The 72,089-nt window shown below is 37.7% G+C and overlaps 3 protein-coding genes and 1 non-coding gene across 4 annotated transcripts; 3 read left to right on the forward strand and 1 right to left on the reverse strand.

Moving 5' to 3' along the window:
• Positions 1–928: 928 nt before the first annotated feature.
• LOC109504404 (putative odorant receptor 85d) lies at positions 929–2,825 on the forward strand. The gene is made up of 7 exons (XM_025300299.1): positions 929–1,208; positions 1,577–1,711; positions 1,808–1,898; positions 1,985–2,121; positions 2,257–2,389; positions 2,474–2,624; positions 2,774–2,825. Exons 1-6 carry the CDS (start codon positions 1,066–1,068, stop codon positions 2,522–2,524), a joined length of 690 nt encoding a protein of 229 aa, XP_025156084.1. The 5' UTR covers positions 929–1,065; the 3' UTR covers positions 2,525–2,624; positions 2,774–2,825.
• Positions 2,826–20,063: 17,238 nt separating this feature from the next.
• LOC109504434 (uncharacterized) lies at positions 20,064–41,073 on the forward strand. The gene is made up of 4 exons (XM_025300297.1): positions 20,064–20,332; positions 40,235–40,354; positions 40,491–40,608; positions 40,732–41,073. The coding sequence occupies exons 1-4, from the start codon at positions 20,177–20,179 to the stop codon at positions 41,016–41,018; spliced, it is 681 nt and encodes a 226-aa protein (XP_025156082.1). The 5' UTR covers positions 20,064–20,176; the 3' UTR covers positions 41,019–41,073.
• Positions 41,074–52,213: 11,140 nt separating this feature from the next.
• LOC112588931 (putative odorant receptor 85d) lies at positions 52,214–52,972 on the forward strand. Its single transcript, XM_025300302.1, has 4 exons — positions 52,214–52,287; positions 52,363–52,499; positions 52,634–52,766; positions 52,845–52,972. The coding sequence occupies exons 1-4, from the start codon at positions 52,246–52,248 to the stop codon at positions 52,893–52,895; spliced, it is 363 nt and encodes a 120-aa protein (XP_025156087.1). The 5' UTR covers positions 52,214–52,245; the 3' UTR covers positions 52,896–52,972.
• Positions 52,973–70,378: 17,406 nt separating this feature from the next.
• On the reverse strand, positions 70,379–70,489 carry LOC112588932 (U6 spliceosomal RNA). The gene has a single exon (XR_003113127.1). It is a non-coding gene; the product is annotated as a U6 spliceosomal RNA (small nuclear RNA).
• Between the last annotated feature and the right edge of the window lie 1,600 nt (positions 70,490–72,089).

The following is a 72,089-nucleotide window of genomic DNA, read 5'->3' on the forward strand; positions in this document are numbered from 1 at the left end:
TGATGATAATTTATGTGGAACAACGTGCATTCCACTATGACCTAAAGGGTTAATACGTTAACTGCCATGAACAGCTCACTGATGATTTTCATTGTAATATTATAATACGATTCATTTACAAATTAAATGTAACCTTAAATTTATATAATTAAATCTGTACAAATAAATTAAATATCTTCAATAGAGATGAAAATAATCTAGATAATATATATATCATCGATCATATTTATTTATATATCATGAATAAAGCAAACTTTAAATAAGCTTTGAAATCATCGATCGAAATTAGTAGGGCAGTCAACGTGTTGAAATGAATCATTTTCATTAGATGATTGATGTGCTGATAATGCAAAACAAGAACAAAAGATTAATACGTATCATATAAAGTTAAATAATCTATTATGCATTTGTCACGAAACTGTATAATGTAATTGTGATGAATTTAGGTGTTGGGTATGATTGAAGTTTGGACAGATTCTTTCGAAGTGATCGATTGCTTGCCGCTATTAGTTTTAAGTGTTCTTTGTGTATCTAAAGTAATCTGCTTGATATATACATTACCCAAGGTGTGTAAATAAGAATAACGCAAGCTCAGTCGACCAATGTGATTATATTAAAACCATATATTATCCAAAAGAGAACGAATTTTATATCGAATGTTACCTATTATTGAATTGTGTGACTGCAGATCAAGTATCTTTTGATTCAAATGGAACGATATTGGTATTCTCCAAAATCGGATAATGAAAATAAAATTTTGCATTCTTACGCAATAAACGGACGTAAATTCAGCTGTGCGTATACAAGTGAGTATATACTTCATGTACATATACATCGTGAAAATATAGATATTTTGACATCATTTGCATAAATGTTTTCACATACTTTTGGCGAAAGTGGCTTAACGAATTCATATATTAATCAGTCGTGTTGCTCGGTCATTCTCCCTTCTTCCTATCCGCGACTCTATTGACTAAGTTTATCCACACGGGAGTCAACAAGAAATTCGATGGATCAACAAATATCGTAGATGCCCAAGCTGGAGTACCGTATCGCGTTAATTACATGGTCGACTTGGATACTTATTTTGTTCCGATTTTCCTACACACGGCCATGTGCGAAATATCGTACATGATATTTTTAGTCGCGGTCGACGTCCTGTATATGACGTTTGTGCAACATTGCTGTGGTTTACTCGCAGCCTTAAGGTAGTAATACGCATAATACATGTGTGAAATATAGATGTGTCAGTGCTTTTTTTTCAATTAGCGGCTAAATTCCTGTGTCATTTAAGAATTAGAGACTGCCATGAGTGAAATTCCACCTCATGCGAAAATTTTTTTGATCTTATTAAATGTTAAATTATTTGCTGCAAATAATAAATTCTCTATTTCTCATCTGATATTCAATAATAATAGAATATTTAATTGTATTTATTTCTTTAATCTCTAAAATAAAAAAAATATACTGGAATGAAATTTCATGATAGCATTAACGTGATTTTCTTTGATGGTAGCTTTTGGGAACTAATGTCATAATTTCAATTTCCTTACTTCTAAAACATATGATATCTTAGATATACCTTGGAGAATTCATTCGAATTTGAAGGCAATGTTGATGGATTGATGACAACATATATGAAACACTCGAAGAACAACAGATCTTACTCGATTATTGCTTACTGTATTCGAAGACATTCTGAAGCGATACAGTTAGTATCTACGATCTCTTGTTACTTTCATAAATAGTAATAATAAGTTAATAATACGCGAATTATAAATTAAGACGTTTCTATTTATTGTGATAGATTCATTGATATCCTAGAGTCGTTATTCAGGCTACCGCTCCTCATGCATATGGGTTGTATCATTACTATTATCAGTATCGTAGGATTTCAGGTATATATCTATAGTATTTCGAATATATATCAATATGCAACGACTTCATTGAGTTGTCAAGTTGTATTCAGGTCATGTTTTTTCAGGTGATAACAAATGCGGAAAGCATGAGCCGCGTTTTACGTCATTGTATTTATTTTAGCGGATCTGTTCTTAACGCGTTCTTTGAGAACTGGCAAGGTCAGAAAATTATAGATTACAGCGAAAAGGTGTACGAAGCTGCGTACGTTTGATGTAATAATAGGTTACACATTTTTAAAATTGAAATTCAAATCAAGTTAACTGTTCGCTGCACATCGATTATTCGAAAAATTCGATCATTTGAGACAATTGATAATATTAATCCACATACTTACAGATATAACGCGCAATGGTATGAAATGCCGAATGCAGCAAGAAAGCTCTTAATAATGATCATGTTAAGAAGTATAAAACCGTCGCAAGTAACTGCTGGCAAGATTATTATAATGTCTTACATGAATTTCAACGCAGTGAGTACAATTATTGGACGTGTATGTGAATACATATGTGTAAATGTTCCTTATTGATAGAGAATAAACAAATTTTTACTCAAGGTGATGCGTTTGTCGTCGTCGTATTTTATGTTATTGCAGTCTATGCAATAGACATTTTAAAAGCAACAGGCAATATTTATCACCTCGAATGTTGTTTGCCAATTGAACATATTGACCATTAAAGAAACATGTGTTGCGTTATGGACATATGGTTTGTATACAAGATTAAATCTATTTGTAATTTATGAAAATATTCTGACATTAGATATAAAAAGTATTGTATTCTGAGAAATTCTCACAGAAAATGGTTTATTTTTATACGATAATAAATAGTAAATAAATTATAAATTTTATATACAGGGTGAGGAAAAAATACCGGAACTCCGAAATACAATGTATATCGAAAAATATTAGGTCTAGGAAAAAGTTCGTGGCGTTTTTCCCGATAGATGGCGTCAATTGTAAATAACTCAAGTAACACAGATCGCAGCGACACTAAATGCTCGTTGGAAAGGTGACACTTCGAGCGTTACTTTGAGTGTATAAATATCGAAATTGGTGCAGTGGTTGGAAAGTTGTTTGCGTTTGAAAATGGAGAAAAGTAATGAAAAATTGCGCTATATTTTGCAATATTATTACGACAAAGGGAAGAACGCTGCGCAGGCTTATGAAAAAATTTGTGCTATGTACGGTGAAGGTACTTTATCAAAATCTACTGCGCAGAAATGGTTCGCTCGCTTTCGTTCTGGTAATTTTGATGTGAAAGATGAGTCAAGCTCTGGTCGTCCAATCACCGAAAAAGCTAATGAAATTCTTGAAAAAGTCAAGCAAGATAAGCATATCAGCAGTGTCGATATTGGTATGGAGCTAGGCATTGACCACAAAACTGTTTTGAACCATTTACACAAAGCTGGCTACAAAAAGAAGCTCGATGTATGGGTTCCTCATGAGTTGAGCGCGAAAAACATGATAAACCGAATTAACATCTGCGATGAGCTACTGAAACGCAATGAAATCGAGCCATTTCTGAAACGTGTCATAACCGGTGATGAAAAATGGATCACGTACGACAATCGGAAGCGTAAAAGATCGTGGATAAGGGATGGTGAGCTGTCACAAGCGTTCGCGAAGCCAGGATTGACGCCGAAAAAGGTGATGCTGTGTGTGTGGTTGGACTGGAAGGGAATCGTTCACCATGAGCTACTTCCAGTTGGTCAGACGATTGATTTTCAACTCTATTGTGGACAACTAGAGAGATTACGCCAGGCAATTGAAAGAAAATGGCCCGAATTGAATAATAGGAAAGGTGTTGTCTTCCATCATGACAACGCCCGACCACACACTTCTTTGATGACCTGTCAAAAATTGCGAGAGCTTGGTTGGGAAGTTTAGATGCATCCACCGTATAGTCCAGACATAGCACCCTCTGACTATCACTTGTTCTGATCTCTGTACAACATTCTCAATGGAATTAAGCTGGTTTCAAAAGAAGCCTGTGAAAACCACTTGATTCAGTTTTTCAACCAAAAACCACAGTTCTTCACCGATGGCATCATGGCTCTACCCGAAAAATGGCGAAACATTGTCGATAATAATGAAGCATATTTGGTTTAAATAAATTCATTTTCACACTATAAGAAAACCAGTTGAATTTTACGAAAAAAACGCCACGAACTTTTTCCCAGACCCAATATAATTTTTATGAAAAAATATTTCAGACAAAAGTTGTAGGGTTTCAAGTAACGCATTACATAGTAATATCAGTATGACTTTACATAGCGTTGTCAAGGTCACGTGAAGGTCATCTTAAATTTCTTAAATAGATTTTTTCATTACATATACTTGTAGCTTATCTCGAGGGCTTTCCAAAATGCTATAACTTAATGGCTTTTCATTAAACATTTTACGAGTTACAAGATAAGTTCTTGCAGCACTTCTTCAGATCTTTTCAAGGCTTATCCACTTTACCCTCTTTAAGTAAGTCATTTCGAAATTATCAAGCTTTTTATGGTAAGATATCTAGCTCACGAAGGCGAGATCGCCAATTGTCCAGCCAACTAAAGCGAGACTGTCCAGCCAAATAAGGCAAGACTGTCCAGTCAACTAAGGCAAGACTGTCCAGACATTTAAGGCGAGACTATCCAGTCAACTAAGACAAGACTGTCCAGCCAACTAAGGCGAGACTATCCAACCAACTAAGGCAAGACTGTCCAGTCAACTAAGGCAAGACTGTCCAACCAACTAAGGCGAGACTGTCCAGTCAACTAAAGCGAGATTGCCAATTGTCCAGCCAACTAAGGCAAGACTGTCCACTCAACTAACGCAAGACTGGAAAAGTTTATAGCAAAGCTGGCCACAATCTGCACATTTCGGGCGAAATTCAGTAGGTGACGCCTACCGTCCCTCTCGCACCGCTTTGCGTTCAACGGCTAGGGCGACGATTGCGGTGCACTCAGGCGTCGCTGTATAAGAAATCAGCTGGTCCATCACATTATCATTAAAATTATTTCCTCGTTTAATAATCACTTTAAAATATATATGTTTACGTGTTTAATATATATATATATATTTTTTATATACATATATTATATATATATACAGGGTGCACGATTTATCTGAAGACATTGAAATATCTCGAGAACTATGCATTGGATAAAAAAAAGTGGTTAATGAAAGTTGTTAGTCTCGAAGGGGGACATCCAATAATACCAAACTCGAACCTCCCACCCCACCCCCTGGGGGTGGGGGTTGGGGCAACTTTAAAATCTGAAATGGAAATCTCCATTTTTTATTGCAGATACGGATTCTACGCCACAAAATACGTAAATTTTGTCCGAAACTTTTTTTTTTATTCGTGATAGATGGCACTGTAATCGCAAAAAATTATATTTTCCACAATTCTCCAGAAATCATCATTGGATTGAGAAATAAAAAATACCTGTTCAATATTTTTAAAAAACATAATAAAAATTATCCCCCCCCATCCTCTCGGGGTAGGGTGGGTGGTAACGTTCAAATCTCAGATGGAAACCCGAATCGAAGAGGGAACTGCTCGACGCGCCACTGTGGGTGTATGGCGAATTACGGCTTATTATAAAAGGCAGTGCAATGCTATCTATTACGAATGAAAAAAATTGTTTCAATAAAAATTTCACGTACAATCTAATTCTGCAAAGAAAAATGTGGGTCCCCATTTGAGATTTGAACGTTATCACCCACCCTACCCCGAGAGGATGGGGGGAATAACTTTTATTATGTTCTTTAAAAATATTGAACAGGTATTTTTTATTTCTCAATCCAATGATCATTTCTGGAGAATTGCGGAAAATATAATTTTTTGCGATTACAGCGCCATCTATCACGAATCAAAAAAAAGGTTTCGAACAAAATTTACGTATTTTGTGGCATAGAATCCGTATCTGCAATAAAAAATGGGGGTTTCCATTTCAGATTTCAAAGTTGCCCCAACCCCCACCCCCAGGGGGTGGGGTGGGAGGTCTAGTTTGGTATCATTGGATGTCCCCCTTCGAGACTAACAACTTTCATTAACCACTTTTTTTTATCCAATGCATAGTTCTCGAGATATTTCAATGTCTTCAGATAAATCGTGCACCCTGTATATATATATATATATATATATATATATATATACCATGTATGCGTATACAGGGTGAGTCAATTAAAGTGTTACAGACTTATATCTTGGAAATGAATAATTTTAGAGAAAAATGTTTCAGACAAAAGTTGTATGGTATTAAATGGGACATAAGAAGGTATCACTGATTAGACCTTGATTAGCCATTTGAAGGTTACGTGAAGGTCACCAACAATTTTTCAAATGGAATGCCCTACTTTTTTGGCATATTCTTATAACGTATTTCAAGAGCTTTCCAAAACACTACAACAAAGTATCTTTTTGTTAAGTACATCCAGAGTTATGAAGCTTCAAAGTTGCAGTACCGCCGGCATTTGCATTATCCAAGGTGTACCGCGTGGAGGTTGTACGGTCGGATTTACACCTCTTTGTATGTGTGTGTGTATGTGTGTGTGCGTGCGAACACGCACATATACACACACACACGCGCGCACGCGTACACACACACAAGAGGTGTAAATCCGATCGTGCAACCTCCATGCGGTACACCTTGGGTAATGCTAATGCCGACGATACTGTAAATTTGAAGCTTCATAACTCGGGATGTACTTAACAAGAAAATACTTTGTTGTAGTGTTTTGGAAAGCTCTTGAAATACGTTATAAGAATATGACAAAAAAAGTAGGGCGTTCTATTTGAAAAATTGTTGGTGACCTTCACGTAACCTTCAAATGGCTAATCAAGGTCTAACCAATGATACCTTCTTATGTCCCATTTGACACTATACAAATTTTGTCTGAAACATTTTTCTCTAAAATTATTCATTTCCAAGATATAAGTCTATAACACTTTAATTGACTCACCCTGTATATACATACACACATACATACAGGGTGTCCCATAATTGTAGAACACGAACTCCATAGCGGCATAGAGCTAAGCGAGAGGAACAAAAAAGTCCTTTTTCATTTAGCAATATCTCACATAATCTTTTAGTAATAACCGCGTAAAGTTTGGCGTTTGTCACACCCATCGCGACCTATACACGCTCCGCGGCGAGCTGTATGCGTAGGAGCTGAGCAATAACGCGTCTCGCGCTATCGCGATGGCATCTTGGCGCTTTGACGCCGCGCGATGGTCAGCGTGAGCCGCGTTATCGCTCAGCCCCTACACATACAGCTTGCCGCGGAGCATCCATAGACCGCTCTGAGCGTGACAAACGCCAAACTTTACGCGGTTATTACTAAAAAACTATGTGAGATATCGCTAAATGAAAAAGAACTTTTCTGTTCTTCCCGCTTAGCTCTATGCCGCTATGGTGTTCGTGTTCTACAATTATGGGACACCTTGTATATAGGGTTCTCAAAAAGTCTTTGAACGATAAAATATCTCAAAAACAATCAGTTTTTGGAAAAAATGTTTCAGGCAAAAGTTGTAAGGTTTAAAATGGTCTTTAAAATGATCTATTTACTGATCTTGTCAGTTTGACCTTGGCTAGCGTCAACAAGGTCAGGGCAAAGTCACCTTGAACTTTTCAAATGGAACGCCCTACTTTTCTTGGCATATTCTTATAACGTATTTGAAGAGCTTTCCAAAACACTACAACAAAGTATTTTTTGTTAAGTATATCCCGAGTTATGAAGCTTCAAAGTTACAGTACCGTCGGCATTAGCATTACCCAAGGCATAGCGCGTGGAGGTTGCACGATCAGATTTACACCTATTGTGTATGTGTATATGTGTGTGTGTGTGTGTGTGCGTGTGTGTGCGTGTGTGTGTGTGCGCGTGTGTGCGTGTGTGTGTGTGCGTGCGTGTGCGTGTGTGTGTGTGTGTATGTGCGTCTACGTGTTATGTACCAGAAACATGGACCCCACGTTTCGTCACTCTCGTAGTATTTCATGACTCCAAACCCTTTCTGTTGTGTAAAGTGACTTTATCTCATCTTTTAAGATGTGCAACATTTTTCAATTAATTAAATGTTCAAATTGTCTTCCTTCTATCATTTGACAATGAGGTTTGGAGTCATGAAATACTACGAGATTGACGAACCGTGGGGTCCTTGCTTCTATTACATAATGCGCAGACGCGCGCACACACACACACACACACACGCACACGTACGCACACACACACACGCACACACACACACGCACACACACACACACATACACACGACACGCACACGCACACACGCACGCACACGCACACACGCACGCACACACACGCACACACACACACACACAATAGGTGTAAATCTGATCGTGCAACCTCCACGCGCTACACCTTGGGTAATGCTAATGCCGACGATACTGTAACTTTGAAGCTTCATAACTCGGATGTACTTAACAAAAAAATACTTTGTTGTAGTGTTTTGGAAAGCTCTTCAAATACGTTATAAGAATATGCCAAGAAAAGTAGGGCGTTCTATTTGAAAAGTTCAATGTGACTTTGCCCTGACCTTGTTGACGCTAGCCAAGGTCAAACTGATAAGATCAGTAAATAGACCATTTTAAACCTTACAACTTTTGCCTGAAACATTTTTTCCAAAAACTGATTGTTTTAGAGATATTTTATCGTTCGAAGACTTTTTGAGAACCCTGTATAACGCATAAACATATATATTTGAAAGTAATTATTAAGCGAGGAAAAAATTATATATATATTTAAATATTAGGAGTACAAATAAGTTTCCGCCGTTTGACAAAATATGGCCCCTCTAGAAAGTTATGTTGAAATTGTCAGATATAAAACGTAATATCGTAAGTTTGAACATCTGATAACAACATAACCTTGAAGTACTAGTGACTCCGTATCAGCATCACATACCTTTTTCGTGCGAAAATATCAAGTTTTGTGCCGAATAAGCATTATTTGCGGGAACTTTTGATTTACTTCCTTAATTTGAAGAAATCTGCAGCTGAGGCGCATCGATTGCTTGTAGAAACATGTGGTGAGACTGCTTTAAGTGAGAGAAGTTGTCGTGAGTGGTTTCAAAAGTTTAAAAACGGTGAGTTTAACGTGGACGACAAAAAACGTAATGGAAGGCCGAAAGTGTACGAAGAAACGGAATTGGAAGCATTATTGGAGGAAGATTCGTGCCAAACGCAAGAAAAACTTGCACTTACATTAGAAGTGACTCAACAAGCAATTTCACATCGTTTAAAATCGTTAGGAATGATTAAAAAACAAGGAAATTGGGTTCCATATGAACTGAAGCCGAGAGACGTTGAACGCCGATTTTGCACGTGTGAAATGCTGCTTTCCCAGGCATAAAAGAAAGGGTTTTTTGCATCGTATAGTCACTGGTGATGAAAAATGGATCCACTACGATAACCCAAAGAAGAGAAAATCATGGGGACCACCTGGCCATGCTTCAACATCGACAGCCAAACCGAATATTCATGGAAAAAAACTCATGCTGTGTATTTGGTGGGATCAGCTTGGTGTCGTGTATTATGAGTTGCTCAAACCGAGCGAAACCATTACTGGAGCTCTCTATCGAATACAATTAATGAGATTGAGCCGAGTACTCAAGGAAAAACGCGCCCATTACTACTCCAGACACGACAAAATTATTTCCCTACATGACAACAGTCAGCCACATGTTGCAAAACAGGTCAAAACCTATTTGAAAACACTTAATTGGGAAGTCCTATCCCACCCGCCATATTCACCAGACATTGCCCCTTCCGATTGTTACTTGTTCCGGTCGATGGCACATGGCCTGTCTAAGCAGCGCTTTACATCATATGAAGATACTAAAAATTGGGTCGATTCGTGGATAGTCTCAAAAGATGAAGAGTTCTTCCGACGTAGTATCCGAATGCTGCCAGAAAAATGGGAAAAAGTAGTAGCTAGTAATGGACAATACTTTGAACAAAACGTAATGTACCGTTCTTTCACAATAAATTCCTAATTTTTGATAAAAAATGATTTTGATAGAAAGAAATAGGCGGAAACTTATTTGTACTCCTAATAATGAATTACAATGTATAATTAAAAGAATGACATCATTAAAAAAGTATAATTAAAAAACTATTATAATAGATTTCCACATCACCCATGAGGTACTATTGCTGTTGCGTTTTTTTTTAAGCGGTTTCCCAAATAGGCCTATTCTACTAAATAATGAAGACAAAATACGATAAAATATACGTCTCGGCAGGAAAACTAAATGAAAAGAGGTAAATGATCATTTAAGAAGAAATAAACTAGAATGTCTTGGGTCGTTTAGACTCTACTATGGATGATATATCCACAGACATTTTAAAAGAACTAGCTCGCATCAACGAAGAAAGTGATGTATCATTTAGAGAAGAACGTTTATCCGTTTTTGTCAATTTCATTCTTGAGAAGGAGCATTCGCATAAATATGTGGACCCAAATATAAAGAAAATTCGGAGACCAAAATCTCTAAGACGTGGATAAGATGAACAATCTAAAATTTTGAAAAACTCGGTCTCCTTTTCTAATCGGGATTTCAAAGAAATATCGCATTGCAAATCATACAATTCTTCCTGAAGAAATAGGCTTTGTTCCTCGATTTGCGCGGTAAGAGGATTGCTAAAGAGGATTAAATCTTGTCTTAAACTTTCAAAGTCAGAAAAACGCCTATCAAATTGATCAATTAAAGATTGAATAATATTCAGTTGCTTTGGAAAATTGCAATTTGTGCCGTGTTCTTCAAAGAGAATTTGACAAGAAGGGAAAAAGTTAAGAACATTACCTTGCAACTGATTTTTAAGAAGCAACAATTTTCTGCGGAAAGCATCGATACAACTAACTAATTACGTAATTGTTTGATTGGACTTTTGCAGCTTTAAATTTAGAATATTTAAATGATTTGTTAAATCAGTTATTAAAGCAAGCTCGCTAAGCGAGTCTAAATCTTCGAAGAAAATCTAAATTCGTCCAATTTTATGGGATATTCGTCTTGCAAAAAAAGGAATATCTCCTTTCTTATTGCGAAGAATTTTTCAAGACATTTTCCTGCACTGAGCCATTGCACTCATAATATAAAGGGACATCTGTGTAGCTTGCGTTATGCTCTTCGAGAAAGTGTTGGAATTTACGATGAGAAAGAAATTTTTGGCTACCTTTAATTAAATTAATAATTTTTGTGACCGTTTTCATGGCGCTACTTAGTTTAATATCTTTCCCACATAACGCTTCTTGATGAATTATACAATGAATAACAGGGAATTTGAACTTTCGCTGCTTCAAATGTCCGAAGAACTCGTTTTTTAAACCTATCATTGCTTTTGCGCCATTGGTGACTACAGTCGAACATTTGGAGAAATCGATGTCAAACTTTTGTAGACATTAGCTAACAGCCTTGAAGATCTCTGCACCTGTTGTTCTATGCAATGATACAAAATCTAAAAGCTCCTCGACATATAAAAAATCGTTTTGTACGATTTGAGCAAAAGTACTCAGTTGACTCACATGTCGATTATCGGTGCTTTCATCGAGACATAAAGAATAATAAGAACAAGACGCTAATAAAAATTTTAATCTCTCCTCTAAAAATAACGCAATATCATTAATCCGTGATTTCACGATTTTACAATTTAAAGGAATGCTTGCAGCTTCTTCTAAAGTTATCAAATCTCCAAACGATTCGACTACTGCGATGAGGCATTCCTTTACAAATTCCCCTTCACTAAACGGCTTGGATTCTTTTGCGATGAGATGTGATATTGCATACGACGCGGTAAGGGCTTTCGTAGAAGATGGAATATTCTCGACATTTAAAGATGGAATATTCGCGACCTTCTTTATAAACTGATTTTAATGCCTCAATTATATTTTGTTTCTCCTCGTCCACATATTTTGAATACTCCTGAAAATGTTAAATATTATAATGTCTATAAAGGGAATATTTTTTAATAATCGATGGTTAAAAACCACACAAAAGACAGATGACGCTATCGGAAATATAAGCGAAGAAAATTTTCTCCCATACCTTATTTAAAGTTTGCTCGAGCTTTTGATTCCTATCCATTGTTCCTATCCTATCCAGAGAAATCCAGCCAGAAGACTACATCAAAGCAGAGACACAAAATCACAGTAAAACTTGAGATAAAATTGCCAAACTGTCTGTATTCTCGCAAGAGACCTTTAACGAACAGACTCTCGTACAGATTGTGGAAACAGACAGACCGTAAAACAATTGCATATCAGTCAGTAACAGAAGTCTGTCCAAGCAACATTGAACACGTTAAAGGTCTAGTGCGTGTTTGTAGATAAAGTGTATAAGTAGATAGAATATTCAAACTATGTGGATAAGGAGAAACGTAATATATTTGAAGGATTAAAATTGGTTCATGAAGAAAGTCGTAATATGAGTGTCGAGAATTTTCAATGTTCAACGAAAACCCTTATCGCGTCATATGCGATATCAAATTTCATTGCAAAAAATTCCAAATTCTTTAGCAAAGAAAAATTTACAAAGGAAGAAATGGCTCATCGCAGCGGTCAAATCGTTTGGAGATTTGGTAACTTTAGAAGCTACAAGCATTCCATTAAATCTGTAAAATTTGTAAAATAGATAGATGATTCACAAATTCATCTTTAGAAGAGAAATTAAAATATTCATTAGCGTCTTATTCGTATTATTCGTATTATTCATTCTATATTGATGAGAACACGGATATCGGCATGTGAGTCAACTATGTATTTTTATTCAAATCATATGTAAAACGATTTTTCATATGTCGAGGAGTTCTTAGACTTTGTATCATTACACGGGAGAACAACGGGTATTAAGATCTTTAAGACTGTTAGCCAAATTCTATAAAAGTTTGACATCGATTTCTCCAAATGTTCGGCTATAGTCATCGATGCCGCAAAAGCAATGATAAGTTTGAAAAACGGCTTTTTTGAACAAATAAGTCAGTGAGGTTTTAAAATCTCTGTTACTCATTGTATCATTCGTCTTATCTACGTCTTAGAGATTCGTACGCAATTTTGCCTCTTCGGCGTACTCTTTGTTCTAAAGTTTTGTTTTCCTGCCGAGCCATACATTTTATCGTATTTCGTCTTTGTTATTTAGTGAAATTAGCCTATTGACGAAACCACTTTAAAAAAAACGCACCAGCAATAGCACCTCACGGATGAAATCTATTGCAATAATTCTTTAATTATACTTTTTTTAATGATGTCATTCTTTTAATTATACATTGTTTTATTATACATTATATTCTATACATTGTTTTATTATAACTATTTATATATATACATTAACTATTTATATATATATACAAGGTTGCGCTGACTGTCGTGATGGCATCTTGGCTCTTTGACGCCGCGCGACGGTCAGCGCAAGCCGCGTTATCGCTCAGCTATGCACACAGGTTGCCGCGGAGCGTTTATAGGCCGCGCTGGGTGTGGAAAACGCCTAACTTTGCGCTGTTATAATTAAAAACCTATTACGATTTTCACATTATGGCACAGGACTTTCGTGTTCCTCTCACATAGCTCTATGTCCTTACGGAGCCCGTGTCCCAAAGTTCTGACACACCCTCTATATATAATTTTTTCCTCGCTTAATAATTACTTTCAAATATATATGTTTATGCATTATATATGTATATATATATATATATATAATATATATATAATATCCATATATATATATATATACACCAAAACGCAAAAAACCCGGTGTACCAAAAATTTGGGAAAAAATTACAAAATTTCAAATGATCATAACTTGGTAAATAATGAAGAGAACAAGTATGCGCAGAAATGCAAAATGAAGCTTGAAACGTCCTCTTTAAGAATATCTGAATGGCAATTATGCTCGGCCATTTTTTTCAAAATGGCGGATGATAAAGTGAGAGGATGCAAAATTGATAATCAAAGGTCCGTGTTTGCGATGGTGCATGGTGTGCATCAGATATCGCAGCGTAATGGGACCAAATGCACATGAAAGTATAGTGTTATCTTTAAAATGCTACTTTACCGAGCTCGATGTGATCATTTTTCACTGAGTTGTTTCAAATTTTGCTAAAAATGCGGTTTTCTTGTTAAATTTGCATAATTCAGTGAATAAGTATCGCATCAAGCTCTATAACGAAGTATTTTAAAGAAAACATTCTATACTTTTAGGTACTTTTCGTCCCATTGAGCTGCGACACTTACTTTGCTCCATGCGCCGTCGCACGCTTGAACCTTTTTTTAGCAACTTTTCATGTTCTCCTTTTTATCACCCGCCATTTTGAAAAAATATCGTTGCGCACAATTTCGATAGATCTTTCGAAAAGTACGGTTTCAAAGCTTTCAAACCGTTTTTGAAATTTGCTGCTAGAATATTTAGGTGTCGAGATATTCAATTTCGAATTTGCAACAAATGTCGATTCAGCGAGGCTTAAGGGGCTAAGAGGCGGTTCGTTTGGCTCTTTCATAATTTCAATAACCGCGTTCATTATCCTCTATACAATAATTTACACAATTTTGCGAATTGGAAATTTAATTTTTATCAAAAGTTATCATTCTTTACCCTTCAGTTACGCATGATCACTGTGATATACACTTTAGTTCGCGAAGCTGTCCCTAGCTCTCTACCTTCTCCGTACGATTGACCATTATGGTACACAGCTTGAATATGCTGTTCAGGATCGCGCCTGAGTTCGCGGTGACCCGGCGCGCGGGATGCCGAGTCGCTGGACGCCACCTGAACGTCGAAATTCCCTGGCGCTCCTAGTCCACGGAGCCACCGCGACGCGGCGATCTGGGTTGTCGCGCGCGCGAGCCCCTCGGCTCGCACGCGAGTTCGAGCTGCCCAGGACATATAAGAGTGCCCGCGGAGACGATCAGAGATTGCCTTCGTACAGCTTTTGGCCTTCGTACGGTCCACCGCCGATAATGGCACTATCTCTTGTACGCTGGACTTCGCGAGTTTGTCAGTACGCCGCGCTTACGTTCTGGCTTGACTGAGATTCTGTCGGTGCGCCGAGCTTTAACGCCTGGCTTGACTAGATTTTTCTTAAATGTATGTGCCAAGACAATAAACAAAGACAAACAATTTTCCTTTTCCGAACGTGTTCACTCCGATAAGCGCTGCCTCGTGCGACTTTCCTTTTTCCGTCTTTTCCTTTCGAGGCGCGTTGCTTCGTGCAACTTCATCAATTTAAACCATAATTGATTGTTTCGCATCGAAATTATTGTGTCGATTATGGCGACGATAAATCCTGAAAAGGCTGCTCAAGTTATTGCTTTAATTGAAGATGGCAGAAGTCGAAGGTACGTTGCTCAGGCACTTGATTTGTCAGTGTCAACTGTGCAACGTGCTTATGCCAGGTACTTACAAACCAATTCTTTCCATAGAAGGCCTGGTTCGGGACGTCCTCGATGTACCAATCACAATGATGACCGATTTATTGTTTCAAATTTGTTAAGAGACAGACATCGAACATCTGCTCAAATTAGAAACAATTTAAGGGATGTCCGCAACATTAATGTATCCGTTAACACCGTTCGGAGAAGATTAAAGGAACAAAATCTGCTTTCGCGCAGGCCAGCAGCTGTACCTTTGCTTAAATGTCACCATCGCGTAGCTCGACTCAATTTTGCAGTTGAGCATAGAGACTGGACTTACGCAGACTGGAGCAAAGTACTCTTTAGCGATGAATCTCGTTTTTGTGTCTATTCTCCAGATGGACGAGAACGAGTTTATCGTCGCGGTGGAGAACGATTTGCAGACTGTACGGTAAGTGAGAGGCATAGCTACAATGGAGGCTCTGTAATGATTTGGGCAGGAATTTCAGCTAATGCTCATACATTTCAGATCTGCACTTTTTTGACAAGAATATGAACGCAGATGTATACGTGGAAGACATACTCATTCCGTATGTTGTTCCGTACGCACCCTTCATCGAAGAGAACTTCTTGTTTATGCAAGACAATGCTCGACCACACACTGCGAGAAGAGTGCTTGATTTCTTCGATGAAGTTGGCATAAATCGACTCGATTGGCCAGCAAATAGTCCAGATTTAAATCCAATCGAACACTTATGGGACAACCTCGGCAGGAAAGTACGAAATCACGTACCTGCTCCTCAGTCACCGCGAGAACTGCGAATAATTCTCGAAAACGAATGGAATACAATTACGCAGGATGAAATTAAAAGACTAATAAGGAGTATGCCTGATCGTATGAATGAGGTAATACGCGCACGAGGCAGTCATACCCACTATTAGTACACACACACCACACACATAGCAGAGAGGGTTTGGAATCATTAATTACTGCAGGAGTGACGAACTGCGGGGTCCTTATCTCTGCTGTAACACCACACACACACACACAACATACAATGGGACTTTTCCTACCAGTAAAACTCCATGCGGTTTATATTGGGAAGACTTACAACCATAATTTGAGCTAATGACAGCGGTATCTTAAAACGCAATTCATCTTTATTACGTAATATCGATTACGCAAAATGAAGAACCTAAATTGAATTTTACTTTCATTTTCCTGGCTTTCAAAATAATAAATGCAAATCATTGAATATATTGTGCTGGTTATGTAAATTATTATATAGAGAAACATGAACACAGCTATTGAAATTATGAAAGAGCAAAACGAACCGCAGAGCCTCTTAGCCCCTTAAGCCTCGCTGAATCGACATTTGTTGCAGATTCGAAATTGAATATCTCGACATCTAAATATCCTAGCAGCAAATTTCAAAAACGGTTTGAAAGCTTTGAAACCGTACTTTTCGAAAGATCTATCGAAATTGTGCGCAACGATATTTTTTCAAAATGGCGGGTGATAAAAAGGAGAACATGAAAAGTTGCTAAAAAAAGGTTCAAGCGTGCGACGGCGCATGGAGCAAAGTAAGTGTCGCAGCTCAATGGGACGAAAAGTACCTAAAAGTATAGAATGTTTTCTTTAAAATACTTCGTTATAGAGCTTGATGCGATACTTATTCACTGAATTATGCAAATTTAACAAGAAAACCGCATTTTTAGCAAAATTTGAAACAACTCAGTGAAAAATGATCACATCGAGCTCGGTAAAGTAGCATTTTAAAGATAACACTCTATACTTTCATGTGCATTTGGTCCCATTACGCTGCGATATCTGATGCACATCATGCACCATCGCAAACACGGACCTTTGATTATCAATTTTGCATCCTCTCACTTTATCATCCGCCATTTTGAAAAAAATGGCCGAGCATAATTGCCATTCAGATATTCTTAAAGAGGAAGTTTCAAGCTTCATTTTGCATTTCTGCGCATACTTGTTCTCTTCATTATTTACCAAGTTATGATCATTTGAAATTTTGTAATTTTTTCTCAAATTTTTAGTGTACTGGGTCTTTTGCGTTTGAGTGTATATATGTATATGTGCAGATTAATGACGCAGATTAACTTTCTGCTAATTTTTTGGTGTTCGGTTTTGCTGAAATAAAATATCTGAATCGTTTTAGAATGCTTCTTTGCCCAAATATTCTTGGTCAATCATTACTTTGATCACTGCGTTCCCATAGAATTGGTTAGCTTATGCTTAAATGTTTTCAAGCGATATTCATCCGCCATATTGGATTCGACATTTTGAATTTAGTAACTTTCATCCCGGATTTGTATTTAGCCACTCCAAAATATTCTCATCACGACCGCAATTTTTATCTGATGGGTTCTACACTCTTCGGTACGACATTTGAAATTCAGTTTTTCTAAGTTTAACTAACATTTCAATGTTTATAAATTTTTCTTTCGACAACGATGCGTTTAATCGAAAAATCGCAAGAGAGCATTTGTATTCAAAATTTTACATAGAATATGATCATATTTTTGCAACTGTAAAATTTTCAGTTTTGATGTTTCATCCGCCATATTGGATCCGCCATGTTGAATTCTCAATAAGGCCACACGGCTAATGAATGTCTATATCACAAAGAATATTTAGAATCCCGGAAACATTTTTTTGGTAAAACCAATCGTGGAGAGAAGGAATAATTCTAATTTTTTCCCCTTCTTCCGCGTTTGCTGGCGCCATTCTGAATCCGCCATTGAGAATTTCCGAAAAGGTCACACGGCTAATGAAAGTAGACATCATAAAGAAAATTTTCAGCCCCGGTAAAAATTTTTTGGTTGAAACCAAATTTGGCGAGCAAGGGTGGTCGGTTTCGCAAAGAATGCCCCATATACGAGGGTAGTCCGATAAGTACTTAGCCCACAAAAGAAAAACGAAAATTTTGGAAAAGTGGCGATTTATTTCTCAACATACGAGGGCGGTCCGATTAGTACTTAGCCTTACCGCTCGACTATCGCAAGAGAAATTTACTATCGTGTAGTACATTCTCGTAGACGGCTACTGTCGAAATTTCAGCCGAATCGGACTCGTAGTTTTGTTTTGACCGCGTGTGGAAGCGGGCGTGTCCGCGGATTTTAGAAAAATGGAAAAAGAGTAATATCGGTCGGTGATTCGATTCTTGTTTTTGGAAGGGAAATCGCGCAGCGAAATCAAAGAGCGCTTGGATGCTGTGTACGGTGATTCTTCTCCTTCGATGGCGACCGTCAAAAATTGGTTTAACGAGTTTCAACTTGGTCGCACGTCGGTTTTTGATGAGCCACGCCCAGGTGCCCCGAAAACGGCTACCACGGAGGATAACATGACAAAAATCCACGATCTCGTATTGGCAGACCGCCGATTGAAGGTGCGCGAGATAACTGAGACAGTAGGCATCTCAAAAGACCGCGTGGGTCATATCCTGCATGAAATTTTGGGCATGAGAAAGCTGTCGGCGCGATGGGTGCCGCGTTTGCTCACTCCGGACAACAAGCGCAACCGTGAGACCACTTCAGAGCAGTGTTTGAGGCTGTTTAAGCGCAATCCGAAGGAGTTTCTGCGTCGTTTCGTGACCGTCGACGAAACATGGATCCACTGGTACACACCAGAGACCAAGGAACAGTCGAAACAGTGGACTTCACCCGGCGAACGTGCTCTGAAGAAGGCGAAGACTGTCCTATCGGCCGGAAAGGTGATGGTCACCGTTTCCTGGGATTCACAAGGTGTGATCTACATCGACTACCTGGAGCAGGGCAAAACGGTCACAGGGCTGTACTATGCCGAATTATTGGGCCGATTCGACGCCGAATTGCAAAAAAAACGGCCCCATTTGGCGAAGAAAAAAGTGCTCTTCCACCATGAGAACGCACCGGCTCACACCTCCGCCCTCGCCACGATCAAATTGGTCGAATTGAGCTACGAATTGCTGTCCCATCCACCGTATTCTCCAAATTTGGCCCCGTGCGACTTCTTTTTGTTTCCAAACTTGAAAAAGTCACTCGCCGGGCAGAAATTTGAGTCGAATGAGGAGGTCATCGCCGCCACGGAGGCCTACTTTGCAGACCTCGAGAAAACGTATTTTTCAGACGGGTTAAAGAAGTTGGAGCATCGCTGGGTCAAGTGTATCGAGCTAAAAGGAGACTATGTTGAGAAATAAATCGCCACTTTTCCAAAATTTTCGTTTTTCTTTTGTGGGCTAAGTACTTATCGGACCACCCTCGTATTAAACTCAACATCAAATGTGAATGTATGTCGATACACGATAGATAAAAATCGAGAAATATTTGTATAAGCTTACAACTTCCGCATAACATAAACCTTTTAACAACGTTTTATAATATATGGACAACCTGTCAAAGGTATAAAAATTTAATTTTCTCGAAATTAAACAGTAAGCCGAAAGACTTAATTGGCGGTGCTGCATCAAATTGTACGATTACAATATTTTTCTATGTCATCTTGAAACTTATATTTTCTAATGCAGTAGCGTAAAAAGAAACTGTCGTCGGGCCATGCATTTGTACAGCACAATATCTTTTAGGTAATTTTCAACTTAAACAATCTTTTTATGGAGACTTATAAAGTTCGCGAACGTACCATATCACACAATTTCCATTGGGCAACTTTACAGCGTCAATTAAGCAAGAGCCAGTCTGGACTATAATAGATGCTGATTGTCGTTATCGATCGCGAAATAACTTCTTTTGTGCGTTTCCGTAGCTCTAACCCTAATGTCAATGAGAGCGTGCACATCGTGGCGCACGGTAGTCAACGTTGAAACAGAATTTTTCATAAACGGCTGAGACGTACTCTAATCACACGATTTTACTGTCACAAAGCGACTGTGATAGGCAAGAGGGAAGATGTACAGTGTCGATAAGTTCTTTCAAGAGTCATATTATAATATTATTCGCGTTCTACTAGCTGTCATCGGCTTGTGGCCTTTCCATAGCGTAATCAAGCGATATGCAATTTATTTCGGATTCCTGTTGCTACTTGCATCTGGAATGACGTTCGAGGTATGCAAAAGAAAAATATCGAAATTTCATTAGCAGTAATAACTTTTCTCGTTACGTGTTGAAGAATTCCAAAAATTCAATGTTATTCTCGTCAGAGAGTGATCGTTTTTGTTACATTACATAGCAATAGACTATTCACACTTTAACATGTTGGCTGCCATGAGAATAACAAGTAACTCTGTCAATATCGTCGTTGCTTCCTGATCTATTTATAACATGCAACCAACAACATATATACCTAGACCAAGCATTCGTATATTTTTACAATAGCAGCGAGTGAAGCTGAGAGTTTTTTTTTGTTAACGGTGGGAAAAATCCCTAATGGATACCCCGCTCCTTTTCAGGGGGAGCGGGTAGTTATGTGGGAGTTGCACCCATTAAAAACCCCACCAGAATGTCGTCACGAGGATCTTTTGGGGAGCTGAAAGAACTGGGCTACCATTACTTCTTCGTCCCTCCAACCTAATTAGTCTGAAGGGCTCCATCCATGTATTAAACTAATACTATGGGGAAAAGGGGACATTCACCTTTTCCCCCGTCTCCACCAACCCGCAGGTTAGTGCAGGGGAAAGCGGGACCCGTCCTTGCACCGGGCTACCCCGCTCTCCTTTACCACCAAGGTCCCACTCCCATGGGGGGGACCAGTTCAGCATTACGGCCGCAGCGGGAGTCAAGCCTGTTTCCCGCCCCAGATCCTGAGACCTAGACAAGCAGGATCCTATTCCACCCCCCAGCGGCCGCCGCCAAACCTTGTGGCCCTAAGGCCAATCGGACGGACCTCCCCCAGCACGGTGCCGTAACCAAGAAGGCCCTCCTCTGGGCGCACCACATAGGGAGTGAAGCTCAAAGTTGGCAGTTTATGACAGAGAGAACGTTGATTTGCGTCTACTGCTTTCTCACTCTTGGCTATGACAGCAAAAGCCATACTTAATCTAACAGTTTTGCTGTAAATAGTGAAAGACAAAAATAATAATACAAGATATAAAACAATATGGTGTTTTGTTGCATTTGTGGCATACATTTGAGACATAAGTCAGACCAAGTTCGATTTCACAGGTATAGAAACATAGAGCATATGTATTATAATATAGTAACCCTGCTTAAAAAGAACGATAAAAATTGATAGAAAAAGATAGAAAACTGATAGAAATCCTATATGATTTTATCTGAATCTATCATATCTATCGGACATCAGATTTCATGTCATGTAGAAAACCTATAAGTTTCTATCATCTTATATCTAATCTGACTTAAACGATAGAACGATATCTGAAAACACAAGCCACTCTATATGTACCTATCGTACTATCTGATTTAATATGAAATGATTGATACGATATTAATAAGAACCAATATAATTCAATCAGAAAATACCGTTATGCGTTTCAATAAAATACATGTTACAAAATAATAATCGTCCTTTATCGTTGGCAATATATTAGGTCGTTAAATATGAAATTTCCGATTTCCTTAAGTACTGAGTTCGACAGTCGATATCTCTGATATCTATTTCACTTTAACAGATCTTGGTTTTTTTTCTTGTGAAGGTACATCATCACTCTTTCACACATGTTTTGGTTTGTGATTATCATTCGAGATGTCTTTGTTACAGCAATCTTTGTGTAACTATGGATAAGCCAAAAATTCGTGTTATTTTCGAATATGAGTTCCATCGTGGAACTAATGCAGCGCAGACAACTCGAAATATTAACGAAATGTTTGGTGAAGATATAGCTAATAAGCGCACAGTACGTTGATGGTTTGAGAAGTTTCGTTCTGGCGATTTTAATCTTGAAAATGAGCCACGTGGGCGACCCAAAACCAAGGTAGATAATGATGAGCTGAAAGCTGTAATGGAAGCGGATACATCTCAAATTACGCGTGAATTAGCAAGGTTTAACGTTACTATTCCAACAATATTGGATCACTTGAAACAAATCGGCAAGGTAAAGAAGCTGGATAGATGGATTCCGCATGAATTAAACAAGCGTCAGAAAAGAAATCGTGTCAAAGTTTGCCTTTCTTTACTATCACGACATAAAGACGAACGATTTTTACATCGTATTATTACGTATGATGAAAAATGGATTCTTTTCGACAATCGCAAGTGTTCGGCACAATGGTTGGATATAGGTGAAGTTTCGAGATATAGTCCGAAACCGAATATTCACAAAAGAAAGCTAATGGTGTCTGTTTGGTGATCCAGCACTAATATTATCCTCTACAGCTTCATGAAACCTGGTCAATCGATTATAGTCGATGTCTACTGTAACCAATTAGACGAAATGATGAGGATGCTTGCGATTAAGCAACCGAGATTGGTCAATAGAGACAGGCCAATTCTCTTGCAAGACAACGCTCGACCACATGTTGCACAAACAACGCTGCTCAAACTACAGCAGCTGAACTGTTGGAAACTCTGTGTCACCCACCATATTCACCAGACCTGGTACCATCTAACTACCACTTCTTCCAGGCACTGGAGTACCTCTTGAAAGGAAAAATATTCAATTCTCAACAAGCTGTGGAAAATGCCTTCTGTGATTTCATCGTCACTCACTCTTCAGGCTTCTTCGCTGAAGGCATTAATAAGATACCATTAAGATGGCAGAATTGTGTCGATACTTTAGGCGCATACTTTGATTAATTATACTATTTCTGGTTTGAAATATAATAAACCAAACTTTTGATTCAAAATCGGATATTTCATACTTAATGATCTAATAATATGGCATTTAGGTTATTGAATAATTATTTCGCAGATTTCGACATATATAGGAAAGCTATAAGTTTCTATCGTTTTATACCTAGTGACTTAAACGATAGAATGCATATTTGAAAACACAAGCCACTCTGTATGCTCCTATCATACTATCTGATTTAATATGAAATGAATGATACGATATTAATAAGAATCAATATAATTTAATTGGAAAGTATCGTTATGCGTTTCAATAAAATATATGTAACGAAACAATAATCGTACTTTATCGTTGGCAATATAATATAGCATTTAGGTCATTGAATAATTATTTCGCAGATTTCGACATACATAAGGAAGCTATAAGTCCCTATCGTTTTATATCTAATCTGACTTAAACGATAGAACGCATATCGAAAACACAAGCTACTCGATACGATTATATCATACTATCTGATTTAATATGAAATGAATGATATGATATTAATATGTTACATCCTGGAGGAGGAACGTAACTTGACGCTTGCTTTCACAAGCTCCGACATATTCGCAAGTCTGCAGTGCAGATCAAGAATCGGAATAATCCCTTTATCTGGCGCGGACGTACGTCGGTGATCCTTTATTTAAGTCAACGAACTGAATCCTTTTACCTGGGATAGAAGCGTTACCGTGAGCGACAGTTGAGGGAAGGGAGAATTTTTATTGTGAATAATTAGTTGGAAAACGTGATTGGCTTATAATTACAAATAATTTGTTTTATTGATGATTAAGCGGAAGTTCACAATGAAATAAAATTTACAAGCTTTTATAAAGTGTACGTATACATAGATGTATAAATAATCGCGGTCTGAGCAAAATTCCGTGTTCGTTATGTCCGACTGAAATCGACAAGATTGAGCCACTGACACCGGATTTCACAATTAAGGAGGAATGCCAAGGGGAAAAGATAGAAAAAAGATAGAAAAGATAGAAAGATAGAAAAAAGGAAGAAAAAGGAAAGGAAAAGAAAAGAGAGAGAAGAAAAGAAGAAAAATGAAAAGAAAGAGTTCACTTAGACAAAAGAAAGTATAAATATCTTACTGCTGGCTCTATGCTATTTATTGAAAATGAAGAGTGTAATTGCTGCGTGTCGGTGAGGATGGATGACCCAAGTTTTGCGCCAAGAATAGGAAGTTGGTTTCCGCTAGATCCCCGCTAGTTCACGATGGTCCAAAAATGCACGAAATCGTTGCACAGAATAATTAACAACTGGAGAAACACTGATCTGTCTAAGCCACTAGTAGGCTAGATTGTTAGGAGACCTTGAAGGGGTACTGAAGAGAGGCTTCTGTTCTGGCTGCGGGTCGGTCAAGAAGTCTCTTTTTTGAGCCTTTTGGCTTTTCTCAAAACGTCAGCTCGGTTAAGAGAGTGGGATTTTAGGGAAATGTTTCGGAAATCTAATTTTTATACTCAAATATGATCATAGGAGTGTGCTACGAATGTTTTTTAGAGGTGGAGGTCAAGAGTTGCGTTGCAGTATCTCTAAGATAATTATTGTAAAGGATGAGGTATCTATGGCGATAAGGGATTTTATCATTTCGTTAGGTTTAGTGAGAGTTGGGTAACATACCTTATGAAGGGACGTGGAGAAGCTGTGAGTTCTTGAGGATTAACAAAATCAGATATCGATTGGTCAGTCCGGGAAATGACTCAGCTGATCTTTCTGACAAACAACTAGAGGACTTTAGTCTAGGGGGAGATAAAAAAGAGAAATTGGTATGTGGCGTTATCGTGCTCGAAGGATCGCGGAATATGTTTGTTGAATATAACATATGAACTATAGCAAGCAACATAAAATCAATTCGTTCTATTTATAAAAGAATTTAGAAAACGCGGAGTCCGCAGGGCGTAATACTATACCTTGTTACTATTTATACAAGAAACATACAAAAGTAACAAGTTCTCATGTATTTTGACTCGCTGAATCCAAATCCGTCATCAGAATTGGCCTAACACGACTCAGTTTTTCGTTAAATTAAAAGATATGTCAGAATCTACGGAAAACCCCTTTCTCTCTGTACATTGGGTTTATCCTGAATAACTCACATTCTATTCGCATAAGAAACATATCAAGGTAACGTATGTTTATGAATCCGAACTCGACACTAAAATTAATTTAACACAAACCACCTTTCAGAAAACCCACAAATTGTCTCTATTCCAGGTTTTTACTACTGTAACATGTTCTTTTTTCTTCAAAAGATCTATGCAGAAGGTTTTGCTTATATTTTGTCACTCTTCTGTTTGTTTCCTTCTCCAACATCCAACAAAAATCAGCCATCATGTTTTCATTCCTATCCTGATATCGTTGTTCCATCACTTTGATATCTTGGTGAAACCGTTAAAGAAAACGGTATTAAGAGTAAATATTTTTGAAAGAAAAAAATTTATATTTGGTGTTTTTCGACCTTCCCGTCTTAATTTTCTTTATGAAATTAAAAATTTTGGCCATTTTGAACAAAATTGAGGCACCATTTATTGCCATCAATATATAAAAACTATTGTGAAAGCAAATAAAAATAAATATAATGTATAAATACTGAATAAATCTTAGAAAATAGTCGTAAAATTTTTTTTTTAATTTCTACCTATTTTTTGAGTTTTATGAGAAACTCTGACTCGATGGGTCAATTCTGATGGCGGATTCGGATTTAGCGGGTCAAAATACATAAGGATATATGGGTCTAGTCACCAGATCAAGACATTTTTTTTGTGTGGCTGTGTTATTGAACGTTAATCTGACTTTTAGATAAGTGTTTATCTAAAACTTTATGATAAGTGTTTTCAGATAAGAAGTGTTTTCGGACTTTTCAGATAAGTGTTTATCTAAAAACACTTTCAGATAAACTTTTGACTTTTATTTGACTAATTGTTTTACTTGGAAAATTCGGGATGTTGCTGACATGTATGAATATAAATACATACATTCCTCATAAGATAAACATTCTGTAAAATTTAATTAATGACTTTATTGAATTTCAATTGTATTTAGTAGTGCGCATACATAACATTCACTAACATCAATAAATATTAGGTGCGCAACTAAGTTCCCGCTGTTTTTCAAGAAATGGCTCCAGTAGTAAGTGCTGGTCGATTGTGACATAACCAAAACGTCATGAACCAAGCTTAGACATATGGTAAACAAACCGCTTTGACACATTAGTGATTTTGTTTTTGCGTCATATACTTTTGGTTGTGCGAAAATGTCTTATTTTGTGCCAAATAATCGTCATTTGCAGGAAGTGTTGCTTTTCTTCTTTCATTCGAAGAAAACGGCGGCTGAAGCGCATCGAGAACTCCAAAAAGTTTACGGAGATGCTGCTCTAAGTGAAACAACGTGCCGTGATTGGTTCCGTCGCTTCAAAGATGGTGATTTCGATGTTGACGACCGTTCGCGTGAAGGAAGGCCAAAAACCTTCGAAGACGCTGAATTGGAGGCATTGCTCGATGAGGATCCGTGCCAAACGCAAAAAGAGCTTGCTTCAGCATTAGGAGTTACCCGCCAAGCCATTTCCAAGCGATTGCATGCGTTGGGAATGATTCAAAAACAAGGAACTTGGGTTCCTTATGATTTGAAGCCAAGAGACGTTGAGCGTCGTTTTTTCGCCTGTGAACAACTGCTCCAGCGGCAAAAAAGGAAGGGTTTTCTTCATCGCATCGTTACGGGTGATGAAAAATGGATTCATTACAGCAACCCAAAGAGAATAAAATCATGGGGACTGCCCGATCATGCTTCTACGTCGTCGGCTCGGCCGAATATTCACGCTGCGAAGGTTTTGCTGTGTACTTGGTGGGACCAGGGCGGTGTTATTTATTATGAGCTGTTGAAACCGAACGAAACCATCACTGTGGAACGGTATCGAACTCAATTGATGCGATTGAGCCGAGCACTGCGCGAAAAGCGGCCACAATACGAGCAGAGGCACGAAAAAGTGATTCTACAGCATGACAACGCTCGGCCTCACGTTGCCAAACCCGTTAAAACCTACTTAGAAACGCTCAAATGGGAAGTCCTACCCCACCCGCCATATTCCCCAGATATTGCGTCGTCCGATTATTACTTGTTCCGTTCGATGGCACATGGTCTGGCTAATCAGCAGTTCCGCTCATATGAAGACATCTCAAAATGGCTTGATTCGTGGATAGCCTCAAAAGACGAACACTTCTATCGTGACGGTATTCGAGCTCTGCCAGAAAGATGGGAAAAAGTTGTCGCTAGCGATGGGCAATATTTTGAATGATTCATTTGTAACCATTTTTTCACAATAAAGTTGCATTTTCATCAAAAAAACAGCGAGAACTTAGTTGCGTACCTAATATTATTTTACGCTTGATATTATTAATAGAAGCTACCATTGTGTCTTTGCTTTTTTCAATTACTTTCATAAAATGTTTCATTGGTACGCTTTGTGAAATTGCAGAAACAAATATTTTCCGAGCTGATATATAATATTGTTTATCAACACAAACAAATTTAACAATTTTTACAATAGTATCATTTTGTAATTAGACCACAGTGTCATATATTTTCGTTGGCCGATGGTATAAAGTACTATGAAATACAGTCTCTTTAAACACGCATCTATTAAATGCTAAACCATTACAGAACAAGGACTGTTCTGTAATGTTGCTAATATTTTTTAATATTGTACCTTGTCCAAGAAATATAATTGCATTTTCAGTATTTGTACATTGTGTTAATCGTCGATATTTAAATAAATTTTTACAATATTGGTAACTATTATTGGTGCTAAATGCGTCAGTAGTTACAGAAATTTGATATCGCATAAATCTTAAATGATTTTCTATTATTTGATTTTTCACACCTTTAGGTTCATTAACATATCGTTTTAAGTGAAACATATATGTTCTTAAATGATTTTCTATTATTTGATTTTTCACACCTTTAGGTTCATTAACATATCGTTTTAAGTGAAACATATATGTTCTTATTTTTTTTATATCGCTGTTTGTTAAATATATATTAATTAAGTAGTTTATTACAGGTACTATTCATTGGTATGATTCATTGGTAAAATAATTTCCCAACAAACACCAAGTAACAGTTATATAATTGTTTATAGTAATTTTCCATTCAACAATATAACTGTTATACAGGGTCTCCCAAAGATTCCGGAACGGCTAATTATTTCAAGAAATAATGATTGTTTAAAACAATGTTTGAAACAAAAATTGTAAAGGTTAAAAAAACAATCAGATGTTGATAATTGTTTGTCCTTGGAATGACCTTGAGAAACGTTATCAAGGTCAATATAAAAATCTTAAATGGAAATTCTAATTTTTTATTACACCGTCTTTTTCCACCAATTAATTTGAACAACTTTTTGTCTGAAACATTTTTTTCATTTGCTTAATACTTTTTGAGATATTTAAGGAAAACTTGGTAACTTTTTAATATTTAACTTATGATATCTCGTTAACTGTTTATCGGGATAAAAAAATAGTACTAGACTTTTCTATTTTACTTGGTCTCAAGAATATATTGTTACAATAGCATTCTGACTTTTGTTGATTTGATGATTTTGAAGTTTCGAAAAATCCATAAATTAATAAAAAATAGAACATTATTGTACCAATATATTCTTGATATTTTTTTGTCTCGACAAACAGTTAGCGAGATATCGTAAATTAAATATTAAAAATGTTACCAAGTTATCCTCAAATATCTCAAAAAATATTGTAAAAGTCATTACCATCTAACAAGTCATCCTCTTTAATCTCCTTCATTGCGATCAATTCTTATGTCCAATAATTCCTTAATATTATTTGCAAGACTAAAGAAATCTTGTTATCAAGGAACAAATAATAATGTGAAATAATAATAATAATGTCAAAAAATATTGAAAAAGTTACCAAGTTATTCTCAAATATCTCAAAAAATATTAGGCAAAAACTGTTTCAGACAAAAGTTGTTCAAATTAATTGGTGGAAAAAGACGGTGTAATAAAAAATTTGAGTTTCCATTTAACATTTTTATGTCGACCTTGATAACTTTTTTCAAGGTCATTCCAAAATCAAACAATTATCAATATCTCATAGCTTTTTTTAAGCTCCACAACTTTGATTTCAAACATTGTTTTAAATAATCATTATTTTTGGAATAATTAACCGTTCCGAAACTTTTGGCAGACCCTGTATAATATAACACACATGTTATATTGCATTTATATTGTTTAGTTGGAAATAATTATAACTAACTGCTATATCTAATAGTTATATAACTGTTATATACTATTTACTGGGTTGGGTCAAAAATGAATTTACGGTTATTATTATTTTTAACAATATCAGCAATGCAAGTAACGCGCGTTAACTTACTAACTTTATATTAAATTTAAAAAAAGGACAAAAAATTTAATCCAAACATACAAGGAATTGAAAAAATTTATGAAGATTCACCAAAAATAAAAAAACCCTTGGCGCGCCCGGGTCGTATTAAGCTGCATTAGAACTCATACTTCTGTAGCTGACATTAAAATTGTTAATATGACACTGGCGTACCAAGGATTCTGTCATTCTTAGTTTCTTATTTGTTACATATTCTTTCTCACATATCTAAAATTATTTCTTGCACTGCATTGCAAATAAAAATATAAAGACTATGTTGACTCCAGAAGATAGTTTTTATAACAGGTGCATGTATAAAGATTGTCAGAATGGAAAATCGACTGGAAAACGATTATTCAAATTCCCAATGCAGAAGGATGCAAGATATAATACATGGATACTTAATACAGATAGATCTTTCTGCAATAATTATTTTCTATATAGAGAAATGCGGATAATAGTACGCATTTTTTATATTTTAATTAATTGTACACTGTAACGATACGACATACTTACTTCAAACTAACACTGAATATGAAGTGTTATCTACTGTGTAGTGACACTACTAAAAATTGAAATTGATATAGTTGAATTAATAGTGCTTCAAATAATTAACAATATGAAATACTGCAAATGCGTACTCTTGGACAACCTATGAGATAAGAGTACGCACACGAAGTACAAGAATACGCATTTTTTATTCTATTAATTAAATTAATGAAATTGATTAAATGTCATCCTGACTTACTGCGGTTATAAATCCTCGCCGTTCTATATTTTTGTGCTTGTATTTTGATATCTAAAACTAAAGGGAGTCATCGAACTTCTTAGATCTAATGACGATATCGATAACGCGCGACGCGTAAACGATATGCGAGGATAACCGGCCAGTCAACGACATATACGCTGCGGCGGCTACTCAGACAGATCAAAGACGCTCGCGACAACTATTGTCGGGAAATCATTAAAATTTTTTCTTCATTTAATAATTACTTTAAAATATATATGTTTATATGTGTTTAATGATAATATGACACAAAGATGTGCTCCAACTGATTTCTTATACAGAGTGTCCCAGAACTTTGGGACACGGGCTCCGTAGGGACATAGAGCTATGTGAGAGGAACAAAAAAGTCCTCTACCATAATGTGAAAATTGTAATAGTTTTTTAATTATAACAGCGCAAAGTTTGGCGTTTCCCACGCCCAGCGCGGCCTATAGACGCTCCGCGGCAAGCTGTGTGCGTAGGGGCTAAGCGATAACGCGTCTCGCGCTGACCGTCGCGATGGCGTCTTGACGCTTTGACGCCGCGCGACGTTCAGCGCGAGACGCGTTATCGCTCAGCCCCTACGCACACAGCTTGCCACGGAGCGTCTATACGCCGCGCTGGGCGTGGAAAACGCCAAACTTTGCGCTGTTATAATTAAAAAACTATTACAATTTTCATATTATGGTAGAGGACTTTTTTGTTCCTCTCACATAGCTCTATATCCCTACAGAGTCCGTGTCCCAAAGTTCTGGGACACCCTGTATAGCGACGGATCTCAGCGGCCTGTGATCGTCGCCTTGGCCGCTAAGCGCGGAACGGCGCACAGTGGGAAAAAACTTATTTTTTGGACAAAATTCTACGGATAGTGCAATTTTGATTGTTTCTTGTACGTTAGAAAAAGAGGCGACGTGCTAACTTTGCGAACCTAGCAAGTTGTACTTTTATTTTTTATTTTTTGGGTATATTGTTTTTGGGTGTATTGTTGCAGAATTATTTTATTTGTTATAGAGGAACTGTAGAACTATCAAAAGTGCTATTAGAACTCTACTTATTTTTTTCATATTGATAATTTAACGTGTTAACTTCACAGACATGCTTTCCTGTCCCGCCACGCGCTGCTTGAACGCTTTACTTAAATTGGTTATAAGGCCTTCTAAATTTTTATCTTTCATTTTCTCGTGAACAAAATTTTCTTGCTCATTATACTTTTACCTAATACCAATGTGCATGTATACCTACTGCTACGAGATGCAGCTAAAAATTATATTTACACGTCAGACCCTTTTCTTGTAAGATGCTACTACATTCAAGCTGAATGTAAGTTTTTCATAATTAGTTCCGCAGTCATATCATGCTATATGCAAGATTTACAGTCCTACAAAAGTTCAGAAAAGTTTTCTTGTATAAAAGCACAAAAACTGAATGATACAACAAAATTAAGGGCAATGATTAAATGAGTATACGTATTGAGGTGCTGGCCAAAATATCGAAGTTGTAGGCATGTCAAAACAGATTTTGTATATTTATAAGCATACTGAAGCATTTTGTAGAGGGTTGTAGGCACGTTGTTGGTACTATACAGGGTATTAAATTTCAAACGTAATAGGTAAAAGATCTCGAAAACTATGAAAAATATTAAAAAAAGCTAAAACATGTGTTCCATGATTTCGAAGGGGAAAGAGAATGACATTATCAGTTTTTTTATTCGGAGGACATTTTCAAGGTCAGTTAAAGGTCAACTTAATTTTTTAAAATAGAAAGCCTAATTTTTTATTATATCTTCTTTTTCTACCAATTAATTTTAACAACTTTTGTCTGAATTATTTTTTTATTTCCTTAATATTTTTTGAGATATTTAAGGACAACTTGACAACTTTTTCAAGATTTAATTTACGATATCTCGGTAACAATTCGTCGAAAGAAAAAATAGTATTAGACTTTTTACTTTATTTACTATAACATTACTATATCACTACTTTATTTACTATAATATTACTATAACAGTACCCTAATTTTTTTTAACTTATCGACCTTTGGAAATTTCAAAATTATTAAATTAACAAAAGTTAGGACACTATTATAGTAATATATTCTTAATAGTAAATAAAGTAAAAAGTCCAATACTATTTCTTCTTTCGATGAATAGTTAGCGAGATATCGTAAGTTAAATGTTAAAAAAGTTACCAAGCTTTCCTTAAATATTTAAAAAAATATTAGGCAAATAAAAAAATGTTTCAGACAAAAGTTGTTAAAATTAATTGATAGAAATAGAAGATAAAATAAAAAATTGGGCTTTTTATTTAAAAGAAATTAAGTTGACCTTTAACTGACCTTGAAAATGCCCTCCGAATAAAAAAACTGATAATGTTATTCTCTTTCCCCTTCGAAATCATGGAACACATGTTTTAGCTTTTTTTAATATCTTTCAGTTTTCGAGATTTTTTACCTGTTATGATTTTTTACCTTTACATTTGAAATTTAGCAGCCTGTATATATACACAAACAAAATCTAAACAAGCCTTAAAGCACACTTAGTGCGGATTAGTACAAGCAATCAAATTTACTATAAAAATTTTTGGATAATGAGTATTGACGTCCAACATTGGACATCCTATGGATGTCCTAATATGGACGTTTTGATGAGTCCAAAATCGGATATACGATGGACATCCATTTCACGTTCATGGATGTGCGGACGTAAAATGGACATAAAATGAACTTCCATAAGATATCTTGTGCTATTGGGTTAGCTATGACAAAACGATAGAAGAATATAGAAAATTCATCATATATTTCAGATAAGTAATCTCAAATTTATGATTTATATAGACGATAGAATATTATTAATTTTGATAAAGCACGATCAGATAGAATTCGATTAAAAACGATATCTGAGCTATATGATATTAACGATAGAGAACTATAGAAAACCTATCAAATATTTTAAATAAGAAATTTTAAAAAAGAAAGAATAAGAAATAAAATTTATGAATCAAAAACACGATTCAGTCAGATAAATTTTTTTCTGTCTGACTCTATCGTTCTTTTTAAACAGGGAAGCTAGGGTTGTTAAAATCTTTTATCTCTATTTTTATATTTATTTTGCATATTTTTTATACATTCATTCCAAGAAAAGGTGGTACACTTAAAATGTGGGAAAAATTTACCAAACTTCAAATGATCATAAATTGGCAAATAATAAAGATAGGAAGGTCTTTAAAAAATGTAAATAAAGCTTGAAATCTGTAATTAAAGAATCGATTTATTTCAATACAGCAAAAAAAATTTATTGAAAATGGAGGGTGACAAAGCGAAAGCATGTGAAATTGAAAAATATTTGTCCGAGTTTGCCACGGCACATGGCGAGAATCAAGTGTTGTAACGCAATCGGATAGGAAGCATGTGATAGAAAAGATTTTTTGCCTAATTATTTACATTTAAAGAAGAAAGGAGTATTTTATTTTAAATGCGAATTATTCGGCGACATATCATCATATCAAAACGATTAAAAAATCATCTTAAAGAGGAGACTTTGTACTATCACATGCTTTTTATTCGATCACATTACGACACTTGACTCTCGCCATGCGTTGCCATAGCAAACTCGGACAAATATTTTCCAATTTCGCATGCTCTCGCTTCGTCATCCGCTATTTTCAATAAATTTTTCTCGCTATATTGAAATTAATCGATTCTTTAATTAGAGATTCCTATTTGGCTATTTGTAATTCTTAAAGATCTTTCTATCTTTATTATTTACCAAATTATGATCATTTGAGGTTTAGTAAATTTTTCCCACATTTTAAGTATGCTGCTTTTTTTGGAGTAAGTGTATTTCTTTTATATATTTTATATTTTATATTATATATTTTATATTTCTCTTTTATTTATCTATAAATATATATACTTCATTCGATAACTGTAATACAAATATGACGATTCTTGACAGTCGATGTAATCTAGCGTGAGAAAAAAGTAGACATAAAACAACTTTCTCTCTTACAAGTAAACCGTTGGAATTGTCCCTCACCGATTTGGATGGGCTTTGGATATGTTGTAGAGCAGCAAAAAATAATTAGGTCATATTTTTTTTATCTACATACCTCGACGTTCAGGGGTTGAAAACATTCTTCGAAAATAACGGATTTTTTTATTTTTTGGGAATGTGTTCTAAACTATGAAATGTATGAAAAAATAATTAGATAAAAGTTTAATGGTATTTTATGCTTTATGTAATGGTATATTTATATTTTCGAAAAATATCAAATTTTTTAATTCACCCCTCCCCCCTCCATTATAATTTTTGCTAGTCTCAAAAATTTTGTAAAGACAAAAATTAAAGAGCTTAAAAAGACAAATTCATCCATATATAGTAATATTATATTTGACCGATTACATTTTTAGAAAAACGCATTTGAAACTTCGTATTATAGGAGTTGCGCTGCGTTACATTGCGCTATAGGCTTATATACTATGTTATTTCTTTTCTGCAACATGATGTTTACACAAACAATAACTGCATCTTCTGCGTATTATAAATGAGCAAAAATTATTATCAATTACATCATATGCAACGTATTATATAACATTATATGGCATTTGATAAGTTATGCTGCGTGAGAATGGAAACGTATTTGGTATCGCTATTGCATGAGTGAGTCTTGGAATAAGAAATACATACAGATATATACAGATATACACAAAAACATACAGAATTTATACAGAACACACGCAGTTGTTTAACGAGATTTAAAATGAGACTTGATATAACTCGTAGAGAATGACAAAAATATTACATATGTATAAATAATGTATATGCGTAGCGCATTTATGATATTCATCGCAAAGATGATGTTCATGGAAAAAATGTGTTACACAAAGAGATTTCTTACACCAAGAACATATAATTATTGTAGTTTGGCCGCAAATGTCGCAATATATTTTTGTATTACTTTTAAAACAGAACTCGACAGATGTTTGAAATTCTGTCGGTTTATTTTGCACATGTCTACTTTTAAACCATGCGTATTTAAATAGATTTCGAAATCTAGGTAATGAGAACTGATTATGCGTTAATGATTGCAATTTAAGTATATTATTTCTGACATGAAGATTTATTGCAAGATCTAACAACATAACCATATTTGAAAAGTATTTAATAAAATTTTTCCACATTCGAAATCCGTATACATCTAATGGCTGTATTTTTCTCATTGTGCCAGCCGGAATAGTTAGTAAAACAATATCTGTTGCAAATTCTGATCTAGTTTCTGCAATAATATTAGGACACTGACCAGTCCATGAGTCTAGTAGTAAAACTGATTTCGCTCTAACATTTGGAAAATATACATCTTTTAACCAAGTTTTTACATGTTGCGATGTTAATTTGCCTGATTTTGAAGCCATGGTATAAATATTACGTGCTTTAAATATATTTTCCTGCACTCTTGGACCAAATATTCCACCAACTTCTTTTAATACTATGAAAAGAGGCGACAATAATCTACCATCAGCGGTGATGGTCGGCTGTATAGTGTAACTATGTGTAGTTGATGATAGTGACTGTACTACAGTTTGTACCTTCTTTGTACCTTTGCGCGCTAGAATACGACCGGTATGAAATTCTAATTGGAATCTGCTTTGATCTGAATTATAAATATTTTTGAGTCCATAATGACCGATGTAATATTTTAAATTTTTAATGAATGTTACGCATTTATTTTCTAGGTCTGTTTCTAATAACATAGACTTTTTAATAACAAATTTTGTTACTTTCCGTGATACAATATTATGCATAAATTTAAATCTTCTCACCCATGTCTCTGAAGCTGTGAATCCTGGTGCATTTTCTTCTTCTTGTGCTCGGGCAACCCATCGTGCGATATCAATGTCGTGAATAATTATTCCTTTCTCAAGTGCTTCATTGAAACAATTTATTATGTAATCAGAAATTCGTCTTAATTTTTCACTTCTAGTATCACCTTGATTGATTTCTTTTTCCCATCGTCGTAATTGTCGTATTGATGCAACTTTCCGAAATCTTTATCTCACTCCTTCTAACGATCTCCGTCTCGTTTTACCGCTCTTCCAGTATTCCACGGCACTTCTTTTATATTCAACTGGTAATACTTCTGTAGAACATAATACTTCTCCCGGTAAATATTCTATTAGGAGTACAAATAAGTTTCCGCCGTTTTCTATCAAAAACTAGGAATTTATTGTGAAAGAACGGTACATTACGTTTTATTCAAAGTATTGTCCATCACTAGCTACTACTTTTTCCCATCTTTCTGGCAGCATTCGGATATCACGTCGGAAGAACTCTTCATCTTTTGAAGCTATCCACGAATCGACCCAATTTTTAGTATCTTCATATGATGTAAAGCGCTGCTTAGACAGGCCATGTGCCATCGACCGGAACAAGTGATAATCGGAAGAGGCAATGTCTGGTGAATACGGCGGGTGGGATAGGACTTCCCAATTAAGTGTTTTCAAATAGGTTTTGACCGGTTTTGCAACATGTGGCCGAGCGTTGTCATGTAGGAGAATAATTTTGTCGTGTCTGGAGTAGTAATGGGCGCGTTTTTCCTTGAGTGCTCGGCTCAATCTCATTAATTGTGTTCGGTAGAAAGCTTCAGTAATGGTTTCGCTCGGTTTGAGCAACTCATAATACACGACACCAAGCTGATCCCACCAAATACACAGCATGAGTTTTTCTCCATGAATATTCGGTTTGGTTGTCGATGTTGAAGCATGGCCAGGTGGTCCCTATGATTTTCTCTTCTTTGGGTTATCGTAGTGGATCCATTTTTCATCACCAGTGACTACACGATGCAAAAAACCTTTTCTTTTATGCCTGGCAAGCAGCATTTCACACGTGCAAAATCGGCGTTCAACGTCTCTCGGCTTCAGTTCATATGGAACCCAATTTCCTTGTTTTTTAATCATTCCTAACGATTTTAAACGATGTGAAATTGCTTGTTGAGTCACTTCTAATGTAAGTGCAAGTTCTTCTTGCGTTTGGCACGAATCTTCCTCCAATAATGCTTCCAATTCCGTTTCTTCGTACACTTTCGGCCTTCTACTACGTTCTTTGTCTTCCACGTCAAATTCACCGTTTTTAAACTTTTGAAACCATTCACGACAACTTCTCTCACTTAAAGCAGTCTCACCATGTGTTTCTACAAGCAATCGATGCGCCTCAGCTGCAGATTTCTTCAAATTAAAAGAGTGAATCAAAAGTTCCCGCAAATGACGCTTATTCGGCACAAAACTTGACATTTTCGCACGAAAAAAGTTATGTGATGCTGATACGGAGTCACTAATACTTCAAGATTATGTTGTTATCAGATGTCTAAACTTACGATATTACGTTTTACATCTGACAATTTCAACATAACCTTTTGGTGGGGCCATCTTTTGTCAAACGGCGGAAACTTATTTGTACTCCTAATATTTTTTCATGACTCTGAAGTAAGTTAACTGCTTCAGCTTCGGAGGTCTCATATGGATCATAAAAATCTAGAGATATTTCTTCTTCTATTTCTAATACTTTTTCGTTATTTATTTCTTGTAACATGTGTTCAATTTTCTCTTTTACTTCTCGTTCCTCCAAAGTTATCGGACTCTGAGGAATATTTAATGCAGTAAAAGTCACATACAATAACATTACTACATTTAATGGATTAAATGGCGTCATTCTAAAAAAATTACTAATTAAATATCTGTTCCAAACTACGATTATGTAAAACATATTGCGTACTTTATATTTAATGAAGCAATCTCTTTATGTTAGTTATATGATATTCCTTTCTCTCTTGATAGAAAATGTGATTTGAGTCCAAAATAAACCACTGAATCGTGAAAAAATAATCAATAATTCAACATCTCGCTAATATAGACACAGGAAGCAGTCCTACAAAATATGTAATAATGAAGAAAGTACTCTAAAATATAATATGAAGCATGAAAATCCAAATATTATATAGGCTGAGAAGAATTATAGAAATTTACTTAAATTTATTAGAATGTAAATAACTTTGTTGAATTGTTGAATTAATATTGACGCGTTATGTGTTGGATTATTTTATGTGATTATTTTATATGACATGCACACCACAGCACAAAAACTGTACATATAAAACTGCACAATAAAACAATTATTTGCTAATTTATAAAATTAGAATAGTAATAGAAAAGTAATTTCAAATTATTATAAAATATTTTCACGTTTACAAAATTACATTATCAATAGATATAATATTACATGACGGACACGCTTGTGATGGACATCATGGGATGGTTCGAACAACGTCGAAGTTACGTTTTGAACTGATAATATTCCACATCACAGATGTATATATACACTTCTTGCTGTTCACAACTCCATTACGTTGCATACGATACTATTGTTTGTTTCACAATTCTATATCAATATGTGAGTGTTATTTTTATTCTCAATTGTGTATCTAAATCAGGCCACTTGATAATACTTCGTGAAACTTTGCCAGCAAACGTTATGTAATAGCACAATATCTCCTACATTTTTAACTTCAATCTCAACTTTTCTTACATTTATGTCTTAATATATTTATGCTAATAAAAGTAGAATTAACAGAAGATATTGCTATTTATTAAATATACTATATGAGAATTGAGTCAGTCTCGACGAGTTATATCGAGTCTTATTTTAAATCTCGTTAAACAACTGCGTGTGTTCTGTTTAAATTCTGTATGTTTTTGTGTATATCTGTATATATCTGTATGTATTTCTTATTCCAAGACTCACTCATGCAATAGCGACACCAAATACGTTTCCATTCTCACGCAGCATAACTTATCAAATGCCATATAATGTTATATAATACGTTGCATATGATGTAATTGATAATAATTTTTGCTCATTTATAATACGCAGAAGATGCAGTTATTGTTTGTGTAAACATCATGTTGCAGAAAAGAAATAACATAGTATGTAAGCCTATAGCGCAATGTAACGCAGCGCAACTCCTATAATACGAAGTTTCAAATGCATTTTTCTAAACATGTAATCGGTGAAATATAATATTACTATATATGGATGAATTTGTCTTTTTAAGCTCTTTAATTTTTTTCCTTACAAAATTTTTGAAACTAGCAAAATTTATAATGGAGGGGGAGGGGTGAATTAAAAAATTTGATATTTTTCGAAAATCTAAATATACTATTACATAGAGCATAAAATACCATTAAACTTTCATCTAATTATTTTTTCATATATCTCATAATTTAGAACATATTCTCAAAAAACGAAAAAATCCGTTATTTTCGAGGGGTGTTTTCAACTCTTAAACGTCGAGATACGCTGATAAAAAATATGACCTAATTATTTTTTGCTACTCTACAACATATCCAAAGCCCATCCAAATCGGTAAGGGACAGTTCCGACGGTTTACTTGTCAGTCATAAACTGCCAACTTTTGGCTTCACTTTTTAGAATGAATGCTTGGTTTACATTGCAAACTCGAGTGTGTTATTTTGACGCGTATAAGCTGAAACTTTCTTTACGCATATCTTGTCGTTTTAAACACGTCGTTTAACGCATTTAAACGCGTTAAGTGATATCGAAATGCATCAGATGACGTGATTTCAGATGACAAGAAACGCGTGAAGAAAACTTCAGCTTATACGTGTTAAAATAACACACTCGGGTGTGCAGTGTAGGTATATATGTCGTTGCATGCAACTAATTATATCGCATTAAGTATACGGCCAATTATATCTAACTTATTGCAACAAAAGTTGATAAAAACAAACAAATACGTATATTATGAATTGCGTTTGTGTTTACTTGTCCTAGATAAATCAAACTTTGGGTAAGTTTTGAAATAATCAATAAAGATCAGGGTAGTCAACATGTTTAAATGCATCATTTCCTTTGCGCGATTTATATATTGACAAATAATAAGAGGGAATAAAACATAAGATTAATCTATTTCTCGTAAAGTTAGCGTAAAGTTATATGTATTTATCATGTAACATGTAATGTAACCAATAATAAATTTAGGTGTTGGGGCTAATTGATGTTTGGACAGATTCTTTCGAAGTAATTGATTGCTTGCCGTTAATAGTTTTAAGTATTCTCTGTGCATCTAAAGTAATCTGCTTGGTACACACATTACCCAAAGTATGTATATAAGAATAATACGAATTTTATAAACTAATGTGATGAACCAAATCACTAAAACAAAAAGATTAAGAAACCAAAAAATAACGGAATTTACACTGGATGCGCTACTTATTATTAAATTGCGTGACTACAGATCAAATATCTTTTGATTAAAATGGAACGATACTGGTACTCCCCAAAATCGAACGGTGAGACTAAAATTTTACATTCTTACGCAATAAACGGACGCAAATTCGGCTACGCGTATACAGGTGAGTGCATAAGATCAAGTATAAAGACAAAAAAGAACATAAATATTTCAATATTATCTGCTTAAATATTTTAAAGTATGTCGAGGTAACTAACGTATCTTAATAAATTCATATATTAATCAGTCGTACTACTCGGTCATTCCTTCCTCTTTCTATTCACGACTTTATTGACCAAGTTCATTTATGTGGAATTCAACGAGGAATTCAATGGATCAACAAATATCGTAGGTACCCAAGCAGGGATACCCTATCGCGTTAATTATATGGTCGACTTAGATACTTATTTTGTTCCAATTTTTATACACACGGCCATGTGCGAAGTATCGTACATGATATTTTTAGTCGCGGTCGACGTTTTATATATGACATTTGTGCAACATTGCTGTGGTTTACTCGAAGCTTTAAGGTAAGAACGTAATGTGAAAAGAGTAGGGTTAATGAGAGCGTTTTACTGTCCTCACAGGATTTTTAAAAGACAATTTTTTGTAATGTATGATCATTAGGAATGCCAAAAATAACCATTAAGTGAGAAAACAATTAATCGATATAATCAAAATTAATTATTCGTTTAGATATATCGCTATTATATCTAAGCTTCTTTTATGACTAATGAGTGGACTGATAAAATATTTTTGCTCATTATACTTATTTGCTACCATGTTAACCTTATTTTAGATTATTAATTATTTTAAAAATAGTATAGATGATGCTGCCCATTATTTGTCTTATTAAGGCAAACAAAAATAAAGAAAATATCGTCGAATTCTGAGCAATTATTATTAGAAAATGCTTAAAAATTATGACTATAATGTTTAATATGTCCAAAAAATAAAAATCTAATTAAAAAATGAAAAGAAGTTTAGTTATTTTTGACATTTTTAATAATCGTATAATATAAAAAAAACTGTTTCTCGAAAATTCTGAGGAGATAAAAATAACGTCCTTATTGACCTCCATCCTTTAGGTATTTTGATGTTGCTTTTCCAATCTATCAGTTAGCAACAAAGTCATGTCGCTTTTTACGGATGAATAGCTTGTCATTAAACACAATTAACTTCAATCCAAATCCTATAATAATTTAATTCTATAATCTTTTATATCATTTGACAGCTAAAATTTCAAACTTTCTTTAAAAAAAAGTGCGTCATTCGGTAAAAAATTGTTTGTGTGGTATTAAGTATAAATGGAAAATTAAAATGAGCATTTCCGCCATATTTTATGTTTTTACTTCCAAAAAGGAAAGAACGCTATGCAAGCCCGTCAAAAGTTATGTACTGTTTATGGTGAGGAATCCTTAACAGAACGCCAGTGTCAACGTTGGTTTGCTCGTTTTCGTTCAAAAGATTTTTCTGTGAAAGGTGCACCACGATGAGGCCGGTCAATCGAGGTCGATGACGACAAAATAAAAGCATTATTTGAATCCAATCGCCAGTATACAACATCGGAGATCGCTGAGAAACTAAACATATCACATATGAGCATTGAAAACCGTTTAAAACAACTTGGATACGTTAACAAATTCGATATTTGAGTACGACACACGAGCTCAAAGAAATTCATTTCACTAAATGCATCAATATCAGTGATTTTCTCCTGAAACATAAGTAAAACGATCCGTTTTTGAAACGAATGTTAACTGGCGATAGAAAATGGATTATTTACAACAATGTGGAACAAAAAAGATCGCAGAGCAAACGTGATTAGCCGCCACCACAAAGCATTTCTAAAACATTCAGACAGACATTCACCAAATGAAGATTTTGCTATCTGTTTTTACTATCTGTATTTGATGGGATTAAAAGAGTATTGTGTTTTTTGAACTGCTTAAACGTAATCAAACGATTATTTTGGAATTATACTGTCGTCAATTGGACAAATTACACGAAACAATCAAGCAGAAACACCCAGAATTGATGAATCGTGAAGGTGTTGTCTTTCACCATAATAATGCTAGACCACATACATCGTTGGTCACTCACCAGAAATTGTTATAGCTTGGGTAGAATGTGTTACCACACCAACTAAATTCGCGTGATCTTGCATCATTGGATTACCATTTATTCCGTTGCAAAATTCCTTGGAGATTCTTTTCCTTGCAAAATTCCTTGAAGAGGAATAAATTCGATTTCAATGAGATTACCAAACGCGGTATTTGGATCAGTTTTTCGCTGATGAAGACCAGAAGTTCTATGAAGCGGAATCATGAAGCTACCAAATAGATGGCAAAAGATCATTAAGAGAAACGGACAATATAGGGTAGACCGAGGCGAATCAGATCAATGTTTCTTTATCGGTAAAAAGTTATTATAGGTCATTAAATATGAAATGTCAGATTTCTTTAAGTACTAAGTTCGACCATCGATATCTCTGACATTCCACCTTTACATTCTTGGTTTGCTTTTGTTGTGAAGGTACATCATCACTCTTTCAAACGTATGTTTTGGTTTGTGATTATCATTCGAGATGTCTTTGTTACAGCAATCTTTGTGTAACTATGGATAAGCTAAAAATTTGTGTTATTTTCGAATATGAGTTCCGTCGTGGAACCAATGCACCGCAGACAACTCGAAATATCAACGAAGTGTTTGGTGAAGATGTAGCTAATAAGCGCACAGTACGTTGATGGTTTGAGAAGTTTTGTTCTAGCGGTTTTAATCTTAAAAATGAGTCACGTGGGTGACCCGACATCAAGGTGGATAATAATGAGCTGAAAGCTGTAGTGGAAGTAGATACATCTCAAATTACGCGTAAATTAGCAGCAAGGTATAACGTTACTATTCCAATAATATTGGATCATTTGAAATAAATCGACAAGTTAAAGAAGCTGGATAGAAGATGGATTCTGCATGAATTAAACTAGCGTCAGAAAAGAAATCGTCTTGAAGTTTGCCTTTTTTTACTATCACGACGTAAAAGCGAACCATTTTTATATTGTATTGTTATGTGTGATGAACAACAGATTCTTTTCGACAATTGCAAGTGTTCGGTACAATGGTTGGATATAGATGAAATGCCGAAACACAGTCCGAAATGGAATATTCACAAAAGAAATGGTGAAAAGGAAAAGCTAATGGTGGTCCATTTGGTGGTCTATTTGGTTGTCCAGTGCTGATATTATCCACTACAGTTTTATGAAACTTGATCAATCGATTACAGCGAATGTCTACTGTAACCAACTCGACGAAATAATGAAGATGCTTGCGATTAAGCAGCCGAGATTGAACAATAGAGACAGGCTAATCCTCTTGCAAGACAACGCTCGACCACATGTCGCACAAAAAACGTTGCTCAAACTAGGAGCTGGGCCTAGAAACTCTCTGTCATCCACCTTATTCATCAGATCTTGTACCATCTGACTACCTCTTCTTCCAAGCACTGGACCATTTTTTGCAAGGAAAAATATTCAATTCTCAACAAATTGTGAAAAACGTCTTCCGCGATTTCATCGTCATCTGCTCTTCAGGCTTCTTCGCCGCTGGTATAAGTAAGCTACCATTAAGATGGTAAAACTGTGCCGATAGGATTTAGGCACTTTTATTTGGATTAATTGTACTATTTTTGTTTGAGATATAATAAACCAAACTTTTAATTCGAAATCGGATATTTCATACTTAATGACCTAATAAAAACGAATTCTGTTATTTAATTTTATTATAAATTTATTATCATTAGACCTTTGGCTTGAGTTTTATACAGGGTCTGCCAAAATTTCCGGAACAACTAATTATTTCAAAAAATAATGATTGTTTAAAACAATGTTTGAAACAAAAGTTGTAGGGCTTAAAAATAGCTATCAGATATTGATAATTGTTTGACCTCGGAATGATTTTGAGAAACGTTATCAAGATCGACATAAAAATCTTAAATGGAAACTCCAATTTGTTATTACATCATCTTTTTCCACCAATTAATTTAAACAACTTTTCTCTGAAACATTTTTTTATTTGCCTAATATTTGTTTAGATATTTAAGGATAACTTGGTAACTTTTTTAATATTAGATTGTCTAAAAAGTATTGAGCCTTTGGAGGCCAAATTCAGAATACATTTATTGAATACATTATTATTATTTGTTATTTGAAAATAACATTATGAAACCACATATGCACCATTTTGTTCGATGACTTTCTGCCATTTTTCCGGCAACATCATAATCCCGTCGCTATAGAACTTCTGTGGTTTCTGGTCAAAAAATTGTGACACGTGGTTTTCACAGGTCTCTTTTGAAACTAACTTAACACCATTCAAGGAGTTCTGCAGAGACCGAAACAAATGATGGTCTGACGGTGCCAGGTCCGGGCTATACGGTGGATGCATTAAAACCTCCCAGTCAAATTCTTTCAATTTCTGACGGGTCATTAAAGATGTATGCGGTCTGGCGTTGTCAGCGTAGTACGACACCCTTTCTATTGACCAGTTCCGGCCGTTTCTTTTGGACTGCTAGGTGCAATCGCGCTAATTGTCGACAGTACAGGTCCGAATCTATCACGAGTCATTCTGCCTGGCAGCAGTAGCTGGTGATGCACGCCTTTCTAATCCCACCAAACACACAGCATAATCTTCCTGGGCGTCATTGTGGGCTTTTCCACAGACTGTGGAGCTTCTCCTCGCTTCGACCACGATCATTTTCACACATTGTTGTCGTAAGTTATCTACTTTTTATCACTCGTGACCAACCGCTTCAAAAATTGCTCGATTTCATTACGTTTCAGTAGAGATTCGCAGATAGAAATTCGATCTAGTAAATTTGTTGAGTCAGATTATGTGGCACCCAAACATCGAGCTTCTTTTTATAACCAGCTTTCTCCAAATTTAACACTGTTTGGTGATGGATATTTAGGTCATTGGCCAGAATATCATCCACTTTTTCTGTGATTGGTCGCCCATTGCGAGAAGCATCTTAGACATCGAAATTTGCAGAACGAAAGCGACTGAACTATCTCTTGCCTATTACTTTTGATAACGTATCTTGCCTATAAATAGCGCAAATTTCTTCACGGGCCTGCGCAACATTTACGCCTTTATCGAAATAAAATTGTAAAATGTAACGCAGTTTTGCAGAAAGTTCACTCACCTTCACGGCGCAATACCTTACGTCTGATTATAAGAATTCCAACACTTTTTGTACGTCTACTAGCTTCAACTGTCAGCTGTCAAATGACGTTAGGCCTGACCTGCTGCAACTCATATACCCTGAGATTTGAGACACTAACGCTATCTCGTGTGTAAAAGGCTCAATACTTTTCAGACAACCTGATATTTAACTTACGATATCTCTCTAACTGTTTGTCAGGATAGAAAAATAGTACTAAACTCTTCTATTCTATTTGGTCTTAAGAATATATTGTTACAACAGTGCCTTGGCTTTTGTTAATTTGATGATTTTGAAATTTCGAAAGATCGATAAATTAACAAAAATAGAGCATTATTGTACCAATATATTCTTGAGATCAAATAGAATAGAAAAATTTAGTACCATTTCTTATCCTGACAAACAGTTAGCGAGATATCGTAAGTTAAATATTGAAAAAGTTACCAAGTTATCCTTAAATATCTCAAAAAATATTAGGCATATAAAAAATATTTCAGACAAAAGTTGTTCAAATTAATTGGTGAAAAAGGACGATGTAATAAAAAATTTAAATTTCCATTTAAGATTTTTATGTCAACCTTGATAACGTTTCTCAAGGTCATTCCAAGGTTAAACAATTATCAACATCTGATTGTTTTTTTAAGCCCTACAACTTTTGTTTTAAACATTATTTTAAACAATCATTATTTTTTGAAATAATTAACCGTTCCGGAACTTTTGGCAGACCCTGTATAATATAGTAATACATAAACATATTTTTTCACAACAAAGAAAGGAATTATCCGATTCGCCCCAAATTGGGGGCGAAACGGATCATTAGTCTAGGTCTCAAAAAAATGAAAATAATACAACTAATTCTTTGAAATTAACTAGTTACATCAAGAATATAAAAAAAACACTTTCAAAAATTAATAAATTCTTGGAAATAAACAACTTACATAAATAAAAATAAAAAACTGCTCTTTAAAAATTAACAAACACTTTGTAATTAATTATATTAGAAAAAATATTTCATTCAGCACAGAATCCGTAAAAGGTCCTTTTACTTGCGGATTTTATGACGGATTTGACCTTTTCACCCCTTCTATCAGCATAGTTCTTGTGACACCATTCTTCATATTTGTCGCATTAAATCCAGTCTTCGATAGGTAGATGAACGAATTTTTCATTGCAATAGATTCAATGCCAGTCTCTAGATAAATTGCTTTTATTTTTAATATTATTTCCTGGTGTTGCCTTACCTTTTTTAATTGACTTTATGGAATAATCTTTATTTGATTTATTTTTTATTTTGTTCACCTTTTCTGTCTTTTCTTGCATTTTTTTTAAAACCCTGTTTTTATATGCTCTGTTTTCAAAAAATGTTAAATATAAAATCGGCTTCTTGGCAACTTTACATTTTTTTACAGGTATTTGTTTAGCAGGTGTTCGAAGTATATCTTTTAAAGTCACAGTAGTTGCATTATTACTAATAACATTATTATCAGTACTAGCTGAAGGATCGGTGATAAGATTGATTCGAAAGCCACTAGTTGAAAATCCCTCTGTTGCAGAAATATTAATGTCATCAATTATACATGATACGAACTTGTGAAGTGGTATAGCATGAGGATTAAAGGGATATACTCCAGTCTTCTCAAATCCCTTTGAAGCATTTCCAGAACAGAAATAGATAAATTCCAGGCGTGTTTCAATAGACCTCCAAAACCGATTTTGGTTATTCCTTTACCGTTATTATTATGTTGCCATCAAGTTGCTCGTTGATAATAATAAGTTTTCAAAGGCTTGAAAAAAGAAACATCAAACAGCTGAAGTGCATGCGATGTGGTGGAAGGAGTACAAGTTTAATGTCGAATTTTTCACACAAATCTACTACTGCCCAGTTAGTGTGGGATACGTGACCAGCTAAAATCAAAATTACTTTTCCTTTTGTATGGTATCGATTAAAATGAATTAACCACGCCTTAAAAGCTTCCTCATTAACTCATCTTTTCTCTGTCATAAAAATTTCTGTTCCAAAAGACATGAGGCCATGATTTGTTAGTTGATTTACGGTTATATGTGCGAAATATTTACAGAGAATAAAAAAGAACGTGATTTTATAATAGCTATATAAAATGTCGAAAAATATCATGATCCAAATCACCTCAAAAAATCTGATTAGCCTCATATGTCAATTTCATAATATACAAAATCATCTCGTTTACGTAGACCTTCGAAAACGACAAATGGAGGTATGAAATGACCAGCTGCATTCATATATGCTATGACCAGAGAGAAGCCTGAGAATGGCTACGCCGGGGTTTTGGCCGACATGAATTGTCATGACTGATTTTAGCGCCATCCTTTATAGCTGGGAACTATGTTGACTACGCCCTATTTGCAGACGCTGCCGGTAAAATCTCTATTTGGTACGTGTCCGTTTTACGCCCATTTACTGGCGGTTTGTGTCTGTGATACGCCTATAATTGCGGGTTTGAGAAATACGGTATCGCGCAAAAACTCGTTTAACAGCACATGATTCTTTTTCTACACATGCATTTCTATATATATTTTTGTAAAAAATTGCATCTTCAAAACATTATCCGAATTATTATCTCTTGTTACATTCGTAATTTGTAACAAGAGCAGGCGGTAATTCTCAATCGACACAAAGCATTAGTTATATCAGGTGTAGTAAAAAGAAATCCATTATTTTTCCAATAGATGGCTTTAGTTATCTGTATCTCGCGTTGTATAAGTCCGATCGGGTTCCACTAGATGGCGTTAGAAAGATGAGATTTCGTACTAAAAAAACTTTTCTGACAGTTTTGTGATTAATTGACTCAGTTTTGTTTGAGCGCGCGTCAAAGATGGACACTAGCAAAGAGAAAATACGCTATATTTTACAGTTTTTCTTCGATAAAGGCGAAAACGCAAGCCAGGCGGCTGAAAATGTGAATAGTGTTTATGGTCCTGATACTGTAACAGCCAATCACGCGCAATTTTGGTTTCGTCGATTCCGTTCCGGTAATTTCGATGTCAAAGATGCACCACGCACTGGAAGGCCAATTGTCGAAAATATCGATAAAATCATGGACATTGTCGAGTCCGACCGTCATGTAAGCACTGTTTCGATTGCTAAAGATTGCACAAAAAACCGTTTGGAACCATTTGAATAAGGCTGGATACAAAAAGAAGCTCGATGTATGGGTGCCACACGAGTTAACGCAAAAAAACCTCATGGACCGAATTTCCATCTGCGAGTCGCTGCTGAATCGCAACAAAATCGACCCATTTCTGAAGCGGTTGGTCACTGGTGATGAAAAGTGGATCACTTATGACAACGTCAAGCGAAAACGGTCGTGGTCGAATCGCGGTGAGCCGGTGGAAACGGTGGCCAAGCCAGGATTGACGGCCAGGAAGGTTTTGCTGTGTATTTAGTGGGATTGACAGGGAATTATCTACTATGAGCTGCTCCCCTACGGCAAAACTCTTAACTCGGAACTGTACTGTCAACAATTGGACCGTCTGAAGGAAGCAATCGCCCAGAAGAGGCCAGCTTTGGCCAATAGGAGAGGAATTGTGTTCCATCAGGACAACGCCAGGCCACACACATCGATAGTGACTCGCCAGAAGCTCCGGGAGCTTGGTTGGGAGGTTCTTATGCATCCACCTTATAGTCCGGACCTGGCACCAAGTGATTACCATCTAATTTCCTGTCCATGGCGAACAATTTTGCTGGTGAAAAATTCGCTTCAAGAGAGGCTTGTGAAAATCGACTCTCTCAATTTTTTGTCAATAGGGACGAGGGCTTCTATGAGAGAGGCATAATGAAATTACCTTCAAAATGGCAACAAGTTATCGAACAAAACGGCGCATATTTGACCTAAATCGGATCATTCTAACTATGGTAATTAAAACCTTCAATTTCATGCAAAAATAATGGATTTCTTTTTACTACACCTGATATATCATTTTAGACCTTACAACTTTTGCCTGAAACATTTTTTCCAAAAACTGATTGTTTTTGAGATATTTTATCGTTCGAAGACTTTTTGAAAACCCTGTATATAAGTGGTTGTCCGAAAATACGTATCTCGTTAGATTAAAATTTCAAACTTTTGTAAGTGTTCTTCGAGAGAAAAATATTACCCAAATATGTTATGCGGTAAAAGCGATACGTGAAAGCGACGGCTCTGACTGTGAGTCACTTGTTGATTGTGAGCTGTTGGCATGCGCTTTGTCATATGCGAAGCTGTGAACAAATAAGATGCTTATTCTGAGAAATAAATTATTTTGTTATATGATACATATATCTTTTTTACTTTAGACCACATGCTTTCTTCGAAAAAATATACGAACTACTGTATAGTTTCACACCTTAGATTATGTAAGTCGAGCCTCTTTGAGTTGAACTATGCATGATAGATACTAGGTTGAGCTGATAATGAATTTTTTAATTTTTCTTATTTCGAGTCTGGCGCGGTCTCGATTTATTTTGTCTTTGACGTATGCGTAATGTCATCATATATACTTTAAGAACCTTCACTAGACGTCTACTAGCAACAGGCAACGGTGGTCTAGGAGGTTGGGAGCATTGGATAAGTAACCACAAGGGCCCAGGTTCGAACCTACCTACATCACGGCATGTTTTTCTCTGACGTGTGCGTGATGTCACGGCCGCCATCTTGCTAGCGTGACGTCATACCCCGCGTCCTGGGTTCCCCGCTTCCCCGCATCCCCCTCAGCACTCCAGGGTTGGAACCGGCCATACTATTCTACTAATGGTTCCAGCAGTTTCGAGAAGGAAATTTCAACCTTCAAGATAGTGAAACATATCCTGGTCAACCAAAAAGAGTGGAAGACGAGAAGTTGGAGCAAATTTTGGACAAGAATTCTTACCAAACTCAACTGAAAGTTGCAAATGCACTTGAAGTGATGCCAGCAAGTCATTTCCTATCGCCTACAGAAACTGGGGGGAATTCGCAAGGAATCTCGATGGGCCCTCATGAGCTAACTCTCGAAAACAAAAGCAAACGCCACGATACTGCTCTCTCTTTGCTCTCCAGGTTCAAGAAAAAGAATTTTTTGCACAAAATTGTTAATCGTGATAGAAAGTGGATATTATACGAGAATCCTAAGAGGCGAATATCATGGGTCCGTCCAGATGAGCCATCAATGAACACCGCAAAACCAAATATCCATGTAAAAAAGGTATTGCTATGCATTTAGTGGGATCAGAAGAGCGTGATCCATTATGAGATGCTTCAACCTTGTCAGACCGTCATTTCTGAACTCTACCAACAACAGATGATCCGCGTGAATGACGTACTTGAAGAAAAAGACCATTTACCGGCAGTGAGAAAAGGACGGTGATACTGCTATAGGGTATTGCCCGGCCCTACATAGCAAAAAAGACTCTGGAAACCATTTCAGATTTAGGAAATTCTCCCTCGTACGGCGTATTCTCCATACTTGGCCCCTTCGGATTACCACCTACTTCGATCCTTACAGTATCACCTAACTGATTTTCAATTCAAGTCAGTTGAACAGTTCGAAAAGAGCCTTGATGAATTCACTGAATTAAAACCACCATCATTTTTCCGATGTGGAATCCGACAATTGCCTGAGAGATGGCAAAAATGTGTAGAAAACGAAGGAGATTACTTTGAAAATTGAGTTTGTATTTATGTTTGTAAATAAATGTCAAAGTTGGTCAAAAAAGGCTGAGAATTAATTTGTACCTAACTTAATATCTTAACAATATTATTTAATTATTTACTAGACTAATTTAGCAGATTATACATTTAAAAACCATTATAATTTGCATAAGTTTCAACATACCTTTTTGTTATAAAATTACGCAGATGAGATCGAAATGTTACATCAGCGCCAAAATTTTCTCGTGCACTCGTGACTCGTGCGCTTCTATCGTCGACTGACACAAAATGACATGCGATATAGAGCTACTGTCTATTGTTTTTGGTGCGGGGAGAACGCGCGGAAGTAACAGGCACGATATAACAATTTGTTTGAAACAAAAAACTAACGACAACTGTCTTAAAGCTTATATTGATTCGATTCGCCCTGTGATCCGATTCGCCTCGATCTACCCTATTATAGAATAAAGTTTTTGCTTTGTATGAAAACATTATTTTTTATTTACATAGAAAAAACGACATCACTTCCTTGCCAGTCTGATATAATCAACTTTTTGCGTTATTTAATGTCAAAATCTCAATTTGTTTTTAATTTGTGGATAATATGATGCTTTAGATATGTATTAGAAAATTTAGTTGAATCTGAGGACAATGTCGACAATTTAATAACGACACTCACAGAATGCTCAAAAAACAGCAGAACTTATTCAGTCGTCGCTTATAGTATTCGAAGACATTCTGAGGTGATACAGTTAGTATATTCAATTGTTCATTACTTTCATGAATAGTAATAAATTAATACTAAAACTTTACGTAATAATAATATAGTCAACTCGTTCTTATTTATTGTGAAAGATTCATTGATATCCTAGAATCATTATTCAGACTGCCTCTTCTTATACACATGGGTTGTGTCATTGCCATTATCAGCATCGTAGGATTTCAGGTGCATTTTATATATAATAATACGATAAGATCTCATGACTTTTCCCTTAATGAAATAATATATCACTATTTCCAGGTGAAAACGAATGCGAAAAGCACGAGCTGTGTTTTACGGCATTGCGTTTATTTTAGCGGAGCTATTGTCAACACGTTCTTTGAAAATTGGCAAGGTCAGAAAATTATAGATTACAGCGAAAAGGTGTACAAGGCTGCGTACGTTTAATATAATAATGGCTGCACATTTTCAAAACCGCAATTCAAATCAAGTTAACTGCTCGCTGCACATCGATTATTCGAAAAATTCGATATCATATGACAATTAATAATATTAATCCACACACTTACAGATATAATGCACAGTGGTACGAAATGCCAAATGCAGAAAGAAAGCTCTTAATAATGATAATGTTAAGAAGCATAAAACCGTTGGAAATAACTGCCGGCAAGGTCATTATAATGTCTTACGTGAATTTCAATGCGGTGAGTGCAATTATCGAATATATACACATATGCGTAAGTATTCTTTATTTATCAAACATAAACAAATTTTTATTCAAGGTGTTGCGTTTGTCGTCATCATATTTTATGTTGCTACAATCTATGCAATGAAGTTCAAAAGTAACAAGCAATATTTATCATTTCGGGTGTTGGCCATCACGATTTAATTTATTAACTGATCCATTAGACATATGGTTTGTATACAAAATTAAATTTTTTTGTAATTTACGAAAATATTCTTAAATATTTGCAATTTTTTTTTTACCACCCAACATGGAATTTCCTTGTTGAATTTGAATGCGAATATTGTAAACATAAACAATATAGGAATGCGGAATTGATACTAGGGCACTCTACCTCGATATTACGTTTAAAGAAAATCATATAATAAATACTATGAGTAACCATGATTTAGTCAATATTAACAATCATGATCTGTTATCTGGATAGTTGGCTGTTTCGAACGAAAAACCATCTTCTCTTGTCAGTAACTCTCTTTGGTTACTATACAGGGTGTCCCGAATTTAAATGTCGAAACTTCGGGAGCGTGTAGGGGATAAATAAACTAAGATAAAAAGTCCTTCAGAGATATGCTCGTTTTTGCTTTGTTTTGGAGAAAATCGCAAAAGAAGATGAAACGTAGTTGCTTCGTTCTCGTACTGCTTCTGAAGTATTATCGTCGTTGAAATCGAAAACAATAATATTCCATTTTCTGGTGAAAACTTTTTTGTTTACTTACATTTCTGTCTTTCTTTTATAAATTTGTCAATTACTCATCAGAAGCCATCGAGTGAATTACTCCTGTCAGTATGCCGCGTACATATTCTAATTGAGTATGCTGATATGGTTTTCGTGTATGGTTTTTGCGACGGTAATGCTATGGAGACGGTGCGAGAGTATGTGCGCCGATTTCCAAACAGAAGAGTACCGGATCGGCGAGTCATTACGTAGACTTTTAATAGGCTGCGAGAAATCGGCTTATTTTCAATTCGTCAAGACCCGTTGAGAGAAAATTTGATAGAAAATCATGTCCTGCGTCATTTTAATAACAATCCTGAGACCAGCGTCCGGAGAGCATCAGCTGCATTACAAGTGCCGCGGCAGATAATCTGGCAAACTTTAAGAGGTGATAACCGCCACCCGTACCATATCCAAAGAGTGCAGAGTTTATTACCTTAGGATTATTTATAAAATATATTCAAGAGGTTGAATTTTAGCAATTGGTTTCTTCAGCAATTTGATAATAATAATTCATTTCCATCAAAAATAATGTGGATGAAACTACATTTACAAGAGGAGAAATTATTAATCAAAGAAATTCTCATGTATGGGTTAATGAAAATCCCAGGACTATTAGGGAATACAGGTTCCAGCATGAATTAACTGTTAACGTTTGGATTGGAATTTGGAACGACTCTCTAATAGGACCATTTCTTTTTTTAGCCGACAGATTAAATGCAGTCAGGTATACTAATTTTTTGGAGACCGACTTCTCTAATTATTTAGAAGACGTCCATCTGCAGCAACGGATTGAAATGTGGTTCCAGCTTGATGGATGTCCAGCTCATTATGGCAGAGATACTCGAGCTTGGTCAAACGAACATTATCCACGACGATTGTACGTGGAGGAGTAGTATCTTGGCCACCTCGATCACCTGATCTGATACCACTGGACTTCTTTGTGGGGAATCCTCAAGCAGGAAGTTTATTTATTGCCAGTCAACTCAAGAGAGCATTTGAGAGACCGAATCGTAGTTTCAGTGCATCAAATATTACCAAATCAGTGTTTGGCTGCAACACGAGCTGTTCGTACTAGATGCAATGCTTGTATTGTTGCAAGAGGCCAACATTTTAAGCAATATCTGCATTAAGTAAGTGACAACGTGAATAAATAAATGTGATTGAATAAGTAATAAATAAGTACAAAAGTGAAAACTACGTTTAATCTTCTTTTGCGATTTTCTCCAAAACGAAGCAAAAATAAGCATATCTCTGAAGAACTTGTTTTCTTAGTTTATTTTTCCCCTACACACTCCCGAAGTTTCGACTTTAAATTCGACTTAAAATAAACACCCTACATATTAAATAAATTTATATGAATAAAAAACACATATCTTTACGAAATATATATTTATCATTTTTAAATATTTCTCTACGGTTACTAAATATTATTTTGTACTTACATAAAATTAAATGCAAAAGCCATGATAATTTTGTTTGTTATATTTTTCTTGTTTACTTATTCGATTGTGCGTAAGTCAATAATTTGTTTATTTAATCATTGAAGATATGTTATCGTATATGTTTTAAAGGAATATGAAATTGATATATGTCAAGTGTGAAATCTTAATGTATATTTGGAATCGACTGTGTATCGAGTTGTACATGTATTTTTAGAATAAATATATTCCCGTTCGCAAGTTGAATAACGCGTCGTTTCTGTTGGATCAGCTAAGATGTATTGACCATAAGATTTATAAGATATTCTGTTTTTCTTAATTAAAACTAATAATGGGCTATTTTTATCTTTTTTTTAGAGAAAGTTAATTTTTATATCGATTTGAAATCGAAATAAGTAGAAACAATTTACTATCCTTATGACACACGTTCTTCGCTGTATACAGTAATCGTCATTAAATGGAATTCTTAATAAAAAGCTGAATCTGATTTATATCTTGAGACAATTGCATTTTGTTCTTAAATAATTTTGTTCAAAGTAATAGAATGACAAATAAAAAGACGAGAACAATATTGACTTGTTCCTAAGTAGAATGTTCCCATAAAATCATAATAATATTAGGAGTACTTATAAATCGTCAATTTTCTCAAATATGTAAATTAGCTTCAGTCTGGTTTAAGTTTAAGTTTCTTATTGACTTATGAGAATGAGTTTCGTTATCATATATTGCAAAGCAATGGAGCAAAGCTGTGGACTTATCGTTTCGAACAAAAATCGTTTTCTATTACCTGTTTTCTGTTACGTTTTTTTCGAAAACGGAATAGTGGACTACTAACCTTTAAAAAAATACACACGTCATTGCATATTGTTTCATTATCAATCAAAATTTAATACAACAACCACAACAATAAAAATTTGTGATATCTATAGAGAATGTTTTGAAGATCAAGAAGTATCAACATTGGTTAAAAAAATTTGTCAGCGGCGATTTTGACTTATCTGATAATGTTCGAAGTGGATGATTTGCTGCATTCGATAATGATGCTTTAAAAATATTGGTTGAGTCGAATTTAAGATTGACTATGTAAAAAATGACTAACACACTTGGGGTTATTTAGTCGATAATGCAAAGGCACCTTTTTTTTTTGGTCACGCAGGAGAAATCCTCATGAATACCGCCCCTTGGGGAGGGCAGGGGTTATATCGGACTTCTACCGACTAAAACCCCTGCGGGGTGCCAACCGCTCGGACCGTGGTGGGGGGAGTCAGGGGAACTACGCCTGCATTTCCTCAATGCAAAGGCACCTTCACTAAATCGGAAAACTACATAGGTAAAGCATTTCCACATCATTTATCGAGTATAAAGAACAACGACGAACAATTTGCAGATCGTTATCAAAAAAGAAAAAAAGAAATGACTTATTTCTTAGCAGAATTGTCACCAGTGATGAAAAATAGATATTATACTGCAACTTGAAACACTCCAATTAATAGCTTCCTCCCCACCAACCAGCTATACTCACACCTCAACTAACATTGCAAAAGGTGCTACTATCAGTTCGGTAGGACTGTATTAGCATAATTCATTTTAAGTTGTTCAAACCAGCTGAAGCCAGCTGTTGATATTTGTTGTCAGCAATAGTTGCGTAACAAATTTAAAAAAAAAGCTAATTTTGATCAAGATAAAAATGTTATGCTGCCACACGATTAATGCCAGACCTTATACAGCAAGAATAATTCAAGAAAGTAAAGTAGTTTGACTGAAAAGTTGTACCGCACACATAATTGCATCGGATTATCATTTGTTTCGATCTATGGAACATTCCCTCAAAAATAAAAAGTTTTGAAATATCAGTGATGTTTAAGTTCATATCGAACCATATTTTTCATCACAAAGAGCACAGTTTTATAAAACAGGAATTCAAAGTTTACTAAAGAAATAGCAAAAGATTGTGAATAATAATGCTAGCATGTGATAACATTCATACATATTATTTTTAAAACTTAAAAATTTTAATAGTCGCGGGTATAATAGCAAATATAGTATTATAAATTAATAGGATATTATAATGATATAAGGATATTATAACGTAACGTTTGAGAGTATTCGAATATTCGATATTACGCGAGCTTTTTTCAACTGTAAAATAAACTATAAAAATATGAACGAGAAGAACGGAGTGTTACATTAGAATTATGTTTAGAAAACATAAGACATTCTTACTTTTAAGCGAATCTACAAATTTTTCTGTAAAGATTGCTTATTTTGGGATTAACAGTTTTTATCACTTATTAGCGCATCTTTATTCTCGTAAGATTAACAAGTTTTATTTTTAATTTTACGCCTGATTTAATTGCAAATTATGAACATTCCTTTCTCCTCGTGGCAGGTAAAATTAAAGAGAACAGAAATTGAAAATGTACGTTAATTTGTGTCTTACAATAAGTCAGATGATTCATAGCCCTTTACAATTTTCCAATTAGTCTCGTTCGCGTATCTCACCAATCAGTTTCACTTGCTTGACTTTAAGACACAAAGCTTTGCTAATACAAAAAGCTTTCGAAGGTTTTTAAAAGCAAATCAACAGATAATGAATGTGTATAGACTTTTCGTACTTATAGAAATTATTTCGCGAAATATGTCACGAAATATGTCGCAAACGAATAAGCGCGTCACTAATAATTTACGTAAACACAACTCCAGTCGAAATATAAATTCTATATTAGGCTTGCAACAGCGGAAAACAACAATACAAGCGACAATATTGATCTTAGTTTGATGCTGCAATTGTGGCTTATTACTATGAGGTTGCACGTGTGTAGGTGATTGGATTGGAAAATGCGAGTATCAATATGACGTACAATGTATTTAGAGTGTTGTACTTTAATTCGGACGCTTAAAGACTTATACAGCTTCGGCTCGACCACGATTTGTAACAGAGCTACTGACTTCAAGGATTGACTCGCTCGACTTGTCTCTCTTGACTGCCTTGTTCCCGCTCCTTTAATCGTAGAAAGCTGATTATAGCAGACGCGTCTCTGTCTCACGTCGCCTGCTGCCGTCACGATTCTCGTTTGTTTCTCTCGCGCGTTGTTACTATCGCGCCGCGCATCGCCGCTACATTACGCTGCGCGTTAATTTCATATTTGCATTTATTTTATATATTCCATCTTCGGTTTTTATTTCAACTGGAACCAAATTCTTAATTTAACTGCATAATACCTTAGCATAATACGTTTGACAGTAATAACCCATTCTTGCTGAACATTATGCGTTTTTTCTAAGTTGACAGCGAGATTGACAGTTGTCAATAGTTAAATCTCAATTCTAATAACAGATTCGTATTCAGCGACCACGAAAACCCTTACATAAGATAACTTAAGTGCAAAAGCATAACTTTATAATTAACATTCCACATTGTTATTAATATTGCAAATTTCAGAAAGACTTTTTTAAAAATCGAGCTCCACAGTTTTCTTTGGCATTTATTAACGATCAATTTAAAACAAAAATCGTCTCGATCGGTTAAGAATTACGATCTGTAGCGACTTTTGAACAGTAAATTTCGATTTGGCCCCACTGTGTGCCGGATCCGGGGTCGGTCCGCCCTGGAGGGGTGTTGTGGTCCTGATGGCTGGTCCTCGACTTTTTGCGTCCTGCCCTTGCTGTCCACGGCAGTCCAGGGGCTCGCAGTGAGTCTCGCCGTCGGAGTAGATCCTCGTAGACCTGTTTGCCGAGAGCGCGTGCGCCGGTGCGCCGACCCGTAGGAGCGGTGGGTGACCACGAGTTCCGTGGCGGGGACGGTCTTCGCCGACCCGTAGGTAAGGAACAGTGGGTGATCACGAGTTCCGTGGCGGGGACGGTCTTCGCCGACCCGTAGGTAAGGAACAGTGGGTGACCACGAGTTCCGTGACGGGGACGGTCTTTGCCGACCCATAGGTAAGGAGCAGTGAGGATGGGTAAAAGGGTATTGCGAACGGTGTTTCTTCGTTTTCTTCGGTATTGGTCCTCTTCTTCGATCTGCTCTCCAGGCGGTCCGGTGGTCGAGTGCCGTCTCGAGCTGCTCGGTCGCTGGAACTTATACCACCTCGGCCGGGTGGCTTCGGGCGCCTTCGGCGGCTCGCTCGGCTATCTTCGGCCGGAAGCTCGCGTGCCTGCGCGATGCTTCCGGCGCTTGCGGCTCTCGGGTATCTTCGGCGGTATTCGGCCGTTTTCGACCGCGCCGAGCGTGTTCGCCGAGTTCGGCACTCAGGGGCCGCGTGCCCCGTATAGCGGTCTGCCGAATCCTCGGCGATTGTGCGCTCTCGAGCGCGTAACGAGGGAGCCGTAGGCTCAGGCTCAGGCAGGGCTTCCAGGCCCAGGTTCTCCCCTTTACCGATATGGACACCCTCTCCACTAGCAGCACAAGAGAGTAAGGGAATCACCTTACTCCCGTGGGTGCTGCAACCACTAGAGGTTCACGAACCTCTCATAACAAGGTCACCTCTATTGACGCTGCAACGAGGCGACTCCTGTAACGGATGACCTCTGTCTCCACACCGTGAAGAAGTCAGGACCGTCGACCAGAGTACCCAGACGAAGTCAACGGCACTGTACCCAAGACAAGCTACTCGACCGACACCAGAGAAGGTCCTCCGAAAACCCCCGTTGAACGCAGCTGCTAGACGTAGGCTCAGACGTGCCAAAAAGTTTTTATTACACTGATACTATGACCCATATATTGGGTGAGTGCAAAAGTTCGTGCGGAGTTTCAATAGATGGAGTTATAAGCGTCGTAAAGTGTTGTCATTAATACTTCCATCTACATATTATATAACGTTGGAAAGGTGACGTCTTCAGCTGTTATTAAAAAAAAAATCATTTGTTTTCATACAAACTGCTTCGAGAAATATCACTTTAAAAATGAGTATCGATAAGGTGCATTTACGGCATGTTATGCTTTACGAGTTTCGGAAGGGAATAAACGTTGCCGCAGCCGTAAAAAACATTCAGGATGTTTATCAGGATGAAGCACCAGCTAAACGAACTGTGGAAAAATGGTTTGCTAAATTTCGGCGCGGAGAATTTAACCTTGAAGACGAGCCACGCTCTGGTCGACCTTCTGACATTGATGACGATGTTTTGCGTACTTTAGTGCTCAATAATCCGCGAATTTCAACAGAAGAAGTTGCTACAGCACTAAACGTTGACCGATCAACCGCTTTTCGGCGTTTAAAAAAGATGGGATTCGATTTGAAGCTCGATATATGGGTGCCCCATTTGCTGACCGAGAAGAACAAAATCAAGCGAATTTCTGCAGCCGTTTCTTTACTCGGGCGGCTCAATAACGAGTCGCTTTTGGATCGACTAGTGACGGGCGATGAGAAATGGGTCCTCTACAACAATGTTCAGCGCAAACGGACATGGAAACAATCAGGTGAGCATGGTGACGCAATGTCAAAGGCCAGTTTGCACCCGATGAAAGTGATGCTCTCTGTTTGGTGGGATTGCAAGGGCATAATCTATTTCGAGCTTCTCCCCGTTGGCGAAACGATTGATTCGGACAAGTACTGTCGCCAATTAACCAATCTGAATCGAGAAATAAAAGAGAAACGTCCGATTTTGTCAAATCGCAAGGGAGTCGTCTTTCATCACGATAACGCCAGACCACACGTTTCGAAAAAGACGCTGCGCAAACTGAATAGCCTGAAATGGGATGTCTTAACGCATCCACCGTATTCTCCTGATATCGCACCATCTGACTATCACTTGTTCCGGTCATTGCAAAATTATTTAAATGGAAAAAACTTTGACTCTTTGGAGGCCTTAAAAAACGGCGTCTCTTCGTTCTTCGAATTTAAACCGCGCAGTTTTTATGATCGAGGCATCCGTATGCTGCCAGAACGTTGGGAAAAGATTATAGAAAACGATGGAGAATATATCATTGATTGAATAAAGATTTTTGTTTGCCTAATCACTGTGTGACTTTTACTCACAAACTCCGCACGAACTTTTGCACTCACCCAATATATATAATTCAAATATACTCTTATGTAAACTAAAAAAGGTATACCACTCTCTTCTTCTCGATCACCGAACATACGCCTGCAACGCAACCTCCAAAATGGACAATGGGGTCAGAGGGAAGGACGCCAGGATACTTGGTAAGGGAGGAGACGGGGAGAGAGAAAATGAGGGGGACAGCAGGGAAGAGAGCATGGAATTTTGAGAGGAAGCTGCAGGAGAGAGGGGGAGGAGAGGTGGCAAGGAAATGCTGGCAGGGAATGAAAGAAAGGTGGAAGCGGAAGAGGGTAGTAGGAAAGTGGGAACAGGAAAGAGGGGATTTCATGAAGGAGAAAGGGATAAGGGAAGAGAGGAGGGAGATAATGGAATACGAGGAAGTGGAAAGAAATGATAGAGAATTGCAACGGGGAGAAAGATGGAGGAAGATAAGAGAATCGAAATATAATAAATGGTACAAATATGTGAAAGGAGAGGGGATACCGGAATATTTAGAGAAGGGATGGGTGGAAGGAAGATGGAGGAGGGTGTGGGGGTTCAGGATAGGAAATGAGATAAGGGAAAGAGAGTATTGGGAAAAGAAAGAAAAAAGTAAGTGTAGAATGTGCGGGGAGGAGGAGGAAACATGGGAACACGTATGGGAGGAATATATGAGGTGGGAGGGAAAGGAAGAGGTAGGATAGGCAGAAATAGTGGAGAAGATGTTGGGAGAGGGAGGAGAGGAAGAGAAGTGGATGAGGATGATAGAAGAGTGGAGGAAGAGGGGAGGAGGCTGATGGGGGGAGGGGGGGCAGAGTGGGGAAACGTGAGAGAGAGGAAGGGAGAGAGGGGGAGGGGGAGAGAGAGAGGAAAATGGGAAGCGGAAATTCCACAATAGTTTTTAAGTAGAAATAAGTAGAATTAAGTAGTATGTAAGATAGATATGAGTTAGAGTTAAGTAGGATATAAGTAGTATGTAAATAGTCTACGACAGGCAATACGGGTTCAAGCCCGGACGGTCAACGCTGGACGCGGTCCAGCATGTCCGGGACCTGACCCGTGCCGTCGTGGAGGAAGGGGGCGGGGTGTCGTTGGCGGTGTCGCTAGACATAACAAACGCCTTCAAGCCCTGGCCGGAGATTGAGCGGGTGCGGAACATCATCGGGTGCCCGCCTATCTCCAGTGCATATTGGCGGCGTACTTTGGGGACAGGGACTTCGCCTACTCTTTGAGAGGCGGGGTCCAAAGCCGGCGGACGATGGAACGCGATGTCTCGCAGAGGTCCGTCTTGGGCCCGCCGCTCTGGGACATCGCGTTCGACGGTGTCTTACGAAAGCCTCTCCTCCCCGGCTGCCATGTCATCTGTTATGCGGATGACACTCTGGTGCTAGCCCGGAGGGGGGAGAACTGGGGGAAGCCCGCCTTCAAGCGGAGGTGGCAGTGGCAACGGTGGTGGGCACCATCTGGGACCTGGATCTGAAGGTGGCGCCCGGAAAAACGGAGGCCTTCTACTTTTATGACGGCAGCCGTGGGGCGCCACCTGAGACCTGGGTCCGGGTGGACGGAGTTCGCGTCCGGGTTAGGCCCACAATAAAATATTTGGGCCTGACCCTGGACGGCCGTTGGGACTTCAGGGCTCATTTCAGAGGTCCGGCCCCCCGGGTTCGGAAGGGTCTGGCGTTGTCCGAACTCATGAGAACCCAGGGGGGTCCGGACTGGCACGCTCGCCGCCTGTACGTGAAAGTAGTGCTCTCGATCGCCCTCTATGGGGCGCCAATATGGACGCCCCAACTAATGGCCACTGCCCAAGGCAAAAGCCAAATGCGCCAGGCGCTGAGGGCGGTGGTCGTGAGGGCGATTCAGGGGTTCCGCTCCGTGTTGTACATGGCGGCGACGACTCTGGCCGGCTCCCCTCCAGTGGAGCTCCTAGCCATGGAGAGGTGCGACCTCTACTGGCGCGTGAGGGAGCTCCGAGAGGAGGGGGAGTACGTATCGGCCAGGGCATTGGCGGCCCTGAAGTTCCAGGTGGCCGCCCGAACTCTTGAGCGGTGGGCTGATACGATGTTAGCCCCGAGAGAGATTGGACGGCTCACGATGGAGGCCGTCCGCCCCTGCCTAGCGGAATTCACGGGCAGGAGGGGACTCGGGCTCACGTTTCATCTGGTGCAGGTGATGACCGGACACGGCTGTTTCGGGCATCACCTGCATCGGATTAAGAAGGAGCTCACCACCGAGTGCTACCACTGCCCGGAGCCGGATAACACCGCGCACCACACCTTGTCCGAATGCTCAGCATGGGACAGGGAGCGCGGTGTCCTGGCCCGGGCAGTGGGTTGCGGGGAGCGCGAGCTCTCGCTCCCGCGCATGGTAAAGTCCATGTGCGGGAGCGAGGAGCTTTGGGGAGCGGCGGCCTCCTTCTGCCGCGACGTGATGTCGCAGAAGGAGGCCGCCGAATGCCCTGTCGGAGGCAACGACGGGATGGGCGGCGCTCCCCGGGTATGGGCAGTGGGCCGGGGAGGAAGGCGGACCACCGGCTAACCGGAGGCCGTCCTCCCGGCCGCCTCGGGCCCGACTCCGGATGCGCAGGGGAAGGGGAGCGACTGGTGTGTAAGGCATCCCCCCTTTCCCCGAGCGTCGGTAGGGGTAGGAGATGGGGGAGCGGAAGCCCGGTTTGGAGATGGGCTCCACTCCCCCGCCCCTCCCCCTCCTATGAAGGGAGGAAAAAGGGGAGTGCGAAGGAAGGGTGGATGTCCCCTTCCTCCAAATATAAACCAGAAAGCCAACCCGGCTGGGCGACCAGTCGGGGACACCCTGGACTCTCTTTATGGGACAGGGTGCGGTACACGAGGCTGAAGGGCTCCCGGAGAGCCCTGGGGCCGGGGTGTCGGGGAGGGAATACAGGAGTAGTTCCCCTGACTCCCCCCACCACGGTCCGGTTGGTAGACATCCCGCAGAGGTTTTAGTCGGTAGGAGTCCGACATAACCCTCGACCCCTCCAAAGGGTCGAGGGTATCCATGACGGATTTCCCCTGCGTTACCAAGAAAAAAAAAAAGTATGTAAGTGGTAGGCAAGAGATTGGGCCGGAGAGAGAGGGGTGTGTGTGTGTGTGTTGAAGGGAAGGGGGAGAGAGAGGCGGGAGGCCTAGAGAGAGCATAGAATGTAAGACGGCGGAGAAGGAAAGGAGAAGAATGTGGAACGAATTGTAACTCCAATAGGAGAGCAATAAAGACATACATACATACATTATGTATGTTTGAATGGAAACATAACTGAATAACATTTGAAAATACGTATCGTTCACGTAATGTTAACTTTGATGCACGCCAAGCAAAAAATGATATACTTCTAAATGATGGAGCGCATAATAAATAATGTGCCCTTATGAAAGAAAAACCCTGAATTTTGTATATAAACACTGAAATTTGGGTGTTTACCATGAAAGTTGAGTGTTAACCGTCAACATTTGGTATTAGTTGAGTATCGAGCATCAATGTTGAGTGTCGGTTGGGTATGACTATCAAATTTTCGATGTATTAACTTTGATGTATTAAATGTATAAATGAATAATCCAATTTTTTCAGTTACATTCAAGGTTTATTTTAAAAGAAAGTAAATTAAATTGTTCAATCAAAGTATACGCCGTTGCTTTCTATAACTTTAAGCCATCTTTCAGGCAGCTGATGAATTCCATGTCGGAAAAATGTTACGTCTTTGGACACGATAAAGTCGTCAAGCCATTTTCGGATCTCATCCACTGATTGGAAGTGCATATCGGACAAGGCGTGTTGCATCGACCGGAACAAGTGACAATCGGATGGAGCAATGTCTGGTGAATACGCCGGGTGCTGCAAGACGTCGCAGCCAAGACTCATTATAGTGTCTTTTGTATTGGAAGCAATGTGTGGCCTGGCGTTGTGCCATGCAACAATTTCACTGGACGTTCTCCTTTGCCAGTATACGGGCGTTTTCGTTCCAATTCTTGACTCAAGCAGATTAATTGACATTGGTAGCAGTCCGCAGTAACTGTTTCACCCGGTTCCAACAACTCATAATAAAGCACGTCCCTGATATCCCATCAAATGCAGAGAAGAACCTTCTTTCCGAAGCGATTAGGTTTTGCGACCGATTCAAATGATTCGCCGGAATTTATTGCCATGACTTTCTGCGTTTCGGATTGTCATAGAGTATCCATTTCTCATCGCCCGTAACGGTTTTCCACAAGAAAGACTTTCGACGCTGCTTATTGAGAAGAGAAAGACACACTGCCACTCGTTGATTTTTGTTGGTTTCAGTGCGTTCATGCGGAACCCATTTTCCTTCTTTCTGGATCTTTCCCATCTCATGTTGGCGTTTGGAAATCGTTTGCTGCGTTACTCCCAACTGTTCTGCAAGCTCTTTTTGTGTTTGTGCCAAATTCTCAGCGAGCAGTTGTTCCAAATCATCATTATCGCACTTCGGAGAACCTCCAGGGCGTTGTTTGTCGATTAGATTGAAATTACCGCTTTTGAACCGCTTAAACAAAAATGTGCACACATCGTACGATACAATACCTTCGCTGAGAAAGGAACAAATCGATTCGCACGCTCTTGCAGCATTTTTCCTTGTTCCTGGAATTCGTAAAGAATGCAGTGTCGGATATGCACCTTATCTGTTGCCATTTTCGACTGTACTGAACTGAATACTTTGGAAGGTTATGTTGGGCCTTTCGCCAAACTATATGTTCTTTTTAATAGCTATATGTCAACATTGCATAATCATAAAAGAGCGGGAAAATGTATTCAATTTAAAATTGATTTCATAACTGCTTAAAATAATTTGGATTATTCATTTGTACACCTAATAGATTCTCAACATTGAGTGTCAATTGGGTGTGACCATCAATATTCGTTATTATCTTGGTGTAGACACTCAATATTGGATATTATTTGGGTGTAACCATCAATATTTGTATGATCAAACGAACTTCTGAGTGAATCGATCATAATTATGCGTATGCTTTCGTCCGAGTAGAATACATGTAATCATGTCACATCCCGAAATGAACAAGCATCTTTAAAGATGAGCGCCAAAAGCAAACAATTTGGCGCCCCGCTCGGTGCCGCGCGCAGCGCTGTCCGCTGCACGTGCACCCCTCTTCATGGTTCAAAGCCGTCACAAATCGAAGGTGGGAGGGGACGACGAACGAAGTTCCAAAGAAAGGGAGGGTGACTCTACTCGGACGAAAGCATACGCATAATTATGATCGAACTTCACTCAGGAGTTCGTTTGATCATACAATTATACTATGCATTTCTTCCGAGTAGAATACATGTAGCTATTCAAAACCACGATTTGTGACCGTGAGATATTTCTTTTTCTCCTTTTGAAGAAAGGGCCTTACAGAGACCGAGAAGAAAAAAGGACGCAATGTATCTGTTAGGCAGCAAACGAGGTGAAATATGCATAGGTAAAATTATTAGCTCAACTCCTAGCATAATGCATTTAGAAAAGAAAAGGATTAAGCTCGCAGTTAATGATTCAAGATAATCGCTTCAGCCCCCTTAGTTGTGGGTAATAATGATCGGTTATAAAAATTCGCGAAAGTTGACAAAGTGGACGACCAGCCTGCCGCTTTTCGAATATCAACAGAAATACCTTTTTAAAGCGCGGCCGAAGAGCCGGCGTGACGAGTAGAGTGAATCGTAAAGATTGAGGTATCAACTCCTCCTTTAGACAGTGTTAGTCGCACCCAACGACTAATCGTCTGAGCGGATGCGGTACGGATGGGCTTCTTAAAGCTAAGAAATAAGGTCGAAGAGGATTCTGACGAAAAATTATGCGCTGTCATGCTAATATATAAACGCAATAACAAAAAAATTGAAAAAGCAGGCTGATCATCAAAGTGATGGAAAAACCATGATCGGTCGAGGCCGATTCGGACCAGAGGTTTCTATACGATCAGGTATTTTAATAATAACTGTAGTTTTGAGGAACTGAATATTACGTCGCTTAATTAATCCCAGAGTTTGTACACGCTGCACGGAAGCTAAATTTAGCAAGGTGTCAAGTTTGCACGTAAGAAGTTCTAAAGACAAGGCCAGAGAGAGGCCAAATATAACAGGCGTTGGATCCCATGTCAGTGCGTGCTTGGGTTTAGAAGGTTTTAAAACCGAAATGCCTCTAAAAAACACCATACTTTATCGTCTGAGCCAAAATTAACATCCGTGATGAGCGAGAGTGCTGAGCGATACGAATTAAAGATCATAAGCATTAATCTTACGAATCTGCGAAGATAAGAAGGAGAGAACCAGTGTTATTGCCGGACAAAACCAGTCAAGTTGATGCTGAGTGCAGAAATTCCACCACAATTGTATGGGCTTAGAATATTGCGATAGCGTCAAGGCCACAAACGATGCGAAGGCTGTCTCTGTGGGGTCATCTAGGAAACCTTATCGGCTAAACACTTGCCTAATAATTTCTCTACTACCAGGGAAATGTTGTGCCCATTTGAGTGTGGAGTCCTGAAGGAAGAAAGTACTAAATTAGGGTATGGCCGGAAATAAATTGGATCCGATGTACATAATTGGTGGAAGAGGGGAAACCAAGGTTGAGCTTTGGGGAACAACTAGAATGCCCTCCGCCCGATCGTCTATGATCTTCCGCAAGCTTCTAGTAATAAGTGCGAAAGGAGGAAAGGCGTAAAAATAGAATTCCCTTCAGTCTAAAGTAAAAACGTCGACTGCAAAACGAAGGGAACCGGAAACCATGAGGCAAAAGTATCACCTTTTGTATTTTTATGGATGGCAAATAAATCGATGTCAAATAGTCCGAATTGTTTCTTAATTTTTGCAAAAAAGGGAGGAAACCCCATTCGGTGCCTACGGACACAGAGCGAGACTCTGTGTCCGCCACAACGTTTTCAGCAAAGCGGATATAAGAAGCAAAGATATATAGGTCACGTGCTTCGCACCATTGCCAGATTGCCTTGGCGAGTGCTGAGAGCTTGGTAAAACGACAGGCCCCCTTTATTAATATACGGTGTAGCTGTTGTATTGTCAATGTTCAATAAGATACGTTGGGAACGTACATGACTCCAAAAGAATCATTAACTGAGGGCATACTATCAGCCTTTAATTCTAGAAAATTTATGTGCTCTCTGTGTTCCAAGTATGACCACCAATCATGAGTTCATTCGTGCCGACAGATGTACTCCAACCTATGAGGGAGGTATCTGGAAAATTTCTATATAGAATGTATTCGCATTTCGCTCGGTCGGGATGCCTGTACCGGTGAGGTTTTTTTAAAGTTCACGAATATTCTCTCATCCGCTGTTCACGTAAGCCCTGCGAGCTTAGTTTCCGATCACTATTCGGTGTTTCAAGCTAGGTTCACGTGAGCAGTGGATTATACGAGGCTGGAACAGCCAATCCGGCACATACATATGTTTACCTGTCCGCTAAGAGATGCCTGGATATCTCGGTGGGTAATATCGTCGGTTTTCGTCTCGTTTTTAAAACGGCCACCGTTACGTAAAACGGCAGATCGTTACATTACATTGTTTGGTTCTCTCAGAGCGTTAGGCGTCGCGATTCTTCGCGCTCATCTTCGTCGTTTTCTTAGCGCAAGCCTGCCGCATGTCGTGCCGCCCGCTTGCTGCACTCAATTCAATTTACATTCAATAAATTTGATTGCGCCTTAACGTCGATCATTGCGTTCTCTAGTGCGGTGCACCTGCGTCATATATATATATATAATTTGTGTTTGTCTTTGCGTGCGGAAGCTGTGTTTGTTCGCGAGCTCATTACAGGATATTGAAGACAAATCGCGTTGACGTGACTCTTTGTTCCACAACCCGTCTCTTCTCGGTCGCGAGAAATCGAACTGATATCGCGCCAGCATGCGCTCCGTCGCTCGCATCGGAGCGACCACCGGCAATTTTTCCGAGTCTCGCCCTGGTGCCCGCACCGTTCGCGTTCACCGGGCCCAGATTCGAACAGAATGCAATGTGCCTATTAAACTAGCAAATTCCGACTTTTGCAGGAACGTTTCTTGGAATACTTCTCAAGGCGTTCCAGAATATCTAAACGTTTATCCTCAGGTAATGGTTTTTTTTTGGAAATTAATAACAAAACCGAGACTCTTAAGTAAGTCCAGAGTGGTGTCTACGTTGGCAGAGCATTGTAAAATTATACGGAGTTGTAGCGAGGCCAAAAGGTAATGTACAAAACTCAAAAAGGCATTCCTGGAAAGAGAAGCGAAGATATTTGTGATAATCTGCATGACTTGGCATTAAAAAAGAAGAATCTTCTAAATCTAATATTGCCAAAATTAGTTTTGAGATAATAGACGGGTAGCAGTCCCGAGATCCTCCACCTTAACATGAGATGGAAGAATATATCTGTTCAAGATTTTCAGATTCAAAATGAATATTTTTTTTTATCCGTTACAAAGGTGGTCTCGGCGATAGCGCCCTTGCAGATGAGGCGCCTTATTTCCTCTGCACACAGCGTCTGTTCTAATGAATTCAACCAAGGTTCCCGCCAATATGAGCGGGGAGGACGAGTTATAAGAAAAGGTATTTTATAGCCTGAAATTGCGCTTCAAACGACAGAGTCGTTAGTGAGATCTGACCAAATTTCGAAAATTTAAGCAAGCCTGCCCGCAATGCTTACCTCTATATACGGGGGCGCTGGCTCCTGCGATTTTTGTTATTTTCTTCATAGGCTGCGTCATGTTGAATCGGATATTTATGATGGGAAAAATGGCGCTCACTCAACATATTGCGAGTGAGCGCATTGCTCAATAGCGTTCAGGGCGAAATCACTCAACAGTTGCACAACCGTTGAATGTCATGAACGCACCCTTTTTCTCTCGTACAGGATTCATAATAACGTCATGAAAGAATTGGGATAAGGCAAGCTATATATGTAGGCTGCGTTCCAAAATTCACTGCTAGCACCGAATACATGTGGTCTGAGAGCTCGACCTATGTTTCGTCGACTAAAGCACCACTCTTGCCTGGCGACAAGACGTTGATTTGTTGGCAAAGGTTCTCGCATTTCTCTGTAATGAGAGTTTATAAGCAAAGGAAGGTCGGCTCTTATTTGCAGTATTTGCCTTCGCAGGCGCCTGCGAACTAACTTGTCTGCTGCTGCTACGTCTTTCAATTTGGTTATCCATGTATGGTTTCCAAATATTGTTCACCAAAAAGCTGATTGTCAATAGGCGACGCATCAAGAGCGTTTTTAGCGGATGAAGTTAACATAGGCATAATCAGACCACGTCTAACCTTAGATATATTATGCTGGAGTTGAGAGATTAAGCGGCCAGCATCGCTTGCAGTTTCAAAAATATGGTTTGGCATCCCACTGATTCTTTGGCTTCAACAATTCGGATAAGAGATATGCTTGCGCTGCAATTGCGGCTTCATTAACACTTTAAGTGACAACTTTGTCACAAATGTGGAACGCTTCAGGAACGCTTTCTCGTGTCATCCTTGCACAGAGGCTATGCTAGTCTTCCCTATATCCTTCCAATTTTTGTATATGTACTGCCGAAGCAAGTACTGATAAACATCTCGCCTAACCACTGTAAAAGGAATAGCTCGACGTACCTTGATATTAAGGATCGGAGTTCTGGCGAGAGATAAATTCTGGGGCCACATCATCGGAATCGACCCTCAATACTCTCTTACACGCAGCAACTTTGTCTTGCTGAGAAGATGTGACGTCGTGTCCAGAAGAGAGAATTTCGCAAAAGTAACAAAAAGATGAGCTATCTCCTCCATTTCCTCTTGCTGGCCAGTCGCTGAGCATATTATTGCTAATAAATATAGAGCCAGAGAAACATTATTCTCAACGAGAATGAGATGGACGGCTCTGGGCATGCCTCGAAGAATAGCCTCTCTATGAGAGAAATTTAGCGGACAAGACCAAACTCTAGATAATGGTTCGCAGTCCAGAAATGATGTCACTGGGCCTGCCTCGAAAGACAACCTCAAGACATTGACTCAGGCTCATCTCCAGAGCTAGAGCTTTCCATATCCCCAAACTGATCTGGTTCCGCCGTACAGGCTTCCTAACCTCCCGCACCGAGGGAGAGGTTATGTTCGACATGATCGGCCTCCTGCCGGTCCGTCGACGATCCGTACGGGTTGAGCCCGAGTGTATGAGTAAATTGAGAAGAGCATCCAGCTTCTTCTCCAAGGAAATTGTCAACGGACGTTCTGATGAACGAGAATGCACACTGGAAGAGCAGTGTCCGCGGGATTTGCCACGCGGACACTTCGATTTGGAGGTTATGTTACCTCTATATCCGTGTCTGGAGAACGTTCGCCAGAATGTCCTGTAGGAAAAAAGTAATAGATTAGTTGTAGCCGGAAGCGAGACCGTTTCCGGGACATTGAATGAGAGTGCTTTCCCATAATTTTGAAGAGAGGAAACACTCAATGCTATTGTTCGAGAGAACAAGCAACTCAATGAAGACGGGTGCGCGCGTAGCGAACAGCGCTGCGCGCGGCACTGAGCGGGGCGTCAAATTGTTTGTTTTTGGCGCTCATCTTTAAAGATGCTTGTTCATTTCGGGAGTCATATGACATGACTACATGTATTCTACTCGGACGAAACGCATAGCATAATCGATGTATTATTGGTGTAGACATTGAATATTGAGTGGTTAAGCATTGGGCTTCAGTATTGGGTGTCGGTTAGGTATGACCATTAATATTCAGTGTTAGTTTGATATAGATGTTTAATAGTGTGTGTCGGTTAGAACATCAATGGTGCAATAGTACGCGCGTGCCAGTGGTTAAGAAACCTATATCTTGAATAAAATATAATGTTGAGTAATTAGTCTTTTATTCTTCATTTTTCAGAATATTTCAAGTTTGCAGTGGACAATATATAAAAATGAAAGTATGTTTTCGTGAAACCCTTGTTTATTCATTATATTTTCATTTAATAACTTGTAAATGAGGTATTAAGTGAATAACTAAATAGGCTAAATATATCATTTGACTGTTACACATTCATTTTGATGGTGTTCCATCAACTGGGTGTAATACTCGAATAAAGATATATATATAGGGTCATCGAAAAGTATCGGACCCCCCTAATATCTTCAGTTAGAATGCATTTTGGAGAAAATGTCCAATAGCAAAGTTGTACG

This window comes from Harpegnathos saltator, unplaced genomic scaffold (assembly GCF_003227715.2).
Source record: "Harpegnathos saltator strain DR-91 unplaced genomic scaffold, Hsal_v8.6 scaffold349, whole genome shotgun sequence".
NCBI classification, from domain to species: Eukaryota; Metazoa; Arthropoda; class Insecta; order Hymenoptera; family Formicidae; genus Harpegnathos; species Harpegnathos saltator.

Coding starts and splice junctions, on each gene's coding strand:
- LOC109504404 (XM_025300299.1), top strand. CDS start 1,066: ATGGTCGACTTGGATACTTATTTTGTTCCGATTTTCCTACACACGGCC. Junction 1,209..1,576: donor GGTTTACTCGCAGCCTTAAG/GTAGTAATACGC, acceptor ATGATATCTTAG/ATATACCTTGGAGAATTCAT. Junction 1,712..1,807: donor AGACATTCTGAAGCGATACA/GTTAGTATCTAC, acceptor TTATTGTGATAG/ATTCATTGATATCCTAGAGT.
- LOC112588931 (XM_025300302.1), top strand. CDS start 52,246: ATGGGTTGTGTCATTGCCATTATCAGCATCGTAGGATTTCAG. Junction 52,288..52,362: donor TCAGCATCGTAGGATTTCAG/GTGCATTTTATA, acceptor CACTATTTCCAG/GTGAAAACGAATGCGAAAAG. Junction 52,500..52,633: donor GAAAAGGTGTACAAGGCTGC/GTACGTTTAATA, acceptor ACACACTTACAG/ATATAATGCACAGTGGTACG.
- LOC109504434 (XM_025300297.1), top strand. CDS start 20,177: ATGTACAGTGTCGATAAGTTCTTTCAAGAGTCATATTATAATATTATT. Junction 40,355..40,490: donor TGGTACACACATTACCCAAA/GTATGTATATAA, acceptor GCGTGACTACAG/ATCAAATATCTTTTGATTAA. Junction 40,609..40,731: donor ATTCGGCTACGCGTATACAG/GTGAGTGCATAA, acceptor TATATTAATCAG/TCGTACTACTCGGTCATTCC.